The following is a 72,089-nucleotide window of genomic DNA, read 5'->3' on the forward strand; positions in this document are numbered from 1 at the left end:
TAGGGAAAGACAAAGTAGCGGTGGTTGATACATTGTCTCACATGTGGGCATGCTCCGTATTGAATATCTCTACCATCTATAAAGATTAGATCCATGATACTCAAGAGGAGTACTTAATGGAAGAATATGCTGCCATGTTAATGCAAAAATTATAGCAAGGTGATCAATACATTTTCCAACTTCAAGTGGCACAATGGTCTCTTATGGTTCAAGGGATAAGCTTATTTGACACTTCTAAGCAACTTCAAGCAGAAAATTGACACTTCTAAGCAACTTCAAGCAGAAAATCCTTCAAGAGATGCATTCATCAAATAGTGAGGTTTAGTGATGGAGGAGTCTACATGGTTGTTGGCTTCTTATTTGGACACTTTTCCTTGGCTTATTTGAGAAGTTTCTTAAGTCATAGAGCATGGATATCGTTTTGCATTAAATTTCTATAGGGAAATGATTGACTAATAATCTCAACAAAATTCAAAAATTATGTTATGGATAGGTACCTTGGGACATCTACTACATTTTTAATTGGAGGTTTCTACCCAAAGTTATCATCTAGCACCCCATCACTTTTTCCTAGGTTTCAGGTTTGGGATGGTTTAGGAAGCTTATGGAGGCTTGAGGAGGTTTAGAAGTTACATCTTACTACTATATTATTTTAGCTATAGGTTCAACCTCCAGAGGGCTTCCCGAACCTACCCCCTTTTCCAAACCTCCCTTTTTCACTCAAAACCCCTTCCCCTCCTCTCTTTCTCACGTGCAATATCTCATTTTCTCTTCCCCTTCCCTTTTTTCATTAGAGCCTTTCCCTCCCCACCCTCCCTTTTTTAAATTAAAACCCCTTCCCTTTTGTCTCACTTATATTCTCTCTCTTTCTTTTCCCCATCCCCCTTTTAATTAAATTATTCCCCCCTCCCCCCTCTCTCTCTCTCATGTGCAGGGCCTAGGTTCTCTCTCTCTCTCTCTCTCTCTCTCTCTCTCTCTCTCTCTCTCTCCCCTTTAATTAAATCAAACTTCTTTTTAAATCAAAAGTTTCTCTCTCTCTCTCTCTCTCTCAGTTAGATTAAACTTTTTAATTTAAACTTTTTTAATTAAATAATTTAAAAGCTTTTTAAATTAATTTTTTTTCGAACATAGTTTTTCACACATTTCGAGAAGGAGATAGAATGAGAGAGAGAGAGAGAGAGAGAGAGAGAGAGAGAGAGAGAGAGAGAGAGAAGAGAAGAAGAAGAAGAAGAAGAAGGATAAAAAGAAGAAGACGAAGAGAAAAGGGAGAGAAAGAGGAAAGAGAATAGTCTTTTTTAATTAAGCATTTTTCTTCTCCCCCTCCCCCTCTCTGTCATGCATAGGGCCTAGGTTTTCTCTCTCTCTCTCTCTCTCTCTCTCTCTCTCTTTGTTAGGTTAAATCTTTTAATGTAAACGTTTTGTTTAATTAAAACAAGGAGAGAGAAAGAGAGAGAGAGAGCAAAAAAAGAAGAGAGGAAGGAAGGGAGAGAGAGCAGGATCAGAGAGAGAGAATTATAGAGAGAGAAAATAAGAATAAGAATTATAGAGAACAAAAATATAAAATTTAAAAGAAAGAAAATAAAAAAAGAGAAACTTTCTTTTTAATTAAAATAAGGATATATATATATATATATATATATATAGTGTTATGATAGATCAAGCTCTCAACTCAAAGTCGGGCCAAAAGACAAGCCTTTCCAACTCCCCCAAACGTGCAAGGAGCCTTTTTGAAGGTAAAACGGACGTTTTTGGTGCTTACGCAAGAGCCAAGGGGGGAAACCCCGGGCCCTTCCTATAACCCCCTCACCTCTCAACCCAAGAAGAAACTAATCCCCCCCCTCACTTTTTCACTCAAGTCACTCACCTTCCCACCTATATTTTCCTGGGGGAAGCCCCGAGCCACTTAACCATGCCCAAGCGTGACGAGAATCAGCCCCGCGCCGAGTCGCCACCAAGGAGAGCCAAGCCTCGAGTATGGTACCTCCCCTATACACACCCCCCTTTCAAAAAACTCGAAGCCCACTTCGAGTTGGCGGGCTAAGGATTCTTATGATAGTATATACATTGTTATTCCCCCATACTCCTAGCCAAAAATTTGAAGAAAGTTGCATATACATATAAGAATGCCCCTACTTAGTTATATATATATATATATATATATATATATATATAGACACACACACACACACACACACACACAAAGAGCAAAAAAGAAAGATGAGAGGGAGGGAGAGAGAGAGGGGGAACAAAGAGAAAGAGAATTATAGAGAGAGGAAATATAAAACTTGAGAGAGAAAAAAAGAAAAAAGGAAAAGAAAGAAGAGAGGGGGGACAGAGACAGAGAAGAAAATGAGAGAGAGAAAATAAGAAGAAGAGAGAGAATTTGAACACAAAGAGAATTATAAAGAGAGGAAAAATAAAATTTAAAAGAAAGAGAGAATAAAAAATTTAAAGAGAGAAGAAAAAAGGAAAAAAGAGGAGAGAGAATGAAAGGAGAGAGAGGGGAGAGAGAAAGAGAGAATAAGAATAAGAATAAGAAAGAGGAAAAGAGGAAGAAAGATGGGAAAAAAGAGAAAATAAAAATTTCTTTTTAAAATTTAAATATTTTTTGAGAGGGAGAGGGAGGGAGAGAGAAGGAGAGAGGGGGAGAATAAAAGGAGAGAGAGAAAGAGAAAAGAAAAGCGGGGAGAGAGAAAAGAGAGAGAGAGAGAGAGAAAGAGAGAAGAAAAGCGGGGAGAGAGAAAAGAGAGAGAGAGAGAGAACCAGGAGAAAATAAAAAATAAACTAAAACAGAAGGCACAGAGAGAGAGAGAGAGAGAGAGAGAGAGAGAGAGAGAGAGAGAGAGAGAGAGAGGAAAAAATGAGAGAGAAAGATGAGAAATGGATTGTTGAGAGAAGTTGCCGTGCGCAGGGCAACTTCTGTGCGTGCGAAGCATGCACGCAGAATGCTAGTAAGTTATAACTAAAATAATATATACTATAGACTATAAATAGATGTAATTCTTCACAATAATTTTACTCATTAAAGCCTAAAGGAAATACATACACAAAATATTATACAAGTGCACCATTTTGCAAATGTTACAACATTTCATAGCATAAACATGACATGTCTCACTTTGTATTTATCTATAATGCCCTTTTTCATGTCAATGTCTAAAGCACAACCTAAGGAAATCTAAGTTGCTAAAATAGTGGGAATCAAAACCAACCACAATAGGCTTCCTAGCTAGCTATACTCATTCCTTTTGCATTAACATCCTTTATAGCTTGTTTGCTTGATTTAAAAAGGTCTTTTGGCATCGCTCTTAACAAATTCATATGTTGAAGTATGGAAATCTTAATGATGTATCTAGTCGGCATAAGATATATTCTTATTATGTGTATCAATGTAAGAAAAAGAAATCATTCAAGTTAAAAGAAGTTGGTTGAGGCACATGTTAGGTAGAACTCGTGCTTTTGTTAGCATGGAAATATGTGCACCACAACATTTTGATGTAATCTTGGTTTTTATTAATTTTTTAAGTGACAAAAAATGTGATAGAGATGACAAATTTTGAGGTCCTACTCTAAGAAAATTATTCAACCATGCCAAGAAATATATTATTGATCAAGTAATTGCCTTGTGGAAATAAGTTGCACGTGTAAAATGGCCTTAATCAAGATAGTTAACACATTTGACAACTCTTAATAAGGGCATAAGCTTTAAATAAAAGGAAAGCATATGAGATATGTAAAATGGCCTTAATCAAGCTAGTTAACACATTTGACAACTCTTAATAAGGGCATAAGCTTTAAATCAAAGGAAAGCATATGGGATAAATGATGGAAAAGTATATGACATGTCAACTTGCTAGCTTTTCTTCCCTTAATGGTAGAAGGTCCACAACATGCAAAGAGGCATGCATTTCAAATTCACCTCTTTAGGGCCATGTGATGTAGGTCCCAGGTATATCTATTGCTAAGTAAGGACAAACAATGACTTAAAAGCCATTACACACGTTTCAAAAAATCATAGACAAGCACTTTCTTTATGATAAGACTTTGGGAGGCTCTTATTGGGTCTTCAAAAGTAGCAAATAAGGGCTTTATTGAGTTTTGATCATCTAAGTATTCTCTTGGAAATAATTTGTTTTTATGAATATAGTTGTTAACACTTGTAAAAATATATTGTGGTTTTTATTCTACCCATGGTTTTGCTATGGTATATTATAACACCACTATAGCCTAGTCGTTAAAAATATGACATTGGTTTGTACAACCAATGACAACCTAGTTGCCAGAGTTTCACATTGATGCAAGAGTGAGTTGAACCGTGAAAGATAGGCTGCAATGTAGACTTCTTCAATGCTTGTTACATTAAAAGGTCATATTAGAGACAACTAAGCATGTTGAGAGAAGTTTTATTATCATTATGCACATGACATTGAATATAAGAACATGTACTACGTGAAAGCAAGGTAACACCTAGCATTACTTAAACTTTGCATGCGCTTAAAACTTGTATGAGGCTTCATGAAATAGCTAGTTGAAGGCTTCAATTTGTACAATCTTTTGAAAACATAGTGTATCTACAAAAAAAGCATGGACTTAAGGTTGTAAGTATTACTAACATGGTCAACACTAATAATCTCAAATGTTACAATTGGAAAATATGCATGATATTAAAATCATTATGTAAAGAATTTGACATAGCACCAAGGCTCATGGGATTTAGTGATAGTTTTATCTTAACGAGAAGGATACCCCAACATGGCTTCTCGACCTTGCCCTCAAGTGTATTAAAGCAGGGATTGGAAATTGATATTTGGGATGTCCATTAGGTTTGGAAATGACAATTGGCTCTTCTCCCAAATCAAGCTTATGATTAGAGGCTGGATGGTAGCCTTTAGGATGGAGGGGGGGAATTCTCATTGCAAAATCAATGCTTTCCTTGATGTTGCAACTATTTTTTCTTTCAATCGGACTAGGGAGAATAAAGTAGAGCAGTTGGTCAAGAGATTAATTTGGTCCCATACCTAGCATGTGTTTGGGAACCAAATGTAGCAGGTGTTTGAACATGCACTTGTAGTACTCAACTCCCACACTCAAATTGATTGGGGTTGTAAACCAATTGGCATTCTTGTAAGTTTTGAACATGAGACCTGTTGGTACTCTTGTATCTTCCCAACCAACTTCTCGAGGTACCTACATGGAATGTTATCATGTGCAACGTATCTCATAAGAAGTTTCTGAAGTTTTCCCATGTGGGAAAAGGGGCTATTTTCCTTTTGTTTTCCCTATAATGTTCAACATAATGAGCTTCTTCTTAGGAGGCGCTACTTACTTACTTAGGTACGATTGGAGGCAAAGGGCTTTAACTTTCAACCAAACCTAGCTAGGTAAGCACTCTCCCAAGGAGAAGCTCAACATGTGTTGTCATGATTCACAACATCTGGGTCGACTATCTTGTGCACCCAAGCACACCGAGCTAGGTAAGTGGTCCCTGTCTCATAGAAGCTTAAGATAGGTTGCTGTGTTTACAATGTGGGAATTTGTTTAAAACTTCTTGTGTTGGGGCGCGGTGGACGAATTGGGGCATATAAATATGGAAAGGAGCCCCAAAAGAAAACTTGTGGTGGAGCAAAAGGAGAGGGGGACTCCCCTTTTGAGGTTGGGGAATGTGTGGAGAGGATCACGCCAAGGCAGAGGGAGCAAAACAAAGCACTCTTCCGGTCCTGTTTTCGAATCAAAACCACCAAAATTCATATTGAATACCGCAAGATGAAAAACCGGGAGCGTCTCTTTTGGTGGTAGACAACCGCCCACCTGCTGGATTCAATCGATCGGGCAAAACGGGAATGGATTAAGGCGTTAAACCTTCCCTCTGAGCTGCCAGGACTTCGCCCTCTTTTACCCCTCCATCGATGGCGATGCTTCATTGACGTCTCTGTCCCCTGTTTTTGCCTGATGGACAATCCCCTGCTCCCTCAGGCGCCATCGGACAACGCAGTGATCCTCTCCCCTGCTTCCTCCTCCCAAAGATAGAGCGCGCTTGCCTCTTTTCCACCACACTTTTTCATGTCTTTGGCTTGCCATCTTTCGATAAACAGGATTTCGAGCTCTGTTTCTGGATCGAAAAGGCCCACAAATAGACCGATCTTGAGCACTAGCGGAAGGAACTCTTGTCGGACAGATTATTCTACAGTGCCCCAAGCTTCCTTCTATGTACGATTGAACACTAATTGGAATCATTTTCTCAGTATCAAGCTTATAGATTCATCGGAATCATTTTCTCAATATCACGCACACAGATTTAATTGCCTGCCGGCTTCCTGTGCTTCAACCATTGTGCAGGGTTAACAAACAGGACTTCTGAACATCAATTTTACAGGAGAATCTGTAGACATTTCAGAATACTGAATGCGGCAAACTTTCTTGCAGCTATAATTATGGTTTGACCACCCTGGAATCCATGGCTCTGTGGCAGGGCCTTAGGCAGGCCTGCACATAGACTCTTCCGGGCAATACTTGAATCATGAATGCCAAATGGCCTCCAAGGTCATGGCCTTCGAACCTCCCATTGGCATATCGTATTGCAATCAGACATGGCTTGATTGCAGGAATTACAACAATGTACTTTCCATTCAATGGTTATCGTGTTGTGCGGTGCAGCTTCATGATGCCAGTATAACTCTTATTGTGACCGTAGCTTGACATCTGGGACTGATGGAGTCGCAATGTGAAGATGGGTCCGCCAAAGTTCATGTTCCTTCTGTGAAAGTTGAGCCTCACTCTTGCTCAGCAGAGGCTTTGGATTCCAGGCCAGCCAAGGGTAATGTCGACAAAGATATCTTGTGTCCGATCTGCATACAAACAATGAAGGATGCTTTCTCTACAGCCTGTGGTCACAGCTTCTGCTATATGTGCATAATGACACATTTGAACAATAAGAAAAACTGCCCGTGCTGTGGCCTTTATCTTACTTCCAACCAGTTATTTCCCAACTTTCTCTTAAATAAGGTACGAGATTACGATGGTACAATCTTGTGTGTGTTTCCTTGAAGCTAAGGTCACTTCTCATGCAGTTTGACTATTATGTCCGCATCTTTATAAACTGCTCCCTGCTTGAAATGTGCCATTATAGAAGGGGCTTGAGATTCTAGGCTGCCACATGCCATAATTGAAGTTATAGTTGGAAGGACATAATGTTATGGCAAAACTGAAAACAGTGAGACAGCTTCTTAGTATGCAAAGGTTGTGTTTGGATGCAAAGTACAATGTGTTCCTGATGTCATCAAATTTGGTCTCAGTTATCATTTGCATTTCCACCTTATCTTTTGTCTTTAGACAAATTCTGCACTTCTGAAAAGGAGCAATGTCTGCAATGATTAAACAAGTATGCGTATTGTCAACAGCCATATTTAATGGATTGTAGACATTGTTAGCACAAATTTAAGGTCTCTTTGTCAGGAGATAACCTTTAGAAACCTTCCACCCTCCAAACTATAGGACCTTCTCAATTGATATAGTGCTTGGAGGAAAGCCACTTAGCAAGTTTCCACGACCTTTTTTGAATTCCTGTAGGTGAGCTCTAGAAGTGGTTAGGCTAGCTACTTAGGGCTCAACTCACGAGACCTTATCTTTCTACTAGACAATAAGATTGTAGTAGATGGAAAATGGTTAGACAACACAATTATGTGCTGATTGTCGAGCTTTGGATAGCCTAATTATCAAGAACATTTTTTTTGTGCTTGGAGAGGCTCAACGATGTCAGTAACTTCAATTAGATAGAATTGAAGAGCCACTACCACAGTAGGGCTCTTCACATGTTGCACAAGATAGGTATGATCCTTAAGAGCTGCGTGGAGTTGAAGCTTTTGCACTAAATGAGAAGAAAGAAAATTGTGCATAGATCTGTTGTGAAACAAAACTAATGAATAAAACAAGTGACCTTAAGAAGGTCATGGAAGGTTCAAATGCAGTCTTGTCTATGCAACAACTTGGACATGATGATCAGAAGTTGCTGCTATGGGGGCTTTTTTGGTCTTGAGCTTGTGGAGGCTTGATGGAAATTGCCCTTTGTTTGTCCACCTTTGCTTCCCACTCAATGTGTTATCAAAGTTTTCTACACACTTGTAGACATCCTCTAATGAGTGGAAAGGGTTGTAGAACACCTCATTTTGGTACTTTGTCAGCAACTAGGAGTGATAATGCATGTAGAGGAGTGCTTGCACTTGTCCAGGCCTTCATCTTATGAATAAATTTTGAACTCTTATGAATTTGTGCCCAAGCCCTTTTTTGCCATGCCAAGCTTAAAGAACTTGCAAAAGTTCTCAATTTGATAATTGGTCATGAAATGCTTTCAAAAATGGATTGAAACTCGGCCCTTGTCTCAAGCTTGGGATGTAACCTTGCCCACCAAGCATCCACCTTTTTTGAAGCATGATTTGTATTTGCCCAATGCAATGTGTATCATTGAATTGATTAAAAATCAAAGTAGGCCATCCACTTGGCCAGCCATGAGTCAATGCTAGTCTTGTCACATTCCTATTTCTCCCCTTTAAAGGGATTCAGATGGATCTAAAGAGGTAGGGTACCTATGGCCATGGGCACAAATGGAAAATGTTGAGGTGGGAAGCTCGGTAAGTTGTCGTGGGTACATGTATGTTTAATGTTGAGCTTTGGCATTATTAAGTTGTGCACATGTGAGGTGCACATGCGAAGTGCAAGTCAGTTAAGCCATGGTGATGGCTTAAGTACCCCAAGTGAACAATGGGTGACATTGGCAAAAGTTGTGCGAAGTTATGTTGGAAAGGTACTTGTGGGTGCTTGGTGCCAATTTGGGTCTATGCCATTAATTGGGCCATTAAAATGTCCAATGGTCAACTAGGCATTAATCAATTAATTAATGCTAGTCATAGGTTAATTAATGTTTGGTACAACTTAATGTTCCGTGGGGGTTAGCACATTAAATGTGAATGGGCACTAGCTAGTTCTTGGGCAAGGACAAATGAATAATTAATTAATTTCCGGAAATTAAATTCTGAAAATTTATTGATTATCATTGGGCATTGCATCTATGAGCTGTGGAGAAGGCTGTTGGAGCAGGCGCCATCTGGGAGATTGCATTTCCAGCCAGCCTGGAGGTGATCACACTCTGTTGCAGCCACTAGGAGGCCAAGAGGCAACAAGTAACAGCTTGGTTGGCCTTCCCAGCTGTTGGCAACAGCAGATAGAGCAAGGTGACAGCATTTTGGGAGCTCGAGACAGCAGTCGACTTCTGATCACGCTCACTTTTAGTGACAAATTCGCAAATTTTCTCTCCCCTCAGCTTCCCCACTCATCTATTGATAATCCCTCAGCAATTGAAGAAATTGCTACTGGAACCCTAATTTTTAGTAGCAAATAGGGTTTTTAAGGCACCTTGGGATCTGTGCCCCTTTATTGAGTGTAGCAGCTGAAGATAGAGAATTGTAGCTGATCCAAGGGGTGAACCTGTTCTCCATTTATTGTTGCCCACATGCAATTGTTCCCGTGGATTGAAGTTCAATCAAGGGGCAAATTGAGTTCAAGAATTGCTGGTCATTTATGACAGCCATTGTATTGAAGATTGAAGGAGATCGTTACATATCTCAATGTATTTCAACCTTCGGCAGTACAAATTGTTGTTTGTCTAAGATTAATCAGTAAAGTGTGTAATTTCAGATTTTTGTATTAAATGCTTGCTGTAGTTTGTGTTAATTCAGGTCATCTACCACCCTTGCTAAGAAGGAAGGCTGGTTTCATGGCTCCATTTTGGGATATGTCAACTCCCTTGACTAGGTGGGCTTGGGGCACTTGTGTGTATGCGAATGAATTTACATTTTTTTTGAATTTGTGATCAGCTAAGTGCAGGTGATTTGGGTTCAAGTCATGATGATGCCTCACAATTTGAAGGTTCACAAAGCATTGGGGGAAATGCAATGCGTAATCTTGGAATGGGCACACAACATGGGCAGTGAGTAGAGAATGTTGGTTTTGACCAAGAAGCGGGTCCCTCAAGGACACTAAATGTTGAAGAAGTGCAAGGTGATGAAGATTATGATGATCAATTTAAGGCTCAACTAAGGACAATAGTTGATATCTTTGCCCAATTGGCTAAGGATCCTTTGCTCATGCAATTCTTGAGCTCCTTGAAGGACAAGAAGGGCAAGAAGAAGATATCATCCTCTAGAGCTTTGGGACAGCAAGAAGTTCCTAAAGAAGAGCAGACAGAATGGATCCATCTTATCCATCCCATACAAACTGGACAAGAAAGAAAAAGACCTTGCCAATTTGAAAAAAAAAAGACAAATTGAAAATCTTCCTCTTCCTTTGCTCTACCTCTACCTCCCTTACCAACTCCTCTTCCTCTACCTCTCTTACCACTGCCTATTTCTCATTCTCTTCCTCTTCCTCTACCTCTCTACCACCACCTCTTTCTCTACAGCTAGCTCCACACCTCTTACCACCTTCCTCTTGAGTTTTTCCCGACCTCTCTCTTATAGGTTAAGCTATTTACACTTGGTCTCAACTCTTGTCCTATTCACTATTGAAGCAACAAGCTCAAAGTTACTATTGAATAGATAATGCCTTGTGACACTCTATTTCTTGGGTCATAAATTACATGTTGAAGTAAGTAATATTTACTAGATTAGCCCTTTATTTCTTATTTATTTTTAAATGACCATACACAACATGTTTTTTTTGTGTACAATTGGTATTGTACTAAGTCTATGGATTGGGCCGATTGGATGGATCGTGCTTGACGACCTTGGAGCCATAGCAGCCTCAAGATGCGCTAAATGTTAATATTGACTAGAAGCAAATTATGTCAAGGCCAAAGGGGGAAAGCAACACATATTCAAGGCCATCTTAGTAGTGTCAATCTAATGAGTCTTGGATAGCAAGGCATGTGTGCAAAAATGGGGCATTTGGGGTAGGTATATGAATTTTTGACCTCTTATGGGACTTCGCTTGCCAATAAGAGGTGTGATGGCCCTCCTATTGGGAAGCTTTGCTTGCATATTTAGAGCTATATGGATAGTGATGAGTTCTTCGTAGTTATGAACTACGAGCTCTTCATAGCACTATTTATTTGTGTTGGGCGTGAAGGGATTCCTACTACCAAAAGGTAGGTGCACTAAAGGTTTAGGAAAGTAAGAGCAAAAATATGCAACAAAAGAGAGAATATAGGCTAGATTGTGCCCTACAAGAATCAAAGGATATGCTGGTGGGAAGTGTGGTTTACTAGTAGGATGGCGATCAATGTCACTAATATTTGAATTGGAGGAAGGCTCCATGATCTATTGGTTTGGAGGGTCTCTCAGGAAAGCCTATGTCTCTTGGGAAAGTGGGCTTAATTGCTTTCGGGTATGTACTAGATGTAGATGGCTACTCAGAAAGAGAAGGGGAGTCATCAAGTCTATCCTCAAGGGAGACAAGGAGTCTTGAGGATCAAAGTCCAAAGAAGTAGAATTGGCGGACTAATTAGATACCTCCTTAGGTTTAATGGGGGTTGGACGGTTGAGAAGCCATGTGTCTAGTGGGTCTACCTTATTGTGGTTGAGGATGACCCCCTCTTAGTTGTGGAGGTGAAGTAGAAGTGCCCCTCACTTGATGTGCTTGAGGTCCTAGGTGGGGAAGAGGGTCAAACCTTGGGCAGATCACCCTTGGCCTTTGAGTGACACTCCTCATCAAAATGACCAATCTTTTGGCAATGCTGATGGTACCTAATCCTTTTGGGGATATTTTGCCAATTGGTTTTAATCTTGGAGAGGAGTTACTTTGCTCCTCACTACCTGACTCAATCTTGGCGTTCTTTCCACCCCCTTGCTTCACCTTTTAGAAAGTCAAGGCTCTCTCTGAATACGAAAATTGGGGTTTCTTTTGACATTGATAGAACAACCTTGCAAAATGCAAGAGTTGATATTCAAAACTCATAGCAGGTGGGTAACTAGAGTTGTGAGGTAACTTATTGGGTAAAATTGAAATATTTTGGTGGTAGTTTATTCACAATGTGACTTGATCATCAAGCCAGTTGTGGCGAATTGAGTAGTTAGTGATACTCAACCAACTTGATAGTCAAAACATCCCTCCTAATGATTTTGAACTCTTAGAGCTCATGGTTGAGGTTGATACATCGGATATGATCATGAGCCACGTAGTGGTCGACTAGATATACTCAATGTTCAAATACAAGGTCAAAATGTTGAAGTTGGGAGTGAAATTCAAGCATAAGACCATGCTTCAACTCAACTATAGCCATGGCATTTTTGCTCTTCCGAGAGTGAATGACCTTGTATGAGAAGTAGTGGAGGTTACGTTGGGGCTCCTCCTTGTGAAGAAGTTTCCACAAGCCTTGGGAATCGAGGACATGCTGCATCAAATTAGACCAAGTTGTAAAGTTAGAATTGTTGAAACAAGTCTTATCTGTAAATACATACTTGGTTGATGTAGTGGCATGGATAACTGGATGAGGTGGGGGATAGGTGGGTGGTATAGGATAGAAGCGTGGGAAACTAGGTGCTACATGTGGCATTGAAGTGCCTGGTATGGTGACTCTAGATGTGTGTCCCAAAGGAGGCGATTGATTGGTGTGTGGTCCTAATTCTAAAAAGGTTTAGGGTGCCTAGTGACATGTTGGCAAATTGTGTGGCTTCTTGGGAAATGGGAGAGTAGGGTGGGGCTTGAGATGCGCGGGTGGGACACCATGCATATAGTTTCCCATGGAGGCTTGTGTTGGGGGGATAAATCCCCACTATGTGTTCATCTCCAACACCTAGTTGGGCAAAAGTAGAAAACCTAAAGGGAAAGAATGTGCCTATGTTTGAAGATCCCCCCAGTGTGGTGTGTGGTGGGATAGGTGGGAATGGAGACTGTGGTGTGGAGGGGATAGATATGAATGGAGATGGATGATTTTGTTGAAATCGAAAATCAGATCATGATGGAAATGATGATGCACCAACGTTAGACTGATTATGAGAAACAAAGCCATAAAGGAAAACTTGGAGGGTTACCTGATTTTTTCTTACATGCATCTCTTCTTGTATTCACATACAAGTATTTGTTTTCTTCTAGGCTTAGACTTGTGTGAACTTAGTTGAGATTCCCTTTACCTTGAATATCGCCAATATCTTACATGGAAGTAGAGATATAAGGAGCAAAAACAAAAGTAAAAGCTTGTGCACTTGACACTAGAGTGGAAGAGTAAAGAAGGTTTGTACTCCGTGTTTGTTTCTCCAATAGAATGGTCTGTCCCATATGGAGGTTCTATCCTTCCTACAAAATCATTAGACTTGTGCACTAAATCTAAGGGTCAATAATCAATGTTACCTTCCAGTTGTTGTTGGTCTTGATGCATGAGGATTAAATCATATCTGGCCCGTGAAATCTCATATGTTCTGTAAGCACCTAGTGTGAGTGCTTCCCTTTTGAACTGCTCACAGTCAAGAGCTTCTTGTTGTGGGCCATTGTAAGCTGTTGTAGCAAAGATTTCTGCTTTGTAGATGCAGGTGGCTTGGTGGGTCTAGTCTTGGGCAATCATTTCTCAGCCAACTTTCCCTTACCGAAGGCAAAGATTACTTTGGCTCCAGGGAGATTCAAGAGAATGCATTGATCAACATAGGCAACTTGGCACTTTGTTTTGAATTTGACAGGTTGTTCTAGAAGGACTTCTCATCTCACGTCTTCTTGGTTAGGAAGAATGTAAAAAATCATTGGGATACTCTGGGTTTCGATAATCAACATCAGTTTACACTTGGCTAGTACTGAATAAGGTAAGCTTTTGTATAGATTCAGTTTTGGGTGAGCGGGTGCTAGGGAAGGCTGGACCACCCTAAGAGGCCTTCTATGTATGTTATTTGATTTGCATTCAGCTTCAACCAGACTGTTCAGCACATATACCTTGTATTTATCTTTTGGGTAATAGAATCAGGCACACCTTTTCTCGAGGAAAAGAAAACACTTGTGTTGGTGTCCTGTGTTTGCAGCTCAGTAGACTGCCAATTTTTTATTTTCAAATTCATTGCTAGGATACAACATGAAAACATTTTATTGTGTTCACTTGCCTTCGTATTGTGCTTGCATTCAATGAGGTTTGAAATGATGTTATCAACTTTTTTCTAGCATATCGTATGAATACAAAAATGTCATGTACTTTAAATAACAGGGCCCCCTCATTTGATACGGCAGAAAGGGTGGGATATATGTGACGAGTGTTCTGGCTGGTGCTTTGCCTTGTTGACGATAGTCTTACTGTTTAATTTCATGGAGTCTAAATGTGTCGTTTCAAATATTTATGTGTCCATTGGCATTAAATTTTGCAGCTGTTGAAAAAGGCCTCAGCATGCCAGCTTGTAAGCAATGCATCACCTTTGGAACACTTCAAGTTGTACTTGCAGCAGGTTTGGATCTCTTGTTCTTTTCTGAACTTCCCTACACTGCACTGATAGCTTTCTTGAGAATCACATCTGCCTTTGTTTATGTTGCATGCACTCCTTTGTTGGTCTTTACATCTTGTCAGTGCTGCTTTCTATCTTTACTGATGCTGAAGTGCAACACTGTGACTAATGCCCTGAGAAATTGTCTTCGTTTTGCTGATTGTTGTCCTAAAGTTTGGTAGTTCACAATTTTTGACAATTTCAGATCTCGTTCTGTTATGTTCTAATGCATGTACTAGGGTAGTTGAGAATTTCAGACCTGGCATTCTCTTTTACTGTTTGTAATGTTCCCATATTCATTCTGTCGTGTTCTAATGCATCTAGTAGGGTAGATATTACCATCCTGGCTCTCATATCAAGACACAAGGAAAGTAGGAAGTTGAGAGAGAGTGCTACTCATTGCTGATGTTTGTCTTTTACAGGGCGCTGAAGTTTCTGTCAAGGAACTTGACACTCTATTGTCTCTTCTTGCGGAGAAGAGACGAAAGGCTGAACAGGAGGAAGCAGAAACAAACATGGAGATACTTTTGGACTTTTTACATAGGCTTCAACAGCGGAAACAGGAAGAGCTTAATGAGGTTAGGCTGCAGAGACTTAGTGTGATGCTTGAGTTGCTTTAACATTATATGCATTGCTTACACTTAGCTGTGATATTTGTGCTGGAACTATTCTAAGAGCATTATGTAATGCATGATCATAGATAATTTTTCTCACAAAGGTTCCTCATTCAGCTGCAAGCAGATTTGCAGTACATAAAAGAAGACATCACAGTGGTGGAGAAACGGAGGCAAGAGCTCTTGAGAGCCAGGGAGCGATACTCTATGAAGCTTCGGATGCTTCTGCATGGTCCAAGCCATGTTGCGGTAGAGACTGGGAGCAGTATTGGTACTCGTACTGCTAATAAAGTTGAGCCAGCAGTAGCACCTGGAGCTCTTAAAAAAGGAGATAGCAGGGAGAGGTCAAGCTCTATCATCACTCAGAAGAGGAACGAGTTCTTGCCTGGATCTGTGGATAGCTTTCCTGAGTCTCAAGGTCAGCAACCATCTGTAGGCCTGGCAATTGCAAAAAAGAAACGAGTTCTAGCTCAGGTACATTAGATAAATTTCATGTGCTTTGAGTTAAAAAATTGTTAACCACTTGGCAATATGATCTGCGCTAGTGCAATTTTGAGACTTCAGCTTGTGAGCTGCTACGCAATGTTGTCAAATCTTTGACACACACTGTCTGTTGCTTATCTAGGACCGGGTTTTGTTTTCATTTTATCAGTCTCTACCTAGCAGAAAATAGTAAAGAACATTTTTTGCAGCTTTTTGATTTTTGAACATTGCTTAGAGTAGCAACCATAGTCAGTTTGAAAAGCGAATATGATTACATTGTTTAATACTTCTTGCCAAGTCTTAGAAAACCAATTGAGAAGAGACAATACGGACAGTGTACAAGAGGTGAAGAGTGAATCTGGAGTGCTTGCAAAAGTACAATGAGAGGTAAGTATACAAATAGGTAGCGAGGGATTGATGGATACTGTTTGAGGATTTCAGTGTCAGCATATATGTATCTATATACACAAACATTTTCCATCATAGTAGATGTTTGTGTCCAATGGTCATGCCTAACCATTACCATACCCTTTTGAAAGGATGCTCATAATAAATGATGATGATGTAATGATACTTGTTTACAACCCTGTTCATTGGTAATAGATTTGGCAAAGAAGTTGGTTTGATCCTTTATAGATGAACCACCTTCCTAAGACTTCCATCAGAAGGTAGCCTTACATTGGCTGATGTTTGGGACTGAAGATACAGGCTGAAAACATGCTGAATCTACTCTTGACCGTTCAGAAACAGGTGGCAGGTATTTAGCACTCCTCAGGTGAAGATCAGCTGACTGGAAAGGTCGCCTAGTTGGCTGATGATGTCCCCCAGCAAAAAACACAGCCCGGAAAGGACTCCTCTTCCATAAACTCCTGTTCCACCAAGGTTAATGATATTGTGTGAGAGTGCACAATGGAAAGGGAAGTGAACACGGAGTGAATACAGAAGATGGAGATGAAGGAATGCAGAGAACTGAAGTAACAAACCGGCCTGAAATCTGAATGATACAAGGCCGGTCTCAGTGAACCCCAACATGCAGCTCACAGCGTCAGTGCGGGTAACAAACCGACCTGAAATCTGAATGATCAAGGCTGGTCTCAGTCAACCCCAACATGCAGCGCGGAGCGTTAGTGTGGGTACCAAACAAAGGTAGGACGATACTGAACAGAATGATGAGGAGGGCTGGGTAAGAATGAAAGTGATTGACAAGATAGTAAGGAAAGGGTGTTTGAAACCGGCCTATGACTCACATAAAGCAGTAGTTCCTTCATTTAATACCTGGTCTTTTCACACACACACACACACACTTCCTCGCTCAACACCAGATTGGCCCCGAAGACCGGCACCCCTCTTGGTATTTCTTTATCAATTAAAAGATGGAAAGTTACAAAAATGAAATGTTCCAAAATACATAACCTGAGAACCGTTGGTTTTCATCTTTTTTGAGTAAATCCCAGCTGCATTAGGATAGTACAGCATGACCAGAACAACATCCCTTTTAGGAAAGCCTTTTCTACAACCGTAACTCAATGATTTATGTGCAGAATTGCAGTCTGCAGATCTCTGAATTCACTGTTCTTACTGCCCAACATGTCTAGCATTTTCTGTGACCAAAACTCAATGATTCATGTGCAGAATTGCAGTTTGCAGATCTCGATATTCATTGTTCTTACTGTCCAACATGTACAAAACAACATCCCTTTTAGTTCATTGGAGAAGCCAACAGCTGCTCCTGAACCTGGACAATGAGGATCTTGCCTCAACAGAAGTGCAAAGAAAACACATAATTATATTTTCAATGGAATCAGCCCATCATGTAAAGCATTTTCTCTGAGAATAGAGAGAGAGTTGACCAGAGGGAGCAAGCTCTACCTCCGTACATGAGTCAGAGACGAAAAAGTACTCTCCATAGCTGATAAAACTGCAGCAATCTGCCCTCAACTCCTCAAAACCTCATTCTCAGATCTGTCCCTTATAACTATTACGTTTTTTTAAAATGCTCTCTTCCCCTCTTTTGAAATTATGCTACATGGCATACATGTAACAATTTTCTCGTTTAAACCTTCCGGTCTAAAATTCTCCATGATCTATGCAAAATTTGACCTCGGCACAGACTAGAGAATTAATCCTCGTGCAAAAACGAAGATAATGACGTGAACAAATTTTGTGGTTCAAAAATAGTAACTCTTTAAATTTTAGGGATGGTGACCCGTGCATTCCTCGAGTTGTTCTGAGCAACTTTTATCATTTCAACCACATCAAAAAGTGTAATGTGGCTCAGTTACAGTGACTTTTATTACTTGAGCATTCTCATATGTGCATCTTCTGTCATGGCCAGGCTCATTGTCCTGCACCATCTCTAGGGGCTAAGCACACAGTCCCAAACCACTGGCATTCTATTCTTCAGTGCCCATTCAATATGAAACTGGTCCTAAGGCTTAGACAAACCATTAGTCAAATTTGTTCCAATGGCTGTCTCTTTTGGCCATGCAAAGATCTCGGCTTATTCCAAGAGCTTTGGGGATAAAAAGCAACAGCAACTAAAGAAAAAAAGAAATATTTATATAAATAAATAAAGAAAGTAAGTGCAAAAAGTATCACCACTTGGTGACAGTGTTTAGCTAAAAAAGGGAGCATTTCCCATTAAACAATTAGCTCATTTAAACAACTGCAAAACTCAAACTTAATGCTAAAAGAGCTTCTATGTCCCATAGGCAATCTACCATAGTTTGGTTAGGTCCTCATCTATGAATAGATAGTATGCCCAAATCACATAGTATATTGTGTATCCAACCATTCACTCCAATCTTCATTATGTGGTTGCTGCCTACTGCTCCTGTGGGTTGTTGCCCACACATCCTCGAGTTGTCCAGTTGCTGGCACACAATCAAGCGATCTGCCCATCTGCTGATGACTTGATTTGGAGTGATGTGGACTTTTGCATTGCCACCTTAGCAAGCCAGTGTGCTATCCAACTCACCCATGACCCATGCATTCTTTCATTTTAGATGTTGGAATTCAAGTCCTAGACCCTCAAATTTGAGTATGCATCTCGAGGTGATTGGAAAATCCTAATTTTTGTTGTAAATTAGGGTTTACAACAAAGATTTTCCAATGATGACTCAAATGGTTGGATTTTGTTGAGAGAACTTGAGAGACAGTTGTAGGATGAGAGAGAATGCTGTTGAGAGAGAAATTTCAAAGTTTCATCTCGAGAAAGACTGAAAAATTGATGGTGCCTTGCTCAAATAGCCATGGAAACTGTCACCTACAACTTAGGACCACCAAAAAGGTTGTTGCCCCCTCTTGTATATTGTCTCTTGCACGAGGAGGACCTTGGACTGTTATCAGGTATATTTGGAGACATACAATATTGTGCGGCATACAATATTGTGGATTCAAACCAAGTACATTCGAGATCCACTACATTATTGAGTTGTCCATCACTAGGGGAGTGGAGATGCAACCTTCCCCTTGGGCATCAGGCAATACTCTAGACCTTCTATGTTCTACTAAACTTGAACGAGTCGGCTCTAACTGGAACACATCAAGGTAAAGTGCACATTGAGGAAGATCTATGAGGTCACTCTCCTCCATCCAATTGCATTTTTTCATAAGTGAAACCATGTTGAAGCCGCATCAAGAACCATATGGAATTTTTTTTTCTAACTTTACTTACCTCAAAACCTTCACTAGATTCTAGGTCTTTTTCCCTCTTGAGCATTGCAATGCTTTATACTTTCACATTGTTGTAATTCTAACTTAACTAATATGCAACATTGTATCTAGTTGACTAGCCCCTCATGTGTCCTTGATATGCTAGGAGTATCAGATACATTAGGAAACATTTTTGTTTGCCCACTTTAGACCATTGCAATGTGATTGTGCATGGAAATTCGCATACTACGAGCCATGTCAAGATACATTTTCCTATATAATGCATACATTAATAGCTACATTTTCCTCATAACCAGCACTATACAGAGCATTTGCATGACCGTCATTAATGCCATGAGTCCTAAACATAGTGGATTGCATATATACATTGCCAAACTTGCCACTTTGTGCCCCAACATCATTGCCAACATTGCTATACATGGGGTTATGTCTATTACTAGCCATATCCGAACATATAATTAATGGGTCAACAGAAGTTGGTGATCACTCTAGGTTGCAAATGACCTAGCTAATTTAATTATGGATAGTCACATTTAATTTTGGGAAAGGTCAGAAGGACTGAAATTAATTTTTAGGATTATTTAATTTTGAAAATTACTTAACTGGTTGGATAATGTTGAGAAATGGGTTTAGAAGGCTGCCACTGGGCAAGAATACCCATGTAATCTGAGTAAACGTTTTTGGGGGTCGGATCTCAGCTATTCACTTAGTTTATAGCTAGAGAGAGAGAGAGAGAGAGAGAGAGAGAGAGAGAGAGAGAGAGAGAGAGAGAGATTCTGACCAATCGTGCCTCTTGTAATCAGAAAGAGAGAGAGAGAGAGCGAGAGAACTTCTTCACCTGATGGCTTAGTGTCATCCACTATCTTGTAATCAAGTAATCTTGTATTTTTTTCGTAATTAATACAATTACCTTTTACGAAAAAAAAAGATTCTGACCAAATTACTCATGCCCGCTCATTTTTCTATGATTTGGTCCGCAATCAGGTTCCACATGACATGCAAACTACATTGGAGATAGATATTCGTGAGGAGGAGGTTATGGATGTTTTGTTACACTTGCCCAAGGATAAAAGTCCCAATGGTCTCACCAATGAATTCTTTGAGGTTTTTGCTACCTGACTGGTGAAATCATTGACGGCTATGTTTCAGCAGGTTTGGGAAACGGGGTTCATGCCTTCCTTATGGAAAGGACTTATCAAATTGCTTTCAAAAGTTCATTTGCCGTCTATGTTGAAACATTGGTGACCAATTTCTTTGATGGGTTGTATGTATAAAATCTTTTCCAAAGTAATGGCGAATCGGCTCCATAAGCATCTTCCTGCCATTGTGCATCCTCTTCAATATGGTTTCATTAAGGGCCGAAACATTTTGCATAATGTCTTAAATGTGCAAATGGCTATTGACTATGCAAGGCACTCTAATCAGGAGGTGGTATTGATCCAATTGGACCTGGAAAAGGCTTTTGATTATTTAGATTAGTCTTTCATTGCAGAACTTATGTCTACTATGGGCTTTGGTACTTGGATGTCTCGTTTGATCTACACCATTAGTGCTGTGGCTTCTTCGTGAGTCATGCTGAATAGTGGTGTTACCAAGCCATTTGTCCTTGCACGCTCTGTGAGACAGGGTTGCCCTTTGAGTCCTCTCTCTTTTGCCATTGTGACTCATCCGGTTCTTTCGATGTTATCCCATATGGCAGCTTCTAATCAGTTGGCTGGATTGTCTCTTTCTTTTGGACAGCAGTTCATTAGTCAATCCTTGGCTGATGATAGCTTTATGATTTTGCGCGCGGACAAGGATAATCTTCGCAAAGCATTAGATGTTTGGACTCTCTTTGGTCATGCTTTTGGTCTTCATATCAATGCTTTGAAATCAGCCATTCTTAGTTGCACGGAGTCAGATTTGCAGTCATTGGACTGGCAGGGAATGGTTGTTTCCCGTGGTTCCATTGTTAGGCATCTTGGGTACCCTTTGGGTGTTGATGTTCGGCCAAAGCAACTACTAGAGTGGATTTCACAGAAATTGGCAGCAAAGTTCTGTATTGGAAGTCACAGGCTTGGACTTTCCATGTTCGCCTCAAAGTGGCTCAGATAATTTTGTTGCCAATGCTCACATATTTCTTGCCATTGCTGCCTTGGACTACTACTACATTGAATGCTCTTACTTAGTACATTCGTTCCATGTTATGGAAGAAGGACTCCTTGCATGCAGGCATTTCATGGATTTCTTGGTCGCATGCTTGTATCCCAAACGCATGGGTGGTGGGGCTATTTTGGATGCCGAAACTCATATGTTGGCACTCCGTTGGTCTCTTTTTCGTGCCATGTGCTTGGATCATCACCCGTGAGTCTTTATAGCCCGTTATTTTCTTGAGGATTATGGCCTTGAGCATGGTAATACCCAAATTTGGAGCTCCTGGTGGCATGTTCTTAATGTAGACTCTCGGTTTTCTAGTCCTTCATCATCCTTGCTTGCTTACCTAGTATGTTCCTGGAAATTGGTTCTCCAGAAGGCTCAGTGGTATCCTGCGGAGGACCGCTTAGCTACCAACTCTTTTCAACTGGAATTGTTGGCAGCCGCGAGGGCGATTGCTTTCTTGGGAAGGCAAACATGAGCTCAGACCAAAATTTAACCGCATGGGACACTTGGGCTTGACTTCAGTTGCAGATGCCACCCTTGCTAGTCGCAATGTGTTGATATTGTTTCGTACAGCCAGGAGGCTTTTCAGGATCCCTCGTGGATACCGTGATTTATGGGGACAGCTTTTGATAGTGCTCCAGAGCAGACAACCCTTTCCTGCCCTGGCTTCGGATCGTCCCTGGCAGGACTGGGACCTTGCAGGCCGGCTGAATTTGGAAAAGGCCTCAGCTAACCAGGTGTATCATCTTCTGATTAAAGATCATCAATGGCTGGCTACTAAAGCTAATACTGTATGGGGATTGCGTAAATCTCAATCATGGTGAAAGGTAACTGTGATGGAGGGTTGGTTGAATAAGACACCGTTCAAATGCAAGGTCTTTCTTTGGAGGGTGATAATTGGTGGTCTTCCTCTTGCTTCAGCCCTTTCCAAGCGTCGAATCTCCAACAACAATTGTTTCTTTTGTACCACCAGTGTGGAATCGACCCGTCATCGATTTATTTTTTGCCCTCTCGCTAATAAAATCTGGTCACTCTTGTCAGTCGTTTGGTGAGTAGTGGTTGGTTTCTTGCTAAGTCCTTTTGATTGGGTTTTTGTGCAGCCCAAATACCCCACACCGGCACAGTCGCATATGAAGATCTTGTTTCACTTTCTTAGATATTGGGGCTGTTGGCACAATTGGACCATTCGGAATGCTTTTCTTTTTGATTCAGCCTCTAATGTTCAGGGACATATTGTTAGGCTTAAAGGTCTCTTGCATTGGCAGATAGATCTCATTTGGCATTCTGACTTACTCCCTCGGGAGGACTTCTTCCCTGGCATATGGCAATTTCCTCTGCGTCTTTGCCATGACTTTTGTAACTCTTTTGTTGTTTAGTACTTTATAAATATAACATCCATTACGAGAGAGAGAGAGAGAGAGAGAGAGAGAGAGAGAGAGAGAGAGAGCTATTGGTCTATTTTTTGATCAGAGAACAACAATTTGTTGTAGAAGATAGCCATTTGGGGGCCTTAGTAGGCAAGGGACAGCAGGGAGTCACCTTCCAGGGGGTGGCAACAACATTGCTAATCAGGTGACAACATTTTGGAGGTGTGTGGTAGTTAGGTAATTGCATCAAATGTAGGTTGGAGCAGGTAACATGCAAAATTTACGGTTTTTTTATGAAGAAAATTGGATTTTTCTCTCATCTTGGCTTTCTCTCACCTTCAACCCATTCTCAAGAGATCTCAACATTTCTTAGCTATTTTGAGCAAATCTCAGCCAAATCTGGTGGATAGTAGAGAGGTCTTTGTTGTACATCCTAAATTTATGGAGAAATCAAGGTTTAGTAGCCACCTTGGGACCCGTGCCAATAGGAGAAGGCTGTTGGGAATAAAGGCCCTCGTGCCTTTAAATGTGCTCGGGTGTGAACACACCCTTAGCACTTGTACTTACATATATATATATCTATCTAAAAACCTAAAGGTACACGCTCGTCATTGTACCTAAAAACGTGCACTCTCTGTGATCTGCTCTCTCTCACTCTGTCTCTCCACGACTAAGAAACGCCTGCTGTCTCGATTCTCCTACCTAACCCGTTACTACAAACTTGTATCAGAGCTGGCAAGAGACAGTTGCAGGCATTGTGGGTAGTCGCAGGTAGTGAGAATAGTAGACAACTGCAGACATCGTGGATAGTCGCAAGCAGTGAGGACAGTCGACAACTGCAGGCATTGCGAACAGGCGCCATGTGAGACTCCAGCGAGGAGACAGGTCATGGCAGGCAAGCCAAGACATGCAGCGAACAGCGCGTGTAGCAGTTGACAGGGGCAGCAGTCGGCACGTGATGATCCAGAGCGTGACCATTGGGCAGCAGTCGCACAATGGGTTCGTGGCGGGTATGCGCAGGCGACGTCTAGTCGGCGACCTGCACGGGGTCAACGGACCCTATCACACCTTTTTCCAAAATAGTTTTTTTAAAAGAAAAACAAAAAAAAATTCAACTTCTATCCCCCTTTCTTGACAGGGTTTCGTGCGCTAGGCACAAAAGGCCAGATTTGTGCAATTGTGGTCCAGAAAATTCGGGGCTTTTCCCAGATTTGGGGAATGTGATGCAGGACAAACAAATTTGTCTGAGAAATTGCAGGAATTTGTGACATTTTGTCCCCAACATTTGGGACTTTTCATGTACATGCACAAATTGGACTAAAATTTACCCAATTTTTTGACATTGATGCACATTGGACCCCATGCAATTTGGGGCTTTTGCAGTTTGGGCACAATCTGTGTAGCATTTGGTCATTTTATGTACATGCAGGTTGAATTCCACGCAATTTGGACATCAACACTTGGTAAAATTTGGGGGTTTTGCTGAAATTGCTCTATTTTAGCAAAATTGACCTCTTCTATGCATGACAAAGAAAATGCAGATTTGTGGTTGATGCTTTGAGCACAAAAAATTTGGGGCTTTTGATCGTGTGTGCCAAATTTTATGCTCGTGGGTACATATACAATAGAAATTGCAACTAAAATTTGGGATTTCTCATGTAATGTGATGCATATGCCCTTGGAACAGTTGTAATCAGTTGGCTAATGCTGTAGCACATGTTTTGGTGTTTCTGAAAATTTAATTACAGATCTGAAATCTGTGCTTCTAGGTGGTTATTTGTTGCTGATTGGTACTTGTTTGTACCTTGGTCACTTGGGTGACAGTTTTGGGCCTGCATTTGTTGTTTTTTGGTCATATTTGGGCTAAAAATCATGGCTGGCAGCAATGACAGTAGTAATTTGATGCACATAAAGAAGCTTGAAGGAGCACATAACTTTGCAGTTTGGCAAAAACAGTGCTACAATATCCTGTTGCAAAAGAAGCAGACAAAGTCGATTAAAACCCAAGGGGCAAAATCCGTGGACATTGAATGGGAAGATTGGGATGAATTAAATGAGTTTGCATGCTCAACCATCGAGCTATTGATTTTTGATGCCTTGTTGTTTAACGTTGAAGGTTTGTATTTTGCATATGCTATATGGACTCGACTGGAAGAATTGTATGCACAGAAGAGTGTTGCAAGCAAAGTGTATTGGCTGAAAAAGCTTATGGATTTGTGTATGAAAGAGGGTACAACAATGTCTACTCATTTGAGTGAGTTTAACTTCATTTTCAGCTAGTTGGTTGCCTTGAAGTTTATGACTGATTAGGAATTTAAGGCTACTTTCTTGCTTTGCACTTTACCGGAGAGTTGGGATACATTTAGGACTGCTATGATCAATTCTAACGTGGTTCTTTTGTATGCTGATGTAGAGAGTGCTCTACTTATAGAATAAATGAATCGGCAGAATAATGCATCTAGTAAGTCTTCCAAAGCTTTGCATACTAGGGGTAGATCACAGCAAAAGGGAAAATATGATAGCAAGGGACACAATAAATCACGTGGCAAATATGTAGAATGCCATCATTGTGGCAAGAAGGATCACTTTAAACGTGACTGCTATAAATGGAAGAAAGAGAAAGGAAAGGACAAGAAGACAGATGATAGCAAGGAAGAGAAGAAAGATAGTCAGCCTAAGAAGGGCAGTGTCGAAATTGAAGAGGTGAACGTAGTCACTCATGACAGTGATAGTGGGAGTGACGTACTCTTTGTCTCTTCACACTTTGGTGCACATGCTTTACTCGCAGATACAGATGATGACATGCATACTTGGATTCTCGATTCAGGTGCTTCCTTTCATGTCACCCCTCATCGTGAGTGGTTCTCTGACTATACAAGGGGTCGACATGGTGTTGTCCATCTTGGGGACAACTATGCATGTGACATTGCAGGTATTGACAGTGTGCAGTTGCAGTTTCAGCATGGCTTTGTCTTCGCACCTCAGTATGTACGGCATGTATCTCTGCTCAAGAAGAGCTTGATTAGCACAGGGTAGCTAGATGATGATGGATTTCATATTACCTTTGGTGATGGAAAATGGAAGATCTGTAAGGAATCTAGGGCTATTGCCAAAGGTTGCAAGAGTGATACTTTGTATCCACTTTATGTATCTAGTGTGCGCGACCATGTTGTTGCCGTGATCAAGCAACCAAGTGTTTCTTTGTGGCATGGCCGGTTGGGACACATGAGTTAAACATGAATGAAAGTGCTTTCTTGTTTGGGTTACTTGCCTTGTCTTTGTTATGCTGATTTTGAGCATTGTGATCATTGTATTTATGGCAAACATGCACAAGCGTCTCATAAAAAGTCTCTTTCGCTAAAATCTTCTCCTCTAGAGTTAGTACATTCAAATGTATGTTAGGTGCTAGGATTATCTTTAGGGGGAAAGAAATATTTTGTTACCTTTGTCGATGATGCTATACGGAAGGTATGGGTTTATCCTATTCGTAGCAAGGATGAAGTGCTTGACAAGCTCAAAAAATTCTTGGCAAGCTCAAAAAATTCTTGGCATTGGTTGAAAATCAGATTGATAAGACACTTAAGAATCTTCGCTCTGACAATAGTGGGGAATATGTGTCCAAGGCCTTCCAGGCATTTTGTGACGGCAAAGGGATAAAGAGGGAGCTCACTGACCCTCATAATCCACCCCAAGATGGAGTTGCAGAGCGTATGAATTGGACCTTATAGGATAAGGTATGTACGATGTTGTCTCATGCTGCATTACCCCATGGTTTTTGGGCAGAGGTTGTTATGAAAACTGTACACTTGATTAATTGGTCACCAAATAAGTCTTTGGGGGAGGGGAGTTCCCCAAGAAGCGTGGTCGGGCAAGCCACCTTCATAGGCTCATCTGAAAGTGTTTGGCTTCGAGGCTTTTGTGCACATTTGTAAAGAAAAACGCATCAAACTTGAGCCAAAGTCCTGTAAATGCATTTTCCTAGGATATGGTGACGAGGGTGAAATGGGATATAGATTGTGGGATCCCGAGAAAAGGAAAGTAGTACGCAGCAATGATCTTATCTTTCGAGAAGATCGCAAGCATAAATAGCCCGAAAAGACTGAGGAGGTCTGTAGGGTTGTATTCCGAGAAGAAATACCTTTTGGACGGCAAAATGTGCTTGTTGTACAGCAGCAAATACCTGCTGTAAATAAATCTGTAAATGCAGAAAATAATGCTGAAAATGATCGGCCAGCTATTGCCCATGATAATGAGCCACTACATATGCAGGAACAGCCAGTACAACAAGCTATTAATGCTGATTTGCAGGTTGAAATGCCAGGACAGCATCCTGAAAATGGAAATTTGCAGGACCAGCCAGCAAACAATGACCATTGGGTTAGAAGATTGTCTAGAGCTACTAGAAAACTTGACAGATTTGTTTCTGGTGCAAACAATGTGGCTGATTATGTCATGTTGACAGACTGTGGCGAGCTGTCTTGCTTCAAGGAAGCAACGGACAGACAGGACTTCAAGAAACGGTATAAAGCCATGTTGTCAGAAATGGAATCTCTTGAGAAAAATGGCACTTGGGACTTGGTACAGTTGCCTAAAGGGCAGAAAATACTTCAATGCAAATGGGTTTATAAGATGAATGTCACTTTTGGTTCCTCACCAAAGTACAAAGTAAGATTGGTTGCAAAGGGGTACAAGCAAGAGCATGGAATTGACTTTGATGAGATTTTCTCTCCTGTAGTCAAGATGACTACATTGAGAACCATTTTGGGCTTGGTTGTAGCTAAAGATATGGAGCTCATATAGATGGATGTAATAATTGCATTTTTGCATGGTGATTTGTATGAGGACATATTTATGCAGCAGCTTGAAAGGTTTGTCGAACAAGGGAAAGAGAAGATGGTATGTGAACTCAGAAGGAGTTTGTATGGGCTGAAACAAGCACCAAGAGAATGGTAGCATAAGTTTTATATATTCATGCAGTCTCAAGGGTTTCATAGAAGTCAAGTGGATCATTGCTTGTACACCAAGAAGGCAGCAGATGGCAGTCTGATTATCTTGGTTTTGTATGTTGATGACATGTTGATTGCTGGTAGGGATACTCATGCCTTGGAATCACTGAAGTAAAGTCTTCATGGCAGCTTTGACATGAAGGATCTTGGTGATGCAAATCACATTCTTGGTATGCGAATACTCAGAGATAGATCAAAAGGCTTACCTATCTATCTCAGTAGGAGTATATCTCCAAGGTTTTATAGCGTTTCAATATGGAGGGAGGGAAAACAATTGGGGTTCCATTGCCTCCATATGTAAAACTCACTGCACAAGACAACCCTACATTTGATGATGAGAAGGTTGAAATGGCCAAAATATCATATGCTTCAGTTGTTGGTAGTTTAATGTATGCTATGGTTGCTACACGTCCTGACATTGCCTTTGTGGTGGGAGTGGTTAACAGATACACGGCAACCCTTGGCAAGAAGCATTGGGATGCAGTGAAAGGTATTATAAGATACCTCAAAGGCACAAAGGAGTTGTGCATCTGCTTTGGGAAGCAGAAGGCATCTGTTGTTGGCTTTACGGATGCAGAGTATATTGGTCATGTGGATTGTAGGAAGTCCACTTCTGGGTATGTGTTTACTTTCACAGGAGGAGCAGTCTCTTGGATCTCCAGGCTACAAAAGTGTATTGCATTGTCTACTACAGAGGTAGAGTATGTGGCTGCCACTAAGGCATGCAAGGAGGCTTTATGGCTTTCACGTCTGGTGGGAGAGCTTGGCATCACAGAGTTACCTATTCTCCATTGTGATAGTTAGAGTGCTATCATACTAGCACGGAATCTTGTTTTTCATGCAAAGACAAAGCACATACAGGTGAAGTACCACTTCATTAGAGATGTACTTGACAGCAAGAGCATTGAGCTTGTTAAAGTATATACAGATGATAATCCTGTAGATCTTCTCACAAAGGGACTTCTAGCAAAACGGTTTGCTCATTGCCGACAGATGATGGGAGTTAGATAGATATATGTATTTCAGCTTTGTACATACCTAGACTTAGTTGATTCTTTTCTGCTCTTAAAGCACATTGCCTTTAGGTGGGAAGTTGTTGGGAATAAAGACTCTTGTACCTTTAAATGTGCTTAGGTGTGAATACACCCTTAGCACTTGTACTTACACATATATATCTATCTAAAAACCTAAAGATACATGCTCGTCATTGTATCTAAAAACGTGCACACTCTCTGATCTGCTCTCTCTTACTCTCTTTGTCTCTCCACGACTAAGGAACACCTCCTGTCTCGATCCTTGTGCATAACCCATCACTATAAAGGCATTGTGCACTGAAATCAGCACTTGAAATTTGTGGAATTGATAGGGATTTCAGATGCCAAGCCATCCATTGTGAATTGTAGCAACATTTGGCCAGTTGGTGGTTCCATTTGTGCAATTCTTGGATGAAAATCAAGGGGCAATTGGCTCAAATTGCTTGTTGATTATATGTATGGCGAGGGGCTTTTGGATCGGCAAAGGAGATTGTGGAATCTCAACTTGTATTCAATCCATTAGCAATTAAAGTTAAATTAGTATTGAAAGGGGTGTCAATTTTAGGGCCAACCAACTTCAACATGTGCAAACACCCATAAAATCTTTGTTTTGTTGTAAATGGCCCTGAACGGTGGAAATTAGCTACATCTTCACGATAGGACTGTAAATGGTCCGCTTGTGTCATATGGAATAGTAGAGCGTAGAAATCTACGTTTCTCAGAATGAGATGCATTATCGCTGCTTAATTCCATCTTAGTATATCTAAAGACATGATTGTTGTAATTGCTTAGCTGAATATAGTTTCAGCACTAGAGCAATGCTTCTGACCTTCAACTAGGTGCCATAGATCCACCAAGTCAAGGGAATTGATGGTATTTGAGCAATGGAACCTTGAAACTAGACTTCCTCTTTGGATAGGGTGGTAAATAACTTGATCAAGCACTAATTACGGCAAGTAAACAAATCACATAAACAAAAAATGCACACTTAACCACTTTGATCTTGGACAATGGACAGTCTCTTGGCCCTAAAACTAGAGCCGCTTGTGGTATTTCTTTAGCTTTTATTGCAATGAATCGAGTACAATTGAGATTCTTTGATTTCCTCTGCTAATCCAAGTGTCTCTTGTTGTCAAAACTAACGAGCAAACCTTCAAACCAAATTTTCCCTTGGTTTTCTTAGGGATTGGCCTTCACCCTACTCCTTGAAATGATGGTCTCTTGATCTCCTTTAAATTCTTTAATTTCAGTTGTTGAAATTCATGTCGTAGGCACTCAATTTTGAGCATGTATCTGAAGATGGTTGTCGAGCCCTAATTTTTGTTGTAAATTAGGGTTTACAACAAAGATTTTCAAATGATGACTCAAATTATTGGATTTTGGTGAGAGAACTTGAGAGACGGCTATAGGATGAGAGAGAATGCTGTTGAGAGAAAAACAGAGTTTCATCTGGAGAAAGGTTGAAAAATTTTTGTCCTGCTCAAACGGCCTTGAAAGTTGTCACTACATCTTGTATGTTGTCACTTGCACTAGGACCTTTGGGCTGTTGCCACCTGCACTTGGAGGGCTCCTAATTGCCGTCACCTGTTGTGGCTACATATCATATTAGCAACATCTCCTTGTTCTCTATCAATCGCTTCCTCTCTCACAATGGCTGGAATAGATTTTTAATGTCCCCTAAAAATCGTTTTTTTAACTTGTATGAATAAATTTTGCAAAGTGGTAGCTTTTCATCCCATTTTTTAGCTTATTAAATTAATTTTCAGAATATTAATTAAAAAACTAATTTAATAAGTATTCTAGTGTCCCAAAAATTAATTTCACTAGCCAATAATTAAATTGGCCAGGCCAATTTGTCTTCCAACTATCCTCAAGCTGTTATTGACCTTTAGATTAACACTAATTAATTAATTAATACCTAGTGTCTAATGTCACCACTGACATTAGTGGCCAATAAATTGGTCTAGGTCCACATCTGACACCAAGTATCTCCTAGTAGATGTTAGGTATAACTCATTAGAACTTTTGCCTTTGACACCACTATCTCGATCTTGGGTGCCACATCGTGAAAGAATTAACGTGTACCTCACATGTGCAAGTCACATTTGCACATTTGATTAACTTTTAATCAAATGCTAAGCTCAACAATAAAATTTCATGTCCTTGTGACAATAACTATTGCCTCTATAGTCTTGGCTTGGGCAGCTAACATGGACCCATTGATTGAGGAAAGATAACCATTGCCTTCGTAGTCTTGGTAGGACTTGGGCAATTGACGTGTACCCATTAACTGATGCCTTGGTTGCTTTGGGGTGGGATCTCTCATGGGAAACTGGGGTGAGCTTTGCTTGGCAATTCCTTTGGACTCCACTTTTGACTTGGAGAGGGGGTGTTAAGCCAAAAAATGTGCATTACATGTTAAACCTTTCATTAGCCCATTAGACAGCCCCCAAATTCAAATGCACTTAGTGTGCTTTAGTGTTCCATAAACAAACTCCCTTGCTTTTGGTTGGTTCCATCTCTATAAATAGAGTGTATGTTAGGTCACTTGCATTCCTTGTCAGCTGTTTTACCCTTGCTGCTTGCCTTGCACCTATTCTTCATCATCACATTGCTGCTAGCTCATTGCCTGCTGCTGCCCTCTCTTTTCTAGCTGTTGTCATGGACATCCTTCAGCTGCCCTTCCATTTGCAGGGGACTGAGTTTGTCTTCAGCCAGCTGTTGCCATTTTCCAGCCTGCTGCCACGGTCATCCTCAGCTGTTACCTGTCATCTTGGAGGCTCCTATAGGCCATGTTTAATCCCAGCTTGCTGATGTCATCATCATCTGCCTTGGCATGACCTGATCAGCCTGCGTTTTGCTGTCTAAAGCACACCCAATTGCCAGCCCCACACTGCATCTGTCAGACAACCTCCTCAACATCTTCAGCAGTTGTTTTGTCTTCTCCAGCTGCCGCCCTAGTGATTTGCTCTCCTGAGGAAAGCTCCATTTTGCAGTAGATCAGACTCCACTATTGTCACGTTGCTTATGGTGGACCATCCTGCTTTGATTAACTCCTGTAGGCTGTGTTTTTGCTGCCTGCATACTCCTACATCAGATTCAGCTCCCATTGGTGGTTTTTGGACTTGAGATCCATCTTTGGTGGATGAGGCACTCTGACACCTTCCTCAGCTTGCTTTCATGAGATCCTTGGGCCATTGGACAGCTCTGCCCTTGAGCATTCTGTACACTCAATGTTCACTGTGTTTCAGTTGTGGCCATACACGCAATGTTCTCTTTTGCAGATGGTAGCATATCTCCACATCATGGCTGTACAGGCTCATTGTTCAAGTTCATTGCATTTCTAAGGCGACACATTTTATCAGCTAGCTGACTTGTATTTTTGGCCTTCATTGATGTTGGTCAACCTGGTCTTTATCTTGCATCATTACTATTTATAGGCTGCCTCTCCTCCATCTCATTCATCTCATACATGCACATTGCATCTAGTGCCTTGGTATACGGTTCTGTTTCCCAAGTTCGTTACTTTTGAGTTCAGGTGTTCTTGTTCAGTTCTTTGTGTTTACAATAGGTCTTTCTTTTTGCTTCTGTCGCTCCACATCATTCTGTCAAATACATGGGGGTTAGGATTTATATACAAAGATGGTGCACAATCATAGTCTGCTAGAATTACTTAGGGCCATGTCTCATCTAATTGGAGAGAATAGGTAGAAAGTGGTGTGAGCTGGAGTATATAAGTTTGCATTTCTAGGACAAGTGAGTTAGCATATGATTTTCTGAAATCCAGCATTGTATTAGGATGCACTTATTTTGTGAGAAATACGTACAAAGGTCTGGTGTATGGATCTCAATCATGTTATCACTTCTCTCTTTTCCGAATTGTACTATCTGTACCAAAACAGGGAGGTGGAAAATTCAGCATGTGGTTTTTCTCTTAATATATGAGTCATACTTGGAATGTGTGTTTATTGTATTGTAATAAAATATGCTCTGTCATTTGGCAGTTTGAAGACTTGCAAGAATGCTATTTGCACAAGAGGCGGCGGATGTGTTCTCGCCAATGGCCTGGGCAATCGGATAACTCAAGTAAAGATCAGAATAATCATGTGAGAGAGGGTAGCAGCGGTGGCCTGGAGGACTTTCAAAGCATACTGAATGCTTTCACTCGCTATAGGTTCTACACTGATACAATTATCTGATCATTGTTGAAGCTCTGCTATGAGGAAGTTATTTTGAATGTGTGGAAAATATGAGCAGACTGACATGATTACCATCTTCTTCTTGTTCTTTGTTGGCAGTCGGTTAAAGGTCTTGGCAGAAGTTCGACAAGGTGATCTTTTTCACTCTTCTAACATCGTCTCTAGGTATTTTCCTTTGCTTCCCTGCTGAATTCTCTATGGTGTTAAGCAGATTTTGTGCTTGAGCATTATTTGATGTTTAATAAAAAACATTTGCAGCATAGAGTTTGATCGTGATGATAAGCTGTTTGCAACTGCTGGAGTCTCAAGGCGCATTAAAATATTTGAATTTGCTACGGTAAAAAACTTATTCATATCATTCAAATGCACACAGTGACTCTTTATTATTCTATGCTTAAAACCATTTGACTGAAGATACAGGAAAGCTAAAATATAATCGGGGTAAGCCTCATTGAAGATATAGTAGTTAGAATGCTATTTGGTCCTCAACAATGCAATTGTGTTAAGTGGATATGCCCATGAAGGCAGCAATACTAAACCTGTTAGTCTTAATTCTTTCTTTTTCTAGGTTGTGTGTGGGAATATGGCTGCTGGTTTAAGGGTTGAAACCATATGATGTGAACAGCATGCAGGCCTGATTTGTATTTTGTTTTCATTACTAGTGAGACGTGTTCTGTTTGAAGGTCTGCATTTGTGACACCACAAGCTTTGCAACACTGGTTCATCCTCACTGACATATGTATGCAACATCTGAACTCATGTATCTATTTATGAGCACAATGAGAGAGTAGCATGAATTTGCATAACAGCAGCAATCATCTATGTGTAGACCGTCTTGTCATTGAGGAAGCACCAAGTTTTTAAGCTTGCCATCTCACTTGCCATTGTGTTGTGGAATGACCAAACTTTAGTCATCCAATTCCTTCTCAGCCCTGTAGCAGTGCAGCATGAGAAATGCTACACCTGTAGAGACTAGCTTCTGTTTACTCCTGAAAATGATGTGGACTTGTTAATGATTCACCTAATGCAGATTATTGGATATCTTGTTTATATGTGCAGCACTCAGTATGTAGTATCCAAAGTGAGCAGATTCATGCATAGGCTAAGGATGAAGAATTGGCAGCCAGTGAAACCTGTTTGCCATTACCAAAAAGGAACCTAAAGTTTGGGGCTGGTTTACTTTGGATGCTCTTGTGCCTTGCATGCTTTTCAAATTAGTGATTAGAGAAGATGTTATGACATCAATGTATCTATTACCAATGAGAGTAGTTTCTTAGGCAGCGTGTCATGCATTTTAAAGCCCAGCAAGAATATTTTGATTGCGACTGCATTTATAGATCCACATGTGGAACATTATCTGTTACACATACCAACATTGAAAAATAAGTCACATAGGAACTCCATGTTTTGGACTCACAAAAGTACAATGTGCTCTAACCTCAGGTTAGGGACTGATCTCATGCTGGAGGAATCGATTTGACTTATGTGTTTATGCAGATAACCCAGCAGATATTATTGGAAAGGTTCACTTCAGAAACCAGCTAAGGCCTTTGCATTTTCAGTTATCTGTGATACATTTCAGATAGATTTAGATTGTTCTATTGGGCTTGTTTTTCTGTTGGCTTATAATATTTAGCGCATTCAAGGCTTAGATAGTATAAAGTTTTGAGCCGAAGTATACTTCCCTTTTCAGCTCACTTGTCACCTGACTCATAACAAAAGATGCTTTTTTACATGGATGTACAAGCTAACTCAAAGTGTGTCATCTGTAGCTTTTACCGAGAAAAGTCATGGTAGTAGTAGTTTGCTTTTTGAATCTGTTTAGATGCAAGTTATAATTTTGTTTTTAGTTTTTTCTCACTCCCCCTGAGAGCCATGGGGTCTTCTTGACAGGTAGTGAATGATCAAGCAGAGATGCACTACCCTGTTGTTGAAATGCCTACCAGATCAAAGCTGAGCTGTCTTAGTTGGAACAAATACATCAAGAATCAAATAGCCAGCAGTGATTATGAAGGCATTGTGACAGTTTGGGATGTCGACACACGGCAGGTGAACTTCCACTTTATTGACAGAGTAAAAAACCAGAGTGATTTTACAATTAATTGAGTGTGATTTTCTCCTTTGATGGTGTATATTGTTGTCATTTTATACGCATTTGTGGGTTTCAAGGCCTGTTGTATAACCTGCCCCTTCTGAAAAGAAAGCTTCTAGTTCATAAAGTGCCCAAAGGGCTAGAGGGTCCACCTAGACAGGTGAAAAAGAAAACTCCCTCATGTGATAAGAACTGAAAAGAAAGGTGAAATTTTTGGTGCTACCCTCAAGAGAGGGCAGCTACCTGGTACTTCTTTTTTTATCCTTGTGATCTCCTACCCTCTGACTCTACTGTACCAGCCATTCTACCTGCAAAATTATGAAGTGAGCCAATTGTGTCATGAAGTGTCTAGTAGCTCTAATAGTTTGGCTGCCTGGAACGTCCCAATTGCCTAATGCTAAACCTGAGGGCATACTCCATGCCAAGGTTGGTTCCGGCCATGGGAGATGACCTTGGGCCCACCCTCTAATTTTTTTGGTCTTGAAAGATGTGCAGTCTTTCTACAGAAATTTTTCATCAGAGTGCTTCTTTGGAAGTTTCAAAATAATGATAGTTGAAGAGATGATGTAAGGTGTATGAAGCTCTCTATGGTTGAAAACCTGGCACTTCAGAACTTAGGACTTCGTGCAGAAGACACTGCTTGCATGTCTTGTGTCACAGTAGCGATGCAAAGTGTTGGGCTTGCATTCTTTTCATTGTTATTATTTTGTTGTTATGTCTCTAACAATTGTTTTGGTTCAGAGTATAATGGAATATGAAGAACATGAGAAGCGGGCCTGGAGTGTTGACTTTAGCCGAACTGATCCTTCAATGCTCGTCTCTGGAAGTGACGATGGGAAGGTACCTAGTTAAATGGTTCTCTCATCTTAATTTTTCAGTTACTTCAACATAGTTTGGCAGGTAAGTTTTTGTTTGTTTTGAGTTTGCAGGTAAAAGTATGGTGCACAAAACAGGAGACAAGTGTTCTTGATATCGATATGAAAGCCAATATATGCTGTGTTAAGTACAACCCTGGATCCAGCCATTATGTGGCGGTATGTTTCATGCCATGTACTCCCTTGGCGGAGAATTTAAAAATGCCATGTTTCATCTTTCTTGGTATGAATGACAGGATGCTAGACAGAAAGATATCGCTCAGATTTTATGACTTTAAGAGCTACACCCCAAGATCATGAGCCATAATCAAGTGAAGGATAATTTATTGTTGTACAGTATGAATACTTATATTTAAAATCACCTGGATGCCACGTTAGCATTTTTTGTATTATTTTATTGCTGCTTATGGCCAGCATCAGGTTGGCTAGTTTTGCTGATTTTCAGCTATATATAGCTGGTCACTTAGTTGGGGTAGTCGTTCACTTTTTTGTCTCATAGGTGCTTGGCCAGGTGGCTGCAGTCTTGTCCATCTCTGTCGTGGACAGCAGGTTGCATACTCTCCATCTCCACTACTATCTCCATCACCGTCACCATCACCATCTTCATCACTGTTGAAGGTGCTGTCATCATTATTTAGCTTGATCCGATGCACTCATCGACGCATTGGGTTGCATGTGGGGACTGATCAGTCATTGTATTTAGCCTTCTTCTTTGTTTAGTGCAGATTATTCTTCTCTTCCTCCTTTCTCCTCTTCTCTCCTTTTCTCTTCAAGTTCGTGATTCTCTTAAGTTGCACACTCTCACAAGAACCTTGCTAGGCAAGCTATGAAGCCACTCTTACTTAGTTCTCGGCATAGGTCTTTCTAGACATTGAAGTGGTGTGAAAGTTCTCAAAGTCATTTTCCCTTTGATAATTCTTGTTTTTGATTGATGAGCTTTCCAAACAAGGGCCTAGGTTTCTTCAATGAGTATTTAGCTCTAATACCATGTAAAAGAAATATTGTTTACAAATCACAAACACAATTATATGACAAAACATAAATTGATAAAAGAACTTAGTAGGGCTAGGGTAACTCAAAGACAATGACCACATGAAGGTTCATGAATGAATAATGAATAAATACAATGCTCAATGCAATAGATGCACTATGCAAGGTGAATATTGAACTTGGAACCGTGTTATCTCTAGGACCGAGGCAAAGAGTATGAGCTGGAGAGTGTTGTACTCTGATGGACCCCAAAACGTAGGAGACAGCCTCCGAATGATGTTTGGCAGCAACAAATGGAGATCAGGGAAGTTTGGATTAGTGCTTGACAAAGTTGGTTAGCTCGAATGGAAGGTGGCTGGCTGAAAAATAGTTAGAATATGTGGATGAAAATAGCTGGAATGGAAACATAGCCTGCAATGATGATTTAGTAGGCTGGACTGCAAGCGCAAATCAGTTGATGATGTCAGCAGTAAACACAACCAGATCTGGAGTGAGGAGCAGTAGAGGCAACAGTTGGAGAAGTGAAAATGCAAGCTATAACAGGTGGAACGGCAAAAATGCAGCCTATTGGGTGAAGGAGGAGGCTGATCGGCAGTTGCCAACAAGAGGGGTGTGTTTGGAAGTTGGCGCCAAGAGTAAACAACAACTTGAATTGAGTTATCCATTGTAGACGAGGTGTGGACAGCAGAGAAAGGTGCCAACAATCTGCAAAAGAGGAGTTGCCTGAGTGGTGGGCAGCCTGTCTATTTATAGAAGTGTGGATCCTCCCAATTTATGGTTTGGCTTATGGTTCATAGACACTCTATGAATGCACACCCTTTAATGAAACTTTGGGAATTATTGAGTTTTGCGGTTGTAATTTTATAATGCATTTTCAAGCTTAACACATATTTGGGTCCTTCGTACTTGCATATAGATGAGGCTTGATTTCCCCACCTCCACCACCCTCTCATACTCTCTAGTATTGGAGAGCCTTGAGGGATGGCTTGTATGACCACAACTAATAGGTGGCAAAGGAGGCCTGCATGGCCTTTCCCTCCCCTTTGGAAGATGAGTCCTTTCGAGCCATGGTCTTTGCCTTTGTCGTAGGGTTTGAATTAGATCCGGAGTTAGATGAGGATGATGACTCATGGGAGGAATCTATATCTCACTTCTTCTTCTTCTCCTTCTTCTTCTGCAATGTTTCTAGATCCTTTCAATCCTCCTGGAGATGTCTTTCTTACCACCGTGATAACCGCGTGCCTTCATCTTATTCTTCTTGTCACCTTGTGTGAAGCTACAAAAGCCTTCCTTTTAGCTACCATAGTGAGATGGAAACCTTTGCTATAATTGTAAAGATGCCTCATACTCTAGTAACATAGAGGACATATGGTCAAAGCTGTTGGGTGTTGCTCATATTTGAGCTCGTAAAGTGTTGACCACACCATCAAACTCTGGGGAAAGTTTGAAGAGCACAGTCCCCACAAGATGGTGAAGGTTGGGATCACGTGCGGAAGCTGATTTGTATTTGTCACTTGAAGAAGAAAAGACTGGATCATATCCATGGGTTGGAACTTCGAAGTGTATAGGTGACCATAGAGGATCACAACTTGCATGATTGGTTGAGCCTTGTACAACATCTATAACTTCTCTTGTACTCTTGAAATTGTCATGCAAGAGGTAACTGTTGGAAGGACCTCTTTGGAGATGCATATGAGACAAGCAGAATAGGCATGAGCACCATCTGCTTCCCAAGGAAGAACTACCACCTTGTAGTTGTTTCGGTCCTAATATGCTAGAATACGGTTGGGTATCTGAGGAGACAGAATAGCACCTCAAATAACATTCCAGGTGCTTTTGCACAAACCAAGCGTTCATCACGGCACTCCAGGTGAGATAGTCAGAGCCTTTAAGCTAATCATCACTTGAACAACAAGGAGGTGTCATTGTATAGGATAGGAGGAGAAGATGAAGTAGAGAGAATTGCTAGACTTAGCCCAATAAGTACTTTGCAAGAGTTCACATAGTGTAAAGAAGAGTCGATCAAACAAAATGACTGCTGCAAACAGAGAGAAGAGATCAAACAGGAGAATCCAAACCAGTTGCAGCCAACAAATGAGTAAACACAAAGCTTGCAGCCACCAAAGCAGGAATTAAGCCTGAAAATTTTGTCAACCCATCTGTAAGTACCAAGGTGAAGGTGAACACAAACCTGAGCAGCAAAAAACAACACCAAAACTCCTAACATGAATGTATTATGTCAGAATACAGTGTAGCGACGGAAACTTGCTAATCTGCTGTAATAGATTGCACAAACACAAGAGGAAAGAAAGTTTTGCAAATAACAAAAGAAGGCAGAAGAGATATGCTTGAGAAATGGAACCTAGATTCCATATACTAAGACAAGAGATAGTACAAACTCGGACAGTGAGTCACTGACTGAGGACAATGGCTCCCTCTCTCTAATAGAACTTGCAGGTATGGCGTAATGCTGAATGAGATGGAGGGAGCACTGGCCTATAAATAGGCTTAGAATATGCATAGGTTGGCCAGCCCAAAAATATTTCCCATTATAATTCCAGTCAGCCATAAAATGATGGTGCCTAAAATATATGGGCTGCCATTCGGGCAATAATACAAGAAATGTCCACTAAGTGGGCCCATATACACACGGGCTAACTAATCTGCTAACACTAAGATGTGAGAGGGGATATTAGTGGTCATAGCTATTACCTAGTTGTGAGTGTATTATTGTTCAGCACAGAGCTTTATTGATTGTTGCATGGCCTGAGAACATTGCATGCAGGCCCAAATTCAAATTCTATAGCAAACACACATCAATAAATTTTAGAATTTATGTTAGTATGGAGCCCTACTCAGTTTTGATAAGCAAAAATTGTTCAGAAACACAGCCCTGATCTGATCTAAATGAGTAAGTCAATGCCAAATGAGAGAGAAAGTATCATAGCCATATGCTAATCAGATTTAGCAAAACTTTACTTTCCTAGGTCGTGTGATGCTGTCCAACTGATTACGTTTCATAATTTGGTGATCAAGATGCTCTTGGGCAGGTCATGATGCTGTTCCCCAGCTCTCCACAGCCAGGAATCTCATGTCTCTTGCCTCAGCTAGACTTTCTCTCAGTTTGCATGCAGCTTGGAATGGCTGTCTCAGCATGCAGCTCCAAATGGAAGGACAATTTTCATGTCCAATTTCACCTCTGGAGCAAATTCACAGCAATAAATTGTTCTCTTCTCTTCTAGAACTGATGTCTACCCACAAATAGAGGCATTTATTGTAGCATGGAGTCCTATGTTGAGCTAAAAAGTGCATCATACCTCGATTAACTCTTTATTATAGCCCCAAAACATGCTTATCACTAGAAGATTCATTAAGTGACTGCTTTCCTAGAGTGTTTGTGTCCCACATGCCAAACCTAATTTGGGAGGATCCACTCATCTGTAGATGGGCAAGCTGCTCACCACTCAGCCCTAACCCTGTTTGTAGATTGTTGGTGCCCTGTTCTCTACTCTCCACACCCCTTTCCGGCGAATATCTCAGTTCGAGTTTGCCCTCCATTAGCGAGGTGCCTACTACGAGCCCTCGTCCAGCTGTTGGCAACAGTTTGTAGCTCTCTATCTTTGCATTTGCTGTTCAGCTCCACTCTCCAACTGCTGGCAACTGATTTCTAGCCTTCGCCCACTAGTAGACATCCTTCCTAGGCTGTGTTTGTTGCTGTTTGATTTGTTCCTGCGTACGGTTTCAGCTTTCAGCCAGTCACCATCATCATCAGGTCAGTGTAGTGTCGCATTTGCAGTTTCGAGCTTGTCGCTTGTTTCTTTTTGGCACTTCTCTAGTTGCTGCCCATTGTTCGATCTGTTGTAGTCATATCTAGACTCTCCAGATTTGCGTTTGCTGTTGCCATACACATTTGGAGGCTATGCGCTGCATTTTGGGATCCATACAAAGTACAACACATTCTCCATTTCATATCCTTTGCCTTGGTCCTTCAAAGACATGGGAGTTTGAGGTTTGGTATTCACCTTGTATAGTGTGTTTGCTACATTGAGCATTGTATTCTTTCATTCATCTTTAGTGTTTATTGTCTTTGAGTTATTCTAATCCTATTGAATAGCTATTTTGGGGTCTTAACATTAGGAATGGTTTCTACCAAGTGGCTCCTTGTTTCATGCGATTGTATGTGATTAGTCTCAATTTGTTGTTGTTCCCCCCATTTCCCTTGTTATCATCCAAACATTGTATTTCACACTGAATCTTGTATATGCTATTGGATGTGTGTGCTTAACTCAAGTAGAACCAGCCATTGTTCCAAATTCTGCATTACAAAAGTAAAAGCCTAACAAACACTTCACAAAAGGCCTTATAAGATGAGCTCATCCACTGATGGTGTGCCTCTCAAGTAAAATCTCTCTGTGGAAATCTGACACCACTCTCACAACTCAGTTTGGTATTGTCAATCATCATCAATTTGTATCTGAGACCCAATGCACAGAGAAATGACTAATTACTTGTCTCGAAAGAGTCAAGTGAAGCTATAATTGAACTTGTTTACCAATAGGAGCACCCATCCATGAGGAGTCCAAATCATGAGAACTCATATGAAGCCTAATGTTCTGTTTCGTTCCCTCTGGATATTTTCACCTTCTACTGATGATATATGCAGCCTTCAGAGCAGATAGTTTTCAGACCTGGCATGGGTGTTTATTGCTAATTTCTAGGCACATCTGACAATGGCAATAAGGCCATGTTGAATATTAATATTGATCGTTTGTGTCTTACTTATGAGCTGTCAGGAATTTTAGTTTGATGTATTGTGCTCATGTGAGGCTTTCCTAACTAGAGTTCGTACTTTGTAATTTATTGTCCATGAAGTGGCGAAATTCAAAGGAAATTATTTTCTGATTTACAGGTTGATTCGGCTGACTATCACATTCATTACTATGACTTACAAAGTGCCCTTGGACATATTTTACAAGGCATAGGAAAACTGTTTCATAGGCAATGTTAAATATTAAATTGATGGTTTGTGTTTCACCTATGAGATGTCAGGGATTTTAGTTTGATGTATTCTGCTCATGTGAGGCTTTCCTAACTCAAGGCAATTATTTTCTGATTCATAGGTTGGTTCGGCTGACCATCACATCCATTACTATGACTTACGAAATAGCCACATGCCCGTGCACATATTTACAGGGCATAGGAAAGCTGTTTCATATGTGAAGTTTATCTCTCCTAATGAGCTTGCTTCAGCATCAACAGACAGTACACTACGTCTATGGGATGTGAAAGAAAACACACATGTAAGTTGCTTATTTTCAGCATGATTACAGTTCAATGTGGAAACCCTTTTTGAATGTCTAGTTCTGAACCCATAACCTCTTGGGATGTATGGGTAACAATGTAAATTTAATTGCATGTGCAAAATCCCATTACAGTATCCAGTCTTTTGAGTGTATCATTCAAGAAATAGGCAAAATTTGCACATACATGAAGCATATGCATATATTTCATACGTGACATGCATGCAGCACACGTGCATACTTGTGCATACATGACATCTGCATGTGGCACACATGCACACTTGTGCACACATGACATCTGCATGCAGCACACATTCTCACTTGTGCACACATGCACACTTCTACATATATGGCATTTGCATGCAGACATGGGTTTTGAACATAGCATCAATACGCATTCTTGACAAAATGTGGTTATGCATGAATGCCTTTTTTGTCATGCTAAAATCAGCAGTACTCTCCATGCTAGGCTCTATGTGTCAATGCACACGTTGAGAGGTGGTGTGTGAGGGCCTTTTTGCATATTGAAATATGTCATATGTTGCAATACACGTCTAGTGTCTGTGTTTGACTCTTGTCATTGCAATGCTAAATGTGTGTATTCACTAGAAAATTCCTCTATACTCGCCATTAGGGATTCTGTGTGTGTGTGTGTGTGTGTGTGTGTGTGCCTTCTCGAAAATTCCTGTATGGTGGGCATAACGAAGTATAATATTTTTTTTTGTCTGTGTTTTCATTGGACCTCTCATGTGCAGATAAGGACGTTGAAGGGCCATACCAATGAGAAGAACTTTGTGGGGCTCTCTGTAAATAATGAATATATTGCTTGTGGCAGTGAAACCAATGAAGTATTTGTTTACCACAAGGTACTGGTTTCTCATCTACCTGGAGCACCTTTAAGTAAGATTTAGCTAATTTCATGTTTTGAAGTCATGTTCTGAGTGGAGATGGATGATTTTTGCATTCAGGCAATTTCTAAGCCCGCAGCTTGGCATGGGTTTGGGACAGATCTCGATGATAGTGATGATGATACTTCTTACTTCATCAGTGCAGTTTGCTGGAAGAGTGAAAGTCCAACAATGTTAGCTGCCAACAGTCAAGGCACGATCAAGGTGCTTGTTTTGCATCCGTGATGGTCCTTTCACAATGCTGTACCTCCAATTTTGTCCTAACTTGTATGACACAAGATTATATCTCAAGCTCATGCCCAAAGCTATATTGACGAAGTGTCAAGCTGGGTATGTTAAGTTCAATCATTAACCACGTTGTACTATATACAGCCCTATGCCTGTAAGGGCATTGTAGAATGAACTATTCAAGCTTTGAAGGTGCATCAGATATTAGATGTAATGAACACTGATTTTCTGACCCACCATCTCAGATCTGTTGGGCATAAATTCTGAATTCAGGAATGTTGGTGCTTCTTTTTGTTTGATTCGTTTTCTGTTGATCCCCCTTTTCCCTGTTCTGTGATTATGCGATAACTATACTCGGTGGCGTAGTACTCAATGTATTTTCTGTAGTCAATTTATGATTTTTGAAGGAGCACTTGAGCTCTTTGATAGTATTTGCAGGTAACTGTTGTCATATGGTGGAAGCTTCCAATAGATTCAGGGTTTTGTGGTAGTGCGCAATGGGAGTGGAAGCATGAAAACAGAAATATTCAACAGAAAGAAAAGAAAGAACACTGAACACAAGAACAGAGAACTCAGTGATGCTTAAGAATGGGCACTGGAATCTGTAGATGACACGAGAACAATGTACAGCCTCAGGGGCACAGCCCTTGGTGACATTCTCCAGCACACCCAATTCCTCTCTCCACTAGATGCAAGATGATAAGGAGTGGCGGTGGTGGCTATAAATAGTCATTAGTGGCAGTGGTGCCTCTAGGGCAGCACTCCTCCAGGGCAGCGGTTAGCCATAAAAGCAGGTGCTTGGCCTGACAAATGAGCTGCCCAGCCTAAGAAAAGTGGTCATCCAGGAGGCCCATTAATAGACAGGTGCTGGAAGTCTCAGCCTGTAATGCATTGGCCACACCCACACGGTCACACTCAAGGGAGCTTGTAAAGGATAATCTCCACCAAGTGTGCCTCTGGTAAAGCTGCGGACATGTTGTGAAGCCGATCTTGGATAGTGGTGACTTGTAGAACAAAGCTTGCATGGATTCTCCATTCTTAAACTGAAATGTCTGAAGCTGACTATAAATGGTAACTGCCCTCATGGTGTATGGTGCCTTGTATGAAGAGCTTGGTCCACACCTCCAGAGGCATCACATAGGAGGTAAGGTGACGGTAGAACCTCTTTGGAGATGCAGTGGAGAAGCATCATGTATGCCATAGCATAATTTGTCCCAATCAACTACTTCGAAGTCATCTTTGTCCCAACTAAAAGGTAGCGGTGAAGGTTATTGAGGTTGGGGAGCTGATCTAGGGACGATATACCAGAGTCTTTTTAGCACAAACCAAGCCTTCATGACAGCACTCCAAGTATGATAATTGGGACCATGGAGCTTGTCATCACAGTTAATACATAGAGGAGCCACATGGAGATAGAATTGAGAAAGGAGAGGAGTTTTCCAACTGCCCAACAGCCTAACAGAGGAGTGGTCCAACTGCCCAACAGCCTAAGGAGAGGAGTGGTCCAACTGCCCAACAGCCTAACAGAGTTCAAGAGTTCACAGTTCACACAACACCACAAGGCTCAAGTACAAAAGTATCACATACAATAGGAACAACAAGGAAGTTAGTACATGGATGAAAACCTACCGAAGTGCACCTTCTCTGATACAAAGACCCTAGTGTGGAGTCCTGGGAAAAATCAAAGAGCAGGTTGAAGGGGAGAGAGGACCTGTAGTCAACAGCAGCTCAGCCCAAAACACCAGATAGAAAAGTGAGATGCCAGTGCACCAGCAAAATTACAGATGCTAGCAGCTGGTTAAGGGTTGGATACAGGTTGCCAGCCTTATGAACAGTCTGCCCAGCTAGGAAACAGGCTACCCTCCAGCAGACGATGAGGAGAGAGGGAGCACAGGGACGAACAGCTCCAACCATCAAAAAGTGCAGCTGAAACAGAGAATGAAGGATAACATATTATTATTCTGCTCAGGTCAACAAGCTGCCTGGATAGAGAGCAAGCAAAAATGCAAGCTGTCGCTCTCTGAAATCTGTTACATGGTATTTGAGTCGGTGCTCTTCTTACATGAATGACAGTTTGCCAATCCAGGATGTCTCAGACACCTTGGGATCCCATGGTGTCTTTTCAAGGTTCTCCATCACTAGAGGCTTTGATGAGACATTATAGATTCAACAAGGAAGACAATGCATCTTCTCTTCACTTTCTTCTTCTTGGCCAAATGTGGGGTTCATAATGGAGGAGTTTAGTGAGTTCTTGCACGTCAAATATTCCGACTACACTCTTGGAAGTCATGCACATTAGACATGATTAGTGAGTGAGACTACCACCTCTTCCCTCAAGGAAGACAATGCTACATTTGGGACAAGTGACCCATCTTCTTTGTAACAGCTAGGCCCGGTGTCATGTACACCAAAAGAAACGTGGAAGGATTTTGGTTCATATGACTTGAAAGGTTGAGCATGATCTAGATCATGAGAAGTTTGATTATGTTAACTTCAATAGAGGGGACTCTAGATGTAGATGTATATCTATTGATATACCAATAATTGTATTCTTTGCTTCTTTTGAGCATGGAGTTGGAGTTTTTGGTTCAAATTCTCTCCCATCTCACCCTCTTTTGGCCAATTCTCTTCCTCTTGCTTTTAATAGCTTAGGGCTAAATTCCACAACTATATAAAGCACACTAGGATTAGGATCATCTATTTTGTTCCTAGCACTTTTTCTTTTTCACCACCACGTGTTACCTACCAATAGGTGAATGCCACTCTGCACCTTGTTTCATAGTTAGCTAGAATACCATCCATAACATTGTCCCTTACACAAATCTGCAAGTGAGCACATCTCTCGATCCTAGGCCAATTGTGATGGGTACTCCCTTAACTCCCTTTGGACATTGACTATCTTTCCATTGGCCTTGTAGACATCCTCTGCTTATGGTATGGTCACGCTCCATGGATGACTCTCATGCATGGATTTCCATCTTTTGCCTATAGAGGTCCCTATCGCTCCTCCTTGGGCTACTCATACAACTATCATGCCCATGCACAATCAACCCATATCCACGTTTGGGCCCATTGTGTACACATCCCACATGTGTAATGGGTACTCTTGGGTTCAGGCCAAAGTATAAAATCCCCCCTCCCTCGCCCCCTACCCCCTTGCTACACCAAGAATGTCTCTATGGATAAGACTCATTTTAACGGGTCGAATTTCACCACTTGGTCCAACCTAATGCATCAAGTGCTTGAGTCTTAGGGTCTTTGGAAAACCCATTAGTTGATTTAGATGTGGTCTTCTTAATTGGCCCATCTGACCACATTCGTCAATGGAGAGCTCACAATACTACAACCAATGTTGACTTAATGTAGGGGTTACTTACCGTATTCCACTTAGTTACAACACTTTCCCTTGGCATCTAATTATTGGAGTCATCTCATTGAGATTGAACTCGATGTATCACATTTGATTATGAGCTGAAGGAGTCTTCTATTAAGGAAGGGGATGATGTGAAAGTCACATGCTTGGCAAGTTCGCCACTTCCGGCTCACCAAAGTTAGATGACAATTATGTCACATTATTTTTAAGCAAGATGCTCTTTAGATACTTTTACTTTATGCAACACTCGATCTTTTTGCCTCGATTTTTGACCTTCTACGAGTTCAAATAGAGGTTGCATGACCAAGCCCACAAAAATTCAAAAGATGCATTACACCATAAATCTTCATTAGCTCATTAGAATATCCTCGAAACTTAGATTACCAAAGTTTTTGTCCAATGAGAAAACCCTAATTTTGGCTACATAGGCCACTCAACATTTGATTATCCCCTTGCCAACTACTATCTAGCTTCATACTATTGGAGGTGATTGGTTACATACTCTTTTAGGTAGTATATTACCGCATCTACTAGTTTCAACCCTCCTCTAGCTTCATGTTGTTGGAGGTGACTAGGTGCACACTCTTTTAGGTAGTATATTACCGCATTTACTAGTTTCAATCCTCTATAATTGCTGCATTTTGGTTTCTAGTTTATTGCCCCTTCCACTTTCAACTCAGATTGGTGATTACAACCCTTGCGATCCATATCCAATGGATGCCACTCTCAAACTACTCCCATTGCTTTGATTTTGAGCACTTAGTACATTCTTAGATTCATTTAGAACATTGATTCATTCACTTCAGAGTTCTCTCTTCTTTGCTTGTGTTTTGTGTTTATTGTGTTTTTGTTTGAGTTCTTGTGTTTTTGTTGTGTTCATACATTTTGTGTTTTCTCAATGCAAACCTCGCTTTTACATCACACTCGGTTCCATAAACAAGCTACCAAACCTAAGAAAAGTGTCCATCTTTGAAGATCACTAATAGAGGTGTCGTGCCCATGATATGTACATCAAAATAACAACCAATACTTTTTAACTTTTATGTTGTTAAGCAAGGTGAACTTTTCAATCTAGAAAGAGATTGAGTTTGCTCCAGTCCTCCTTTTACCTTTGTATCTTATCATATAAGTTGTATGCTCATTTAGCTTTGATATATCAATAGATATATCATTTTTCTAGTTTCCATTTCTCTCACCTATTTTTTTTTTCTTGCCTAGATATTTCTTTGGAGCTATGTTTGCTTTACTTGGGAAACATTGTAGTTCCTTGAGTTCCAAGTGTATGTATTTTTGTCTCATAGGCCAATTCGACCTCTTGTAGATGAGAGATGTTATTACCACCACCACCACCACCACCACCACCACCACCACCACCACCACCAGGGGGCAAACATTTTCATTTAGCATCTCATTTTAGATCAATGTAGATTTCTCCTATTCTCTACATTTATTTTTCTCTCTCCTCTGTGTTTGTGTTCTTCCTTTGTGTACTCTCACATGGTATCACCACAGAAAAAGAGGACCACTTGAAGGTTCTATGAAGAGGAGACCACATTGTTCTTGCTTTGTTGGTGCAACTTCGTTATGAAGATCAACCATTTAAGACGGGTGACTTAGCATATTGTTGGTGACAACCTTCTAGAGCCCTTGCTTTATCAAAATGCAGATTTCTTACAGTGTTTTGGCCCTTTTTGACGTGTGGAGCATCTACACCCTGTGTTGTGGTAGTGTAGTTGATTATTCCATTCAAACAACCTAACATCAAAATGCAAAAATTTCTATGGTTGTGTGTATTTTTGGTTTTGTCACTTGTTTTTTTGTTGATTGATATAGATACATTGCAGTTCAATCAAATGAGGTTTATGGTAGTGTTTTTCATAAGTTCAGGTGGTTTTCAATCATTGAATTGGGTATGCAAGTTTGCTTTTCAGCAAACAACGTGTTGCACGTTTTATGTTTTCTATCTAGATGGAGGTTGCTATTAGCTAGGTGAGTTTTTGTTGTTCATATTGGCGGTAGACATATAAGTTTTTAGTATGGAGATGTAGCTCAACTTGCTTCTATGTGGACAACTACCTATAATATCTCATCACATTTCATTTGGGTGGGCAACAACCTAAGAATAAGTGGATTTGGTGGTTTTCCACCTATTGCAGTAGTTCAATTGACAATGATGATATATGATAAGAATTTTTGCATTTAGCGAGGGTGCCTTCGGAGTGTGTGAGAAGCAATCTTGGAATGAGCTATAAAGTGAGTTCTTTTTGAAAAGCTTCCTAATTTTGTTTCTAATAGTTCAGTTGTTCCATCCTTTGTTGTAAAGTACTACCACTTATTCCTCCACTATTGCCCATTCCACCTCCACTACCACCATCACCATCACCATCACCATCACCTCCTCCACTATCACCTCCCACACCATCAATGCCTCCATGACCACCACTTCTTTGTTTCTTCCCCAACCCTCTCTCTCTCTCTATAAATAAATAAATAAATAAATATACCATCGAAAAGGTAACCTAGCTTTGCCTTTGAAAAGGTTGCCTCGCTTTAATAACTTTCTCTCTCTTTGAACTCCATTTGTGCTCTTAATCAATTGTTAAATCATTGGCTCTTTTTTGTCTTTGAGGCCTGTCGGGCTATTTCTCTATTGGATATTTGAAATAGAAGCCCACCCCACATTCAACTTTATTTGGACAATGATCTCGTTTGAAATCTATCGCCATCACAATCCCCACAATTAGATTAAGTGTAACTTGTTATTTGAGTAGAAGCTTTGTCTTAAGTGCTTCTTGATATGGTACTTTAAGATATAAATTGGGATTAAAAAGGCCAAATGCAATATCACGAAGAGTGCAAGTGCAAGATGTGATCAATTGTGCTAATACTTTATTTGTGAGTCCATGTGGAGTAGCTTAGAATAGACCCACGTGTTTTAGTAAGATAAAGTCAACAAGTCTTCTTGAGGATGGCGAATATAGATATGTTATTTGAATACTCTTAAGTAGGCACATGCATGAGACTATGTATATATGTACACACACAAGCACACATGCTTTCCACCTAAAATGTACTTAGGCCTACTAGGCTTGCATTACAACTTGAACAATCTTAGATTCTAATTTCTAGATCATTTAGTATAGAGAACATATCATGCACAATCATAAATGTTTATTGGATGGTAAATCTTGGAAACTAACTTATATTTGGGTGAGCAAATTTTTATATACAAGATTATTAGATACTGATTTTGAAGTTATGATGACATCTTGAGCAATAAAAATACTTTTCCACTTGATTCTCTCTCTCTCTCTCTGTCACACACGTGTACATAAGGCCAATGTGGCCTCTAGAGGACATCCATGTCTGATGTCATTTCATTAGTAAGGTGGATGTAACATTAAAAAAGTTAAGTGTCATATGAAACAATGCTGAGAATAGTTGTACAATGGGATTGTGCTAGAGTAAAACCCTTTCTAGTATTGTCCCATTGGTAGAAAGAAAAATGAAAACCAAATCTGACTAAACTATGATAGAAAATGTAGTGGAGACTATAGGCTGTAGCTCATCTCAAGGTCTACAAATGATCTTAGTTGCTATGATGTGGTCCCTAATCGCTCCATTGATATGCATGGTGGTGAGTCTCTGGTATTTCAAGATGAGAGAGAGAGAGAGAGAGAGAGAGAGAGAGAGAGAGAGAGAGAGAGAGAGAGAGAGAGAGAGAGAGAGAGAGAGAGAGAGAGAGAGAGAGAGAGAGAGAGAGAGAGAGAGAGAGAGAGAGAGAGAGAGAGAGAGAGAGAGAGAGAGAGAGAGAGAGGATATTAACATCTCTAAAATGCCAATGTTGCCTATGAAACCAAACCAATACATACAATGACATGTATCTCTCATCTTAAAAGGTAAAATATATACCTATGATACAAAAAATTAGGCAATACTTTGTCTAAGAGTATGACGTAGTACAAATGTAAATAATAATACTGAAATAGGGAACAAAAGAAGAGAAAGAGAAATGGTAGAAATGCTTTTTCTCTTAATGAAAAATCTCTCTCAAGTAGAGATGTAGCTTTATGTGGTTAAGATGCCTTAGCATTTGTCTCTTGTGGTGCTAAATGATAGCTCTAATTTGTCTGTGGTAAGGGTGTCTAGATCTCCTCTTAGGTGAATGTGAAAGGTCGAGCCCAAGTGGAAGCACATAAGTAGAAGCAAGAGCAAAGCAAGAGAGCAAGAGAGAGAGAGAGACATCGTAGGCAAGAACTTCAATAGTCATAATGTGTGACTAACCTTCCCTTATTCAATAGTCAACGAAAGAATAAAGATTAAATTGATAGTGATGGATACCAGCCACCTGTAGTGTACATGTATGCGGTGAGAGTGCCACCTATATTGTACAAGCATGCAATCATAGTGTGTATAGTAAATATAGGTTGGTGTAGGTAGAGGTGCCTTTACTCCCAACAACCTCCCACTTAAAGATGAATGTGCGTCTAGTGAGGAGAGAACAAGAAAAAAGTGACAAAGTACAAATGTACCTAAAGTACAACAAGGTGAGTAAAGAGATCTCATCTAATCTTATGCTCATTAACTCCCTAAGGAAGGCAAACGTTCCATTGAGAGACTTTGTGTGAGAAAATTTACATGATTTTCATTAAGTCGAGATCTTGACAAGATAAACCGACTTGTCCTCTACCACCTCCCTGATGAAGTGATAGTACACCTAAATGTGCTTTGTCATCGCATGGAAGACCGGATTCTTGGCCAACTAAATAGCACTCATAGAAATCAAGTGTAGTGTAGAAATAATAGTAATATCTAACCATAGGGCCTTCTTGGAAGTCTTAGAGGTTGGCTACAATATAATTTGCCTCATTATTAGATAAGGCCATGCATTTTTACACCTTAGGCGTCCATGAAACATCACATTCAACAAAAGTCAAGACATACCCAGAGGTGGACTTTCTACTATCTGCATGTCTTGCATAGTCAGTCATTGTAACCCACGACTATAATATCCTAGTCGCCATAGTAAATGCACATATTTGTAGTGCCTTTCAGGTACCTCATAGTACCCTTCATGGCATCCCAATGTCATCAACCAAATGTAGCCATATAGCATGCCACAACTCCCATTGCAAATGCTATGTTAGGGTGAGTGGCTATCATAACATACATAAAATTGCCCACTATGGATGCATAAGGGATCTTAGCCATATTGGAATTTTGGTTCTCTGACTAGGAATGATTTTCCAAACTGACCTTTATATGGGAAGGTAAAGGACAACCAATAGGCTTAATATCCTACATATGAAATTTCTCAAGCACCTTCTATATGTATACCTACTGCGATAGGCAATGGAGCCCTTTAGAGCGATTGCATGTGATGCACATACCAAGAATATGTGAGGCTTGCTCCATGTCCTTCATCACGAGCTCTTTCAATCAATCAATATATCATTGACATAAAGTCTCAAGATAATAAGGCTACCATCACAAGCCTTCTTCATGTATAAACAGAGATCCCTAACACTATGAGTATATCCCTATGAATACATGAAAGCATAAGACTTATGGTACCATTCCCTAGGTGCCTCCTTAAGGCCATAAAGGCTCTTTCTCAGCTTACACACTGAGTGTTTCTTGTCCTTTTCTATAAAGCCCTTATAATCTACTATCTATAGATATCCTCATGCAAGTCCCCATACAGAAAAGCTATTTTCACATCCATCTAATAAAGGTCTAGATCAAATTGTGCAACCAAGGTTAAAACCAATCATAGGGTATTCATCTTGATGATAGAAGGAAAGAATTCATCAAAGTCAACACCATGCTCTTTCTTAAAACCCTTAGCAACCAATCTAGCCTTATATGTTGGCTTGGGGTGTCCAAGTGTACTCTTCAAGTTGTACACCCACTTGCATGGCAATACATGTTTCCCACTCGTGGAAAATGAATCGAATTCCATGCAAGGCTTTTTTGGAGTGAACCCAGCTTAGACTACACAACCCTCTCCCAAGAGCGACTATCACCTCTACACATGGCCTCCTCATAAGTAAGAGACACCACAATTTGTGACCATAATATAGTCAATGGAGGGCGTAAACTAATTAGGTTGACGTCTATCTCTAGTAGATCACAATGGGGCATGTACATCCTATCCAATATCATGATCATGGGCCACTCAAATATTAGCTCTACTATAGGCTATCTAGTTAGCTGTGTGATAACAGGCAGCTTCTCTTGAAAGATCACATTGTGTATCTCAAATAGCTGCTCAGGCTACCTATGCATATTCTCCTAATGGAAAATAATATCATTATTGTAGATAAGCTTCCGAGCCTATGGATCCCATAAGTGATAGCCCATCTCACCTGCATCCCCAAAATCCAAGAAAAATGCATTTCACTAGCTTATGATCTGGCTTATTACATTTGTTCTCGGCTACATGGAAGAAAGACTCATATCTAAAGACTCTAAGGTACACATATGAGGGAGGTTTTCTAGACCATACCTCCTTTGCAACGTGACAACCAATAGCAGTGCATGGGGATCTGTTATCAAATGTACAATAGTAGTAATTGACTCGATCCAAAAAAGCTATGGTAAGCTTGCTTGACCAAGGATATTGTGGACTCTTTGTTGAATGGTCTTGTTCATGCACTTGGCAACACCATTTTGGGGTGGGCTGTACAGGGTAGTAATAGTTGACGCTTAATATCCCTCTCATCACAAAACTTCTCAAATGATTTAGAAACTTACTCACCCCATTGTTAGACCTTAGGAATTTTAGAGACTAGTTCTCAACCAGAGCAAGCCAATGTTGAAATGTAGATAAAACATCCAATTTCTACTGAATAGGATTTGCCCAAACATTATGCAAGTAATCATCAATGAATGAAACTAGTTCTCAATACGAGCTAGCCAATGCTGAAATGTAGATAAGACATTTGATTTCTACTTAATAGGATATGCCCAAACCTTATGCAAGTAATCATAAATGAATGTAACAAAGTACTTTGTACCACCCAATAACTAACAGGGCATGGAACAAGAAATATCAGAATGTATAAGAGCTAGAGGCCCACCCATGTGTGTAATGCCAAACTTCCTATGACAACTACGGGTTTCCCTACCATATAGACAATGGTCACAAGAATCAGAATATTTTTAATTAAGAGGCGGAAGATATTACAAATGAGTAAGCATTTTCTTTTCCTTTAAAGACACGTGCCCAAGGCAACAATGCCATAAATATACATGTGTTATGTCAGCCATAGCCAAAACATGGTCAAGAGACCCATATACAAATAAAAGATAGAGATTGCCATCTCCTTGGCACCTCAAGAAAAGACAAGATTCCCATGGATAATCTTCCATGTAAAATCACCAAAAGATATATAATAGCATGCATCATCTAATTGTCCAATAGATAGAAGGCTTTTGGTCAAAGTCGATACATGACATACATTATGTAGAGTAAAAGAGTATCTAAGGAAAATTGTAGCCTTACATCCCCCCAATGCCAATAATGTCCGATGCCAAGTCATTTTCTAGTTGTGTAGAACCTGTCATGCTGGGATAGGATTGAAACAAATCCCTATGAGTAGTAAGATGAGAGGAAGCCCTAGAATCAAGTAGAAAACACTCAAACTATGTAGATGAAGTATCGATCAACTGAGAAGCATCACGAGAGGAAAGTGCTAAGATGTACTCATCATCCCACTCTAGTTGCACTACACTCATGTGTTTGTAGATGCTTTTGACATTGTTTTTGGATTTGTGTTGATGGAAGGGAAGGTTGCACAATGATTTAGACTTTTCTATTATACTAACAAGGGACTAACAATACTTGAAAAGAAATATATAGTCATTGAAAGAGAGGCTTTGGTGATAGACTAGAGGGGAACTAGGAGGGCGATGAGGAAGTAACATAAATAGATGATATTTAAGATGATTATGTTGCATCCATAGATTGATATGATTCCATAGTAGTGGCTCTAGAACATTATAGAAAATGAGCTTAGAAGCCAAGGCATCAATGAAGCATGCCACATTCCACACTTCTTGTGCTATAGCCAATTCTACTCCACATGGACTAAAGTAGTCATCTTTTTTGAATGATCAACATGTTGTAAGAACCTCTCCTATTGATCCTCCACACTATGAGTCAGCATCATGCACTTGGAAGAGAGAGCCTTTGCTATAGTTAACCTCTACATTGGAGTTACACTTCTACGATAGTTAACCTTTACACTAGAGTTGCACCAATTGAGAGTGGCTTTTGATTTTAGCCAAATGCTTATCCTTTGACTCAACATCCTCAACATCCTACTTATTGAGTGTCCCACTTCCTTGTTGAGTCTTCCCAGACTCCTTACCAAAAGGGTTACTATGATGAGTAGCCCAAACTTTGAAAATTGTAAAAACAAACCCAAAGGAAGAGCCAAGGGAGCCTACTACATTCGAGCCTATGAGATTGATCTCCATATTAAAATCAACATAATGTTGGACACCATTATCTTTTAGGACTTTGATGCACTCTCAAGTTTGATAATTTTCTTCTCAAGGACTTGGTAGTGCATCAGTAGTTCCATCTATTGATTGTCCAAGTTGCTACCTCTACAAACACCACTAGAGAATCTGGGAAGATTGAGAGAAGTAGAAGTTTTCATCATTAGTCTTTGTCATCACTGAATTGAATTGCATTCTTCCATGCCAACTCTTTTCATAAATGAAAATCTCTTTAATTGTTGCGATTGAAGTAATAGGACATAGGTAAATCCATAGATTACTGGAATGGGATACTAGATCCGCCAATGGAACATGTCTTTCAGACCCATTCAAAATAACATCGATCTCCAGGCCATCATTGTAGATCTAGTGGATGTAGACTTGGCATCGACCAAGGTGGAAGTATGTGTACTAGTAGCCAAATCATGAGCTAGAGGAATTGTAAACCCTAATGTTAAAATGCTATGATTAGGCATTAGCATTTGGGTCCTCATCACATGAAAGGAGAGGAGGCAATTTGGAATAGAGGTTCTATAAACCTACATGGAATTGGTGAACAACTTCATCCCACTCATCCCATAGATCCTACAAAAACTACTACTTGAGTACCTTGTAATGATCCCATATGAATAACCATTTTTTGTTTTTTTCCCCTCCCCCAATAATTAGATTTTCTCCTTGATTACACTGTCACGATTTATTCCTAGAACATGCATCAAATTTTCAGCATTTGTAATTGCAAATGTTGGAATTAAGCGTCTAACGTACCCACTACTTAGTTTGTGAAAGATAATGTTTGGTACTTGTCTAGGGTCTATCCTAGTTGCCATTGTGTACACTTCATAGGAATAATCAAACATTGGTGTAACTAGGTGGCCCTTGATTCTACCTCACTATTGCAAAGAACTTGGCCTCGACTCATGAGGATTGACATGAAGATTTCTATAAGACTTAATAGTCTCTACTAACAACATTTTAGCATGTAGTCTAGGCAATCATATTGGATCCCCCCCTGGTTACGTCATTTGGATTTCTTTCCACAACATATATCAATTCTTCCCTATATGTAATTATGAATGTTGAAATTAAGTTTTGCAAGGACCATGCATGAATTCCCATAGGAACTACATATGAATGAATTTTTGTAGGCATCGTACATGAATAAGGAGTTAATAACATAAGGTTTTAAAATAAACCGTAGAGAGAAGATAATAAGAAAAAAATATAAACTACACATAAAATTTTCATATAGAACTACCCCTCCCAAACCCACATGAAAATCACTCCTAAGTATATATACATAAAATAACATTAATATAAAGGTTAAAGAGGGAACGAGAAGCTGCATATGCGAGATGATGCATGCAAAGCATGCAGATAAGGGGAAGAGCGAATAATGCAAAGCATGTAGGAACAACTGCTAAGTAGTAAGGTTTTTAAAAATCTTAATTAAATAAAAAGGAAAAATAAATAAATAAATAAATAAATAAATAAAGGAATGGGTGTGGCTTGATTTTGGTTGCCAACCAATGGTGCGTCTCTTTCCTCCACCTCATCCGCCACCTTACCCCCATCACTATCACCTCTCCTCTCTTCCCCTCCCCCAAAATTTCCTTCTTAATGAACACTTTAATAAAAGGTACTCTTTTAAATTCATTGAATGACATTTCATTAAATAAAGGTGCCTCCCCTTATTTATGAACGTACTCTCTCTTGCCCCTAAATTGTCACATGATAATTGCAATAAAGACATGTTGACACATGGATTTTTGAGTTTATGACAATTAGATCTTATACTCTTCTCTTGCCACAAGATGACACGTCAAAGATCCCACGATGTAAGCAGAATCCCATCCCCTTCCTTGCCCCATTTATGAGGGTATTTTGTCCTAATTCTCTCATAATTGACACACATATTTTTGCATTAAAGAGTAGATCTTTTACTCTCCTTATGGCACATGTTGACACATCAAGATTCCATAACATTGGTAGAATCCGACCCCCTTCCCCTCATCTATAAAAGGGCGATCATTTTTGAGTAGTGGAAGCAAGAGACACTTGAGAGTAAACGATGCTAGGGAGACACACACGATAAAAGACGAGTAGACGTGAGAAAGAGTGATAAGGCAAACCCCTAATTTTCTTACATGCCATAATTCCTACCCACCCTCTTTTATCATCATCTATCATCTTTATTTCAATATATCCACATTCTTTTTCTCATCCTAATCACTTTTTAAATCCCATCCATCATGCCCCCATGCAAGAATGTTAATGTGTCAGAACAAGGCAAGGCCTCCAATGTAGTAGGTTCGTCACATTGGCAACACTGTGCAAGGAAAATGATAGATAGTGATACTATTAGTTGCAATGTGTGAAATTAGGTATTTTAGCTTATATAATCTAGGAAAATTTAGAGAGTAATAGATTATTTGCATCTTTGATAGCATCTTTTAAAGAAGAGAAATATTGTCAAGTCACCCACATATGCATATGACCAATTTAGGTATTAGCAATTGCATTAGACATGCATGAAGCATGAGAAATAATACATAATCAATTTATATCCTAAATTGTTATAATATTTAGATCTTGTCTCATAGAAGATGAAGTGGATATACCCATCCAATGATTAGAAATCATGGGGTCTAAAGAGATTACAAATATTAACTAAACCACATACTAGGTGAAACTGATGAAAGTCAAGATGATTTGCACCTTATAAAACACACATGTTGATAAAAGTATGCAATTCTATCTAGTGATGCATGGTTAAATTATCAAAGGATTGAATAGTCCGAAACGATAACTTTAAAAATAGACAAGAGGGGAGAGAGGTGAAGCACCCAAGAGCACACATCATAAAGCAATGGAGACTTGAGAACACAGAGAGGTAGGGATGAAATATTCTTCCTCTTCCTCCTCCTTTTTACTACAAAAGAACAAATTCTACAATATGATAAGAGAATACTATGAAAGTGCCACATCGTATATACACGTGGTCACTAAGTGTGAACCTGCTAGGAAAGAAGAGGTGGCACAATAAATATATCACAACCAAGGATGGACTACGTGGGTGTAGTCCAGCTGTAGAATCACTGGTGTATCCTCATATTGGTCACCTAACATGCCAATGAATAATATTGTGCCTCATCACTAAGGCATGTGTAGTGGATGCTAGCTCATGTAGAGCTCGACATCTCAACACTCCCCCTCGAGTTCAGCATGAGCTCATACACTCCAAGCATAGTCCTCAAGTGTTGAAGCTTCTTAGCTTCCAAGGCCTCAGTGAAAATGTCAGCAGAATATTCCTCTCTACTAACATGAATCAAGTCAATATCACCTACTAGAACCCGCTTCCGAATGAAATGGTAATAGACCTCTATGTGTTTGGTCCGTGCATGGTACACTGGGTTCCTAGCCAATTGAATTCCACTAAGGTTGTCAAAGTAGAGGATGATCTTTTTATCTACTTGCATCCCCAAATCACCAAGTACCTTGCATAAACAAGCTACCTCACATGCTATAATTACATCACCTCTGTTACTAGACAAGGCAACTACCAAAGGAAAACATAAAACCATTGGTAGATCTCCTATCTGAAGCACTACGAGCCCAATTTGCAATTGTGTAACCATGCAAGTCCAAAGATACACCTATACCATAGAATAGGGCCTAATCCAATGTGGACTTGATATGGCGCAATGTATGCCACATTACATCCAAACATGGCTTCTGTGGAGGCTGCATAAACTCACTCTCCAAACCATCTGTGTAGTTTAGGTCTAGCCTGGTGATTGTTATATAGGTAAGATTTTTCACAATCTTTTGATGCACAGTGATATTCTCAATCAATTCATCCTCGCATGCACAGTTAATCCCAAGTTAAGAATGTGGAAAAATGAATGAAAAAGCGAGAAGAGGATGGAAAAAGAGCAAAGACATGCAGGCAGCCTCTAAAGCTAAGCTGGGGCCAAAAGTGTGATTTTAAATGAAAGGTGCCTCAAAAAACTCCAAAAGCTCGTGTAAAAGAGCGCCAGGCTCCCTCCTATGCCAATTGTAAAGTATTAGACGGGTGTAGGCTAGAGGCATAAGGCTAGAAGAGGGAAATAGAGAAAGGACCTTGCCACAATGGCTGGTCATGTAAAAGAAAGGGATGGGTGCCCATGGGAATTTAGGGTTTTGTATATAAAGTTCAAAAAGCGAATGGAAGCTCATTCTTTGGTGTGTGGCTAACAAGAGCTCTTCTCTTCTTCTCTTCTCCTTGCTTGTGTGTGCTCTTGAGAGAGGGAGTGTGAGAGTGTGAGAGTGTGAGAGAGTGAGTGTGTGGGAGTGAGGGATCAAGAGGGTGAAGCTCTTCACCATCTCCTCTTCCTTCTTCTCTTCTCTTCTCTTCTCTTGCGTGCGTAGCTATGGTGGATGGAGGAGGCTTGAGGATGTTTGAGCTAGCATCTAGGATCGTGGTGCTACCTATGTGTGCGAGAGAGAAGGCAACTCATGTCGGCAACAAGGTAAGCTCACTACACTCGTAGGATTGACGGCACATCGGCTAGGTGAGAGATAGCCATTAGAGCTCGCTTGGAATGCTTGAAACAATAAGCGGTCCGTGGGTCTTGGCAATTGAGCGAAAGCTTCCACATTTTGGTTCCATTACCGGGACCAACGGATTCAAGCTTGAGCACTTGCGCGCCTCATATCGAGCATCAAAGTAAGGGATTCATCCTTGAAACGGAGCTTGAGATAGGTAGGAAGTTTGGGTGTTTTGATCTTCGGAACAAGTAAGTATTTTGGGTTAGTTAGTTTGTTCGATGATTGGAAAACATGGAGAAATCATTTCAGTTTGTTGCTTTTGATTCTTGTTGCATTTAGCGTAGGATAGGATTAGGAAATCAAATCGGGAAAGGGTAGGGTTTATTGTTGCAAAACAGGGCATAAATCATGCAAAAAATGGCTAAAATCTTTTTTGGAATGCTTAATGTCAGCAAGTGAGTGATTGGGAGCATCAAAATCTTACCCAGGAGGGGGTTTTAGAGCCAAGGGGCCAAGGGAGAGCTCATTTGCAAGGCTATCAAGTTTCCACACTAAAAAATCCAAACAAATTGACAAAAAAAAATCCTAAGCTAAACAACCACAGAAAATCTAGCTATAGAATAACAAAACAAATAGTCATGCAAACAACTAAGCTATACAACTTATCTATAGTTTTCTAGGGGTTTTTAGTTTTTGAAAAAACACTTGACAGCATCTCTAGCAGCCTCTACAAACCTCAAAGAATAGATTGCTAGCATTAGATTGCATCTCAAAAGCTTCCAAATTGTTGGATTGGCAAGATGCCCTCCATAAATAACTCTTCTTCTTGGCCACAACTCATGAGATTCCACTCCCTTCAATCAAATTATAAATATGGGGCATGAGGAGACATTGAGGACATTAGCGGGAAGATGGGGAAGAGACTCTTCTCAAATTAATAGAGAAGAGCATGAAAGGGAGGCGAGAGGAGAGCGAGAGATATAATTTGTATTAGAAGACAAGGGGGATACTCTGCCGCCTTTCTAAGTCAAATCTTGCCTCTTCTACCTTCACTCTGCTGTAGAATCAAGACTCTACTTGATTTCTTCTCAATTCCTATTGTTGCTATCTCTATCAATCCAATTCAGATGGCCCATAGGTCTATTCTCAAAGTCTTCTATGCAATTTCTTGATCAAATAGCATGTCCCTAAAGAGAAAAATTATGAAGGCCATGGAAGTGGGCGCTGTTTAATAACATTACTGGTATGACCACTACAAATGGAATGACAAGTAGTGGAATTATAAATGAAGCTGTGAATACCAACAAAAATCAAGCACTTGTCATAAATCCCTAGGTGCCATATTTGACTATTATTTTAAATATTAAATATGGAAAAGAGAACATCATCTCATGGACTAATTAAAAAAAATTGCATCTGTAAGAGTATCACTTTTCCATATTATCTTATGCATAGGAAAAATTACTAAAAGGTAAATTCTTAATTGAAAATTCAAAAGATTAATTTGGATTACATGACATGTACTATGAATAGGATATAGGGAGGTTAGTACACTATGCAAAAGAATTTATGATTTATTGCATCAAATAGGATTGATCAAGAACTAGATTCATGGTATGATTTTTACAAAAAAAATATTTAAGTAGTTACTTTTTTGAATCTAATTGATGCAACCTCCAATCAATAAATACAAGCACTAATCCCTTGAAAAATCTTGAGATGGAATTATTAGAATAATTTTTGCAATAAAATATAGAAGGGTATTGAACTTAGTGAATTATCAATAGACAAGGACCTACAAAATTCTGTTAAGAAGAGGAAAAGGTCATCACAAAATTTTTCTTATAGAAGTCCTTTAGCAATCTTGGAAGGATTGATGGACTGTCCAAACTCTTGAAAATGAAAATCTAAAAAAATAAACTCATGATAAAAATTTATTGTGGGCTAGATCCCAAGGGGAAAAGTAATCCGAGAGGATTATTGGAAGCTACTACCACTCACATTAAAGTTAGCCATGATATTTGTTATTCTAGAGAAAGGATTGTATTGGAAGGAAATTCATTAATATTGATGTATATAATACTAAACTATTTGTGGTTGTAAATTAGATTTTTATTTTTCTTAAATTATCAAGACAAAAGATAGATAATTGGGTATAGATCACCGACTGAGGCAATATTCCGATAAGCATAGCATAATGACTGAGGTAGTGTTCCCTGATGACACTAGACCTTCCCAAGGTCAATGTGAATAAAACCTACTCCAATGAGTTTTTGTTTTTGCATCAGTGAGTATGGACCGATCACGATGCAAAAGGTCATGTTGTATGGAATTCTAGCTAGCAAGAGGAGCTGGGGATACCAGGGGGCTCTGGTCACAAATTCCTTAAAGTCTTATGAACTGTCAATTACCCTTTGAACCTAGATAGTACTCTGGAAGTCCCAATACTGGTCTAGGGATTGAACTTGGTACTTGTGCCAAAAGATAATCAAGGAAGCTATTTTTATATGTCAAACCTAAAGTGGTAGATTATTAGGTAATTGAAATTAGTCTATTGAGAGAAGCATGTGGATGGGACCTCGACGGGTCTAGACATACGGCTGGGTGGTTTCAGTTAGCCAAGAGATTTTGTCATAAAAATTACATTAACAAATAAGCAAAATGAATGGCCATTAGATATTAAGAAAAACTTGACTTGCATACTTTTAGGGGGTTGGAATGAGATTTTTCCTTACGGACAAAAGGATCGACGTGCTGCACTCCCCTTCATCTTCCATTCTCTTTGAACCAAGTGCAATGTAAGTCCTCTTTGGTTCGAGCAATCCTGCGAGAAGTGGAAACTCGAAATACTAATGCTAGTTGACCGATAGGTGACTTGGCCAATATTAGGAACAAAACTTGGGTTAATCCTTGTGAGAATGACTCAAATATTCCAGTGCGAGGTAGACTCACACAAGCCTAGATAACAAACTCTGAGGTATTCCATAGAGTCACGGATGATGTTGTCTAGGATATCTCTTGATGGACTGCTAAGAACATGCCAATGAGAAGGTGGCTCGAATGGCCATTCACAGTTGGTATTAGAGCCTACGTTAATATAGGATCAGACACAAGTATTAAAAATAGTAGAGATTTGTAAATATAGCATAAGATATCTTTTCCTTAAGTTGTGAATTCTTCTCTTTGTTAATATATGTTCTTGAGTTATGGAAAAGGGCAAACCATGGGAACGATTCTTGATTTTCCAAGTCATGTTTATGTTAACCATGTACTCATCTAGTTTTAGTTGGAGAAACCCAATGATGGGAATATTAGATGAGATATACAATTCTTTGCCCTTGTATTGTGAAAGGCGATGGATGTTGAGGAGGGTATTGTTACAATGATGCAAACTGTCTCACTTACCTTCATAACAATTTAAAGAGGCTGAAATGGATGGAAGCTCTTTAGGTTGCCAAGATTTATCTATTCTACGAGGCCAAACTAAACTGGAACATGTTCATCAGAGGGGGGGACGACAAGTCAAACTAAACTGGTACATCTACGAGGAAGTCACAAAGGTTATACCAGTTGACTAAGTGATGGTTGTAGGTAGCTCTAGTCGACACAAATATAAAAAAGACAGATTACATGATCTTTCCCTAAAATATAGATTTTTGGATATTAATTCCTAGAACCCTTATTATTATTTAATGGATGTATCACAGTGCCATGCCTAGATTGTAATAGGAAATCCTCTTGTAAGAATAATATCAGCCTCCATGCTACTCGAATAATGTATTCCCTTCGTATTGATGTAAGTAATTACTTTCTTCCATATTTTGTAATAAAAACAGGTTGTTACCTTAGTAACCAAGAATAATGAAAAAATATTTTTTTTTTGTTGCAAATTTTTAAAATTTCTTAAATAAGTCTAGATTGGTTAAACCCTAGTGGAAATAGAGTTAATACAAACTAATATAAATTTATTTCAAGGTAATGAAGCTACAAAGAAATTCCTTGTATTTTAGGTCATGTGTATATCCACCATGCATTCTTTGGAATACGAATGACAAAATAATTCCATGACTATCTTAGAAAGAATGTACAGTCCTTATCCCTCCTATTTAGAATGATATTGGGAAAAATATGGGACGTTACATTGAGACTGATCGTCTTGACTGTATCAAGATCACCCTTAGGCCGATCCAATGGATCAAGAGCTTAAAGCTCCTTGAACTATTTCTCTTTGATGACTCTGAAAAGAATCCCATTCTTCATATTACTGACCTATTAAATCACCAAAATCATCTTTCCGCCTTGGTTCGAGTGTCCTTTTTCTTACCATTAAAAAAGGGAATATGATCACAAAATTGAAACCGAGGCAAAAACATGGATAGAAACTGAAATTGAAACCATGGAATATGACTAGGTCCTTGTCTTCTTCAATAATATCTTAACATATTCCAAGAATGAAGAAGACCATGAACCATAGCTACGAATTGTTCTTGAAACAATGAGAACTCACAAGATGTATGGTGAAAAGAAGAAATGTGCTTTCTTCAAAAAGTAGGTCGAATATCTAGGGTTCATAGTGTTAGTAGATGGTATTTCAGTGGATCCAACCAAGGTCAAAGACGTATAATATTGGATACCCCTAACAATAGTCAAAGAAGTGCAAAGATTTCTAGGGCTAATGGGTTGGTATAGAGTCTTCATTAAAGACTGCCTCAATCACTGTACCTCTCACTGACCTACTCAAGAAACATGTCACCATTATATGGACGTCTATCGAATAATCCAACTTTGAAAAGCTTCTTCCTCACATTGGGATGCGTGCTTATGCAAGAAGAAGATCCAATAGCCTATGCTTCAAGGAAATTAAAGATCAATGGAAGGAACTATGCCACGCATGATCTAGAATTACTTGTTGTAATTCATGCCTTTAAATTATGGAGACATTATGTACTTAGCAATAAGTTTTCCTTGGTCATGATTGATCACAAAAGCTTGAAGTGGATTTTCACTCATCCAAACCTCAAGATAAGGCAATGCTGATGGATTGAGATCTTGTAGGAATTTGATTTTGAAATAAACTATGGACCATGCAAAGAGAATGTGGTTGTGGATGCCTTAAGCTGTAAATCATTTCTCAATTTCGAACCCTCTAGGGTAGAAACTCTTGCTACAATGATTTCAATGCCCAGTAACCCTATCATAGAAATGGCCAAAGAAGAATCAGTGAAGGATCTAGGCTACCAAAGAATGCTAAGAGAGATCTCCATTAGGGACACAAATCCAAAACTCAAGTCTAAGTATCAGGATTTTTCCATAAATGAGGAGCTTGTCCATTTCAAGACAAGGCTATATATTCTTCCAAGTCAGAAACTCAAGAATAAAATACTTTAGAAAGCTCACCATTCTCCATTTTTGGGACATCCTAGATATGTTAAGACTCTTAATGTAGTCAGAAAAATCTTCTATTGGGAGAGACTCAAGGGTGACATACTTAAGAATGCTACAGAATGCCTAAACTGCTAGCGGATTAAAGCTGAATGTGTCAAGTTGCCAGAACTCCAACCAACTGACATTCCTCAAATCAAATGGGAATACATCAGCATAGAGTTCATAGCTGGACTAATCCCCCCCCTCCCCCACCCCTCCCCCACCTCTGGCGACTAATCCCCCCCCTCCCCCACCCTGGCGGTACAAGGAGGATATAACTCAATTATGGTAGTCATTGATATGTTGACAAAAGTCACACACTTTATTCCTATAAAAACCAATTACAAGGCTTTCGATGTCACCGGAATTTTCATTAAGGAATTTTTTAGATTACATGGATTACCCCAAAGAATCATGAGTGATCATGATTCTCTCTTCACATCAAACTTTTGGAAGAGTTTGTTTGAAGCTCTAGGAACCCAGCTCTTCTTTAGTACTGCTTACCGTCCCCAAACCAATTGTAGCGGGTTAATCAAGTTATTGAGGATATACTTAGATATTATTACAACAGGAAACCTAAGCAGTAGATCTAATACCTACCCTTAGTTGAATTTGCCTACAATGCATCATATCATCAAAGTATTCAAATGACTCGTTTCTAGACATTATATGGGTAAGCTTGTCTTATGCCACTAAAGTTTTTTGATCCTACCCTATGGGTAGAAGCATCTAAGAAAATGTTGGAAGAAATGGAATAGCAAGTAAAGGCTATAAGATAAGATATTCAAGTTGCCAAGGATAAACAAAAAGCATATGTTAATTGACAAAGGAAGGAACACATTTTCAAAGAAGGTGACATGGTTTTTATTTGAGTTCGCCCAAATAAAATTTCCTCATCTTTGGGAGAATACAAGAAGCTAAGTCCCAGATATTGTGGACCATATAAGGTGCTAAAATGTTTAGGACCTAATGCTTATAAGCTGCAACTCCTCGACAATTTGAAAGTGCATAATGTATTCTATGTCAATCTATTGAAAGTCTATGTTCCTAACCCTAATCATGTACTTAACGACCAACAACTTGTGATGCCATGCCAAGTCAAGGGGTCCTTGAACTTCAACTAGATAGGATACTTGACAAGAAAGAGAAGGTTCTAAGAAGTAAAACCCTTAGGGAATATCTCATCTAGTGGGGAAAGACTATCCTCAAGCGGATGCCACCTGGGTTGATGAAAAATCACTATGTAGCCATACCCCTAGTTTCATTCGAGATGAGGACATCTTGAATCCTCTAAGGGGAAGAGGATGTGATGTTTCAACTTTCCTGACTTCCCATACATTAATTTTGAAAAACTTAGACTATTAAAAGTAATGTCTCAAATAAAATAATCTATATCCTGTACCTCGACAACTTACAAGATCAATATAGCTGCAAATACCTCTATACGGGAATTGCCATGTGTATGGCCGTTATAGTTGGTTAAGTTTGGATCAAACTAGACATGTTTAAAGACTTGAGCAAGTCAAGCAAGTCAAGACTTGACTTGCAAGAGATTAAAGCCAAGAAAAGAAAAATTTTTAATCTTTTTAAAAGCTTCATAAAGAGGAGAAGTTAATGACCAGAATGTGCTCCCCCCTCCCCCCCCTTTCAACACGAATTTGTTGCCATAATCTTCTCCCCCCTAAATTTAGAAAATTGATAGACACAAAAAAACCTGAGATATCTCTTCTCAATCTTAGTAGGAAACTAAAGCAATCTCCCCCTTTCCTCACTTTGGCAAGAGGCCCAGATTGCAGCAAAATCACTCAAAAACCAGGCAAATCAGTCATGTCATCTCTAACAACCTCTCTAGACCTCAAAGAACAGATCGCTAACATCATATTGCATATCGAAAGCTTCTAGATAGCTAGATTTGCAAGATACCCTCCATAAAGAACTCTTCTTCTTGGCCACAACTCATGAGACCCCCCTCCCTTCAATTAAATGATAAATATGGGGCATGAGGAGCCATTGATGAGGACATTAGCAGGAAGAAGGGGAATAGACCCTTCTCAAATCAAGAGAGAAGAGCAAGAGAGAGAGAGGCAAGAGAAGAGCGAGAGAGATAATTCTTACTGTGAAGACAAGAGAGATGCTCTGCCACCTTTCTAAGTTGAATCCAATCTCTTCTACCTTTAGTCCCTTGTAGAATCGAGACTCTACTCGATTTCTTCTCAATTCCTATTTTCGCCATCTCTATTGATACAATTGAGATGGCCCATAGCTCTCTTATCGAAGTGTTCTATGCAGTTTCTTGATGAAAGACCATGGCCTTGAAGAGAAAAATTACGAAGGTCGTGGAAGGAGGAGCTATTAATAACACTTCTGGTGCGACCATTATAAGTGGAATGGCAAGTAATCTAATTACAAACGAAGATGTGAATACCAACAACAACCAAGTGTTTATCGTAAATCCCAAGTTTCATATTTGACTATTATTTTGAATATTAAATATGGCAAAGAGATCATCATATCATAGACTAGTAAAGAAAAAATACATCCATATTAATTTTTATGGCAAAGAGATGTACTACTCGAAAGAATTTATACTTTTATTGCATCAAATAGGATCTACTAAGAACTAGATTTGGGGACTATGATTTTTGCAAAAAGGATTATTATTGACACTGCCCGAAAGAATTATTATTATTGACACTACTCGAAAAAATTATTGTTGCACTACCTGAAAGAATCATTATTGAAACAAGGGGGTTACTGTCAGAGAGAGAACTAAGGAGAGAAGAAGAGGAGAGAGAAAGATTGCAGAGGAGAGAGAAAGACTGCAGGAAGAGAGAGAAATAGAGTGACGAGGAGAGAGAAAGACTAGAATTGGAGAGAGAAAGACAGGAAAGATGAAGAAGCCATGGAAGCTTGAAGCAAGAAGGGAGAGAAAGATTGTAATTGTATTGATATGTCAAAAAGAATGTGAAAAATTACAACTTCTCTCCTTATATACCAGTGTCAATGTGACATGGCATATCATTAGCATTCTAAGTATTCCCAGCTTCTTACAATCCATCCCTTCCCAAAAGTTTTTGTCCCCAAAAACAAAACTAGAAAGAGCTAAAGAAAAGATGGATGGAACAGAGTACTACCTGTTTTACAGCTTTACAAATAGGGAATGAGTGAAGAATTATCATTACAAGGGCTGAATTTGAAGTACGGAAAGTGGACCCTGCTATATACATGATTTGAAGAACCTTAGAAGCCATTGGAGCCATAGAATCTTCAACAAATAGTTCCAGAAGAAAGTAGACAGCTTGCTGAAATAACAGTCCCTGCTAGACCAAATCAGCCATAACTTTTGATAGAAGTGTCCAAATGAGGTGTACCACATATCAAAATGAAGCTCTTGAAGAGTACTTTAAGCTCATGTAGATAGCTCAATTCTGAAAATGAAGTACGACAAAAATTGTTCTAAAATAGCGTGCTGTCCTGAACTAGTCTGCACCAATACTAGCTCCATAAGCAATAGGCTTCAGCCACCAATGTATCCTTCAAGTATGGATACTCATCCAATATTGAATCAGGTCTCCAAGAAGCCTCTTCAGAGGGTAAACCTCTCCATTTAATCAAATATTCCACAATAGAATGTGATCGAAGCTTCTTCTCACGCTGACCTATAACAGCCTCTGGGATGTACTGAACGATACCATCTTCATCAATAGGTGGCAGCTCATCAACTAAATCCACTGGATCACCATAATAGGGCTTGAGCTGACTAACATGGAAGACGTTATGAATCTTTGTAGAAGAGGGAAGCTCTAGTCTGTATGCCAAATCTCCAATCCGCTTAAGGATCCTGTAAGGGCCATAGAATCTGTGGGCAAGCTTATTACTGGATCCATCTTTCAATGTAGAATACTTGGATTTGGGCACCTTCAACAAAACCAGCTCTCCTTCCTGGAACTCTAAAGGCCTCCTCTTCTCATCAGCATACATCTTCATCTGATCTTGAGCCTTCCTTAGATTCACCTTGCATTGCTGAAGAAGGGTCTGCATTCTATCCAACTCTTCCTTCCAATGAGGGTTGATCTTTTCGTTAAAAATGACTGTGGGTAGGGGCACCTTGTAACCATACAAAGCCTCAAAGGGTGAAACTCCTATGCTCGCATGAGTGGAATTATTATAAGCAAACTCAGCCAGGTGTAACCAAGAATCCCATGAGGTTTGGACATCATAACAAAAATGGCGAAGATAAGTCTCCAACCATTTATTAACTCTCTCTATCTGTCCATCAGTTTGGGGATGATAAGCCGTAGATGGAGCCAACTTGGTAACCATAGATGTAAATACCGCTTGCCAAAAGTTACTCATAAACTTTGAGTCCCTATCATTGACAATCACCTGCGATAATCCATGCAATCTGAAAATATGCTCCATAAACTGGTTGGCCACCTGAGAAGCAGTAAACTGAATTTTTGTTGGGATAAAATGAGCTGCTTTGGTGAGTTTGTCAACCACCACATAAATACTATTCCACCCCTTCTTGGTAGTAGGTAAGCCAGTGATAAAGTCCATAGTAATATGAGTCCATTTACCCGTAGGAATAGGCAATGGCTGCAATAAACCCCCTGGCTTATGGGTTCTATCCTTATTTTGCTGACAAGGCATACACTTCATAACAAAGTCCTTGACATCTTTCCACAGTCCTTTCCAATAAAAGCTCTTGCTGATCCTGTCATAAGTCTTGAAAACTCCCAAGTGTCCAACTAAAGGCGAAGAATGCATCTCCTCCATAATTTTTCGCTTGAAAGAAGAAGTAGAGGGAATAACAATCTTGCCCTTCCACCAAATAAGACCATTTTTAAGCTGGTAATGTGAGTTTTCTTCCATGAGACCTTGCTGTAATTTCTGAAAGATTTGGCTGAATTCCTCATCTAAGAGATATGCCTCTTGTAGCTCTTCAATCCAATCACTATGTAATTCCGTCATGGCTGATACTTTGCAGGCCCACATACGAGAGAGAGAATCAGCCACTATGTTATCTTTGCCCCTTGTATGAGTGATGTTAAAGTCATAATTTTGTAATGTTGCTACCCATCGTCGTTGCTTTGGAGTAAGATTTGACTGAGTAAGGAAATACTTGAGTACGCGATGATCACTATGCACTCTGAATCGGCTGCCATATAAGTAATGGTGCCATTTCTTGATTGCATGCAGAATAGCCAACGTTTTCTGATCATAAACATTCATGGCCATCTCCTTATCAGTAAGCTTACGGCTTTCAAATGCAATTACTCCATGCTCTTGAAGCAAAACAGCCCCAATGCCACGGCCACTAGCATCACATTGTATAGTAAACTCTTTAGAGAAATCCGGGCATACAAGAATAGGAGCGGAGGTAAGTAATTTCTTTAACTGGTTGAAGCTGCTATCTGCAAGAGAATCCCAAAAGAAAGCCTCTTTCTTCAACCTGTCAGTTAAAGGGGCTGCAATTGCCGCATAATGCTTTATAAATCTGCGATAGAATGAAGATAGACCAAGAAATCCTCTAAGAGAGGTAGTAGTAGTAGGTGTTGGCCAATCTTTTATGCATTGCACCTTCTTGGGATCAGCATGTATTCCTTTTTCACTAACTATATGTCCCAAGTATTCCACTTCAGTCTGCATGAAAGAACACTTCTTCTCCTTAGCAAAAAGCTTATGATGTCTCAACACATCAAAAACCTTCCTCATATGCGACAAATGATCCTGAAAAGTCTTGCTGTAGATCAAAATGTCGTCGAAGAACACCAAGACAAACTGAAAGAGGAAAGGTTGTAGAATCTTATTCATCAGGCTTTGAAAGGTAGCTGGAGCGTTTGTAAGGCCGAATGGCATCACCAAGAAATGGTAAAGCCCACGATCAGTCCTAAAAGCAGTCTTGACCTCATCACCCTCTCTCATGCGAATCTGATGATACCCTGATCTCAAATCAATCTTCGTGAAGAATCGAGCCCCCTTAAGTTCATCAAGCAAATCATCTATCCTGGGTATAGGATACCTGTTCTTCACTGTTATCTTATTGAGATCCCTGTAGTCAATGCACATTCTGAAAGATCCATCTTTCTTTTTGACTAACAGGACTGGGGATGCATACGGTGAAGAACTTGGTTCAATGAATCCCATTTCAAGAAGCTCTTTGATTTGCTTGGCTACTTCCTCTCGTTCACATTTTGATAATCTGTAAGGTGGCTTATTGATCGTCTTTGAGTTGGGTTCCAAATCAATGGGGTGATCCACCGCTCTCTTAGGAGGCAATGAAGTAGGTACTTCAAATAGATCTCTGTACTCCTCAAGAAGAGCTGTCAAGGCTGGATGGTTTGCTGAATTATTGGGCTGATCCTGTGTTTCTTTGTTCAAATGCAATACAAATATCTGTGAGCGCTTCTTGTACTCTTTCTTGAGTTGTTGAATGGTGATAAGCTGAAAATCAGATTTACTAGGGATCCCCTGTAAATGGATAAGCTGTCCATTGGAGAAAAACTCCATATATAACTGTGAGAAATCCATAGTAATCCTGCCTAAGGTCATCAACCAATCACAACCAAGTACAATATCTATGGGCCCCATTTCCAAAGTGATCAGGTTTACTTTGACTTCAAAATTTTCAGCCATCTGCAAAGAAACCTGTGGACAAATCTGTGTGCTGATTTCCTCTTCACCATTAGCCACTTGTACTCTAATGGGCTGCTGTAAATCGGTGGGAACACAATTCAACTTGTACATAATGGATTTATTGACAAAACTGTGGGTACTGCCACTATCTATCAGGATGAACACTGGCTTTCCACATATGCTTCCCTTCATACGAAGTGTATTAGGGTCCTTAGATCCCGTCCAAGCATCCATAGAGATAGAACAATTAGTGGCAGCATGCAA

General features: G+C 39.9%; 1 protein-coding gene across 4 annotated transcripts; it reads left to right on the forward strand.

Moving 5' to 3' along the window:
- The first annotated feature begins 5,682 nt into the window (after positions 1–5,682).
- On the forward strand, positions 5,683–43,653 carry COP1 (Transducin/WD40 repeat-like superfamily protein). Of its 4 annotated transcripts, none has more exons than XM_087667357.1 (14): positions 5,686–6,207; positions 6,337–7,002; positions 14,328–14,405; positions 14,864–15,019; positions 15,173–15,529; positions 32,764–32,933; positions 33,058–33,123; positions 33,217–33,295; positions 34,852–35,007; positions 35,792–35,890; positions 35,980–36,084; positions 42,036–42,215; positions 42,971–43,081; positions 43,184–43,653. In XM_087667357.1, exons 2-14 carry the CDS (start codon positions 6,709–6,711, stop codon positions 43,346–43,348), a joined length of 2,016 nt encoding a protein of 671 aa, XP_087523483.1. In that variant the 5' UTR covers positions 5,686–6,207; positions 6,337–6,708; the 3' UTR covers positions 43,349–43,653. The 4 variants fall into 4 exon arrangements, with proteins under 4 accessions (XP_087523485.1, XP_087523483.1, XP_087523484.1 ...); XM_087667358.1 differs by having other exon boundaries at positions 6,424–7,002; XM_087667359.1 differs by having other exon boundaries at positions 5,683–7,002; positions 43,224–43,653.
- Positions 43,654–72,089: the final 28,436 nt, after the last annotated feature.

The sequence above is a fragment of the Lygodium microphyllum genome, chromosome 25 (assembly GCF_053477565.2).
Source record: "Lygodium microphyllum isolate KBCC chromosome 25, Lygodium_microphyllum_v1.1.10, whole genome shotgun sequence".
Lineage (NCBI taxonomy): Eukaryota > Viridiplantae > Streptophyta > Polypodiopsida > Schizaeales > Lygodiaceae > Lygodium > Lygodium microphyllum.

What these genes read in the sequence shown, in the direction of transcription:
- COP1 (XM_087667356.1), top strand. Translation starts at nt 6,709, where the DNA reads ATGGAGTCGCAATGTGAAGATGGGTCCGCCAAAGTTCATGTTCCTTCT. An exon ending in TCTTCTAACATCGTCTCTAG is followed by an intron (nt 33,124 to 33,216) that starts GTATTTTCCTTT and finishes AAACATTTGCAG; the next exon opens with CATAGAGTTTGATCGTGATG. An exon ending in ATGTGAAAGAAAACACACAT is followed by an intron (nt 42,216 to 42,970) that starts GTAAGTTGCTTA and finishes TCTCATGTGCAG; the next exon opens with ATAAGGACGTTGAAGGGCCA.